The sequence below is a fragment of the Cololabis saira genome, chromosome 3 (genome assembly GCF_033807715.1).
Source record: "Cololabis saira isolate AMF1-May2022 chromosome 3, fColSai1.1, whole genome shotgun sequence".
NCBI lineage: Eukaryota > Metazoa > Chordata > Actinopteri > Beloniformes > Belonidae > Cololabis > Cololabis saira.
The window spans coordinates 46266882-46338970 of NC_084589.1; the positions used below are offsets into that span (position 1 = coordinate 46266882).

Below are 72089 nucleotides of genomic sequence, written 5' to 3' on the forward strand. Positions count from 1 at the left end.
ATAGCTTGTTTGGTTTCTTCTGTTATTGAACACATGGTTTGTCATGAAATACCTGAAAAATCCCTGATGCTTCATGTCCAGCTGTGTGTCTTGTGACAGAATAAATTAGACAAGCTAAAAGGATTTTTTTTACTGCATTAGCTATTGCAATCTTTTTTGCACTTTAATTGGATATTGAAAGACCCATTTGAGTTATTTATTTTTTAGTTATTTCACAATAATTATTGTGAAATTATTATTTCACTAGTTATTTGACAGTCGTATAATTCAGGCAACAGCTCAAAAAGCATTTTTAATAACACTAACCCACATCAATATCGGATCGAATCAAATGACGATAAAAAACAGAAAACAGAAGGGCTAATACAGCATTTAACTTTTTTACTTAAAACCTTTGGGAAGCGACCGCACGGCAAAAAAGGGGCCGTTCTTAAAGTGTGCTGCAGCGCATAGATGCCGGGGGAATATGAACTGGCCTGAAAATAATTTTTCAGTCAAATATTTTTTTTGCTTTAATCCCTGTTTTAAGCAGTCTATTTTATTGTCATTCACAAAGTGAAATAAATGTGAAACATCTGGTCAACATCAATGAGCCTATAAATCTGTTCTGTATAGTGTTTTATAGGTCAAAATCTGTATTCATGTTAAAAGGTCCGTGATTAACACTTAATGTTGTGACCGTTTTTTAAAAAAATCTGAAGGTAGTGAAAAAGGTATTAAATTGGTATTAAATTTAACATAAGGATTGCTGTATAAACCCTGCATAAGAAACTTTGTACAGCTCTTGTTGTTGATCTTTCCAAGGCCTTCGACACAGTCGACCATTCTATTCTGAAGCAACGACTGCTCGACATAGGTTTATCTGAGCAGGCTGTTGGTTGGTTTGATAATTATTTGTCTAATAGAAAACAATGTGTTCACTTCGAAGGCACCTCATCCACACTGTTAAATGTTACCACCGGTGTGCCTCAGGGCTCAGTTCTGGGACCCATTTTGTTTGTTATTTATGTAAATACACTGGGCAGAAACATCCCAAATGCCAAATTTCATTTTTATGCTGATGACACGGTTATATATTGTTATGACTCCACTCTTGCCAACTTACAGACTGCTTTTAACCCCATGGAAAGTCAGCTCATTGAACTAAGACTTGTCCTAAACGCTGCTAAAACCAAATTGATGATATTTTCCAATGGCAGGAAAGTACCTGTGTCTCCCCCCAGCATTTTGTCCTTACAAGGTTGTGAGATTGAACTTGTGACCTGTTACAAGTATCTAGGCATTTTAATCGATGATCGGCTTTCTTTTAAACTACATGTAGAAAACCTGGTAAAAAGATTACGACTGAAACTGGGATTTTTTTTCCGTCACAGATCTTGTTTTTCTTTTTCTACCAGGAAAAAGCTGGTTGCTGCCACTTTCCTCCCTGTACTTGATTATGGCAATCTCCTTTATATGTATGCCCCTGCAAATTGCCTACGCTCACTGGACACCGTGTATCATGGTGCCTTAAGGTTTGTTACTGGATGTAAAGCCCTTATTCACCACTGCACTCTATATGCCCGAGTTGAATGGCCATCATTAGCAGCACGGCGCCTTATTCATTGGCATATTTTTATTTACAAAGCTATCCTGGGCCTGCTCCCCCACTATTTATGTAACTATTTCTCCAAATCCCAGAGCAACTACCACCTCCGTTTCAACGAGTTTTATTTACTAAATGTGCCTAAAGTTAACTCAGAACTTGGTAAGCACTGCTTTAAGTACGCTGCACCTGTTGCCTGGAATGCACTGCAAAAAACTCTAAAGCTAAAGGAGCTCATCAATCTTGGAGCTCTGAAAACTCGTGTTAGAGAAATTGGAGCAGCTTCATATCATACTTGTTTCTGTTTTTAATGTGAATCCAGAGCCTTAGCCCTGTTGCTTCCCCCTTGAAATGTATTTTATCTGTGTGTTGTCATTTCTATGCCTTGTAATTGTTGTTTTTGTTGTGTGACTTGTGTCTGCAATTGTAATTTCTTTTATGCTGCGGTCTTGGCCAGGCTTCCCTTGAAAAAGAGGTCATTGTGTCTCAACGGGACTGACCTGATTAAATAAAGGCAAAAAATAAAAAATAAATAAATAAAATATATACGCACGCATACACATACATAAATATATTAGGGCTGCAGCTATCGAATATTTTAGTAATCGAGTATTCTACTGAAAATTCCATTGATTAATCGAGTAATCGGATAAAACATATTTGTTTAGTTAAAGAGCAATTATTAATATACATAAGATGTTAGATGTTAATTGACATCAAGACTAAATTATATAATACAGTTGGTTCATGGCTGTGCATTTAAAAACCCTGAACTTACACCAGTTGATAAAATTCACTGCCTTCACTCAAAAAACTAAGGATCTTACCAAGAAATATTCTTATGTCTAACCTAAAAATGCCATTACACCTGATAACACACATCACTTAAAAGGTTAGGTGTTTTCCCACGTGTTTCAATTGAACTTTCATTTGTGTCAAGCTAATTTTAAGTTGTAGTTAAGTTTTAAGTTAGAGACCTGCTGTATTGGAGCACATTATGCACCAGGGCTGCTTGTTTTATCCATGAATGACTACAGACCTAAAATTGAAAACAACCCAGTTAGCTTTATTACATTTTTATTTTTCTGACTTTTCTTTTAGTTAAAACTGTAGCGGAAACAGAGGTTTATATACCGGGTAAAGGCTGATTTATGGTTCCGCGTTACAACAACGCAGAATCGTGCGCGTCGCTGCGTACCCTTCGCCGTACCCTACGGCGTAGCCGTGGCAACAGAGCCTGCACGGCAGCGCAGCACCGCCAGCCGGACCGTCGCTCTCCGCCCTCGCCGGAGAGCACCGTAGGCTCTGCGTCGATTTAACGCGGAACAATAATTTTGGCTTTAGAGGGGGAACATAGGAGAACGGACCAGAAGAATATAGCGTGGATTAAAAATAAAAGTTAAGCACTGAACTACGTTAGTCTCCCGTCTGGGCCATTGCAGACTGCCTGAGCATGGCATGTTACTAAAACCAAACATACCCGCCGCCTCTTTCTCCCCCCTTTAACGTGCGCAGCGCATGGATGTACGGCACCATAGACATCATATAGAACACTGTTCTATATGATGTCTATGTAAGGCACAGCGTCAGCGCGTTGTGTCGCGTTAAATGTAGTCCGGGCGTAATACGAGGCTTTGAGCTGGTGAAATTAAACGAAAAAAATAAATAAGTAAATAAATAAGTTAAACGATTCCTCGAGGCAGAGAATTCCTCGATCATTTTTTGTAATCGAATTACTCGAATTATTCGAGGAATCGTTTCAGCCCTAAAATATATACATACAAACCCAGTGATTTTTTTTTTTCTTTTTTGTGCGTGCGTGCGTGTAATCCAAACAAAGCACCACCTGAAGTGTATCTATAGTGGGGGGGGGGGTGAGCAACCCCGCCACCCACGAGACCAGGGGCCGACCAGGAAGAACCCAGGCCACCGCCAGCGAGGAGCCCCCCCCCCACCCCCCGGCGCCAGCCGAGGGGGCCCGCGGGCCCCCACGACACGGGAAGAAGCAGCCAGGGATCCCGCGGCGGCGGACCGCTACCCAGACAATCCCCGGCCACCCGGTCCGGGCCGGACACGTGGCCAGGAGGCCCTCACCCCCCAGGCCAACGCCCCCCACCCGGCGAGGGGCCAGCCTGCCCGGAGAGACAGAGCCGCCCCGGCCGCCGACGCGGGCAGGCCCTCCAAGACCAGAAGGGGGCCCCGTCGCGGGGGGAACAGGAGACGGGCCCGGAGAGAGGGAACCGCCCAACAGGGCGACACCCGTGAGGGCCCGACAACGGAGGGCCCCAGACCCAGGCATCCCATTCATTCATCCATTCACCTATCCGATATCTATACAAATAATAATATGATATACTATTCACAATAATAATAATAGTAATATAATAATAATAATAATAATAATAATAATAATAATAATAATAATAATAACCATCTTTGTATGACATAATATTAATACATTATTACATTTTGTTGTCCTGCCAATGGAGGCCCAAATCCTCCATGGCAGGACCCTTTCATACTGCATTCTCACCAACACAGACGCACAATCACGCACCGTTTCTTTTCTTTGGGGATGGATTACTGATGAATTTCTTATACAATCTATTCTTAGCTTTCAGAGAATTATGGAGATCTGGTGTAAACCAGGGTTTTCTAAATGCAGAGACCTTGTTTGCTTTTTTGCTGACAAGAGGAAAGCACCTGAATACAGAGTTGAAAGACTTGAAAATGACTGATATGCTTGTTCAACATCATCATGGGTGTATACCAGGCCCCCGGTCTGGCACTCAGCAGGTGCGCCGATTTTTTCCAGTGTCCAGCCGCGGTACTGCAACAAAAAATCCCATGGGGCCCAAAAAGCTTTTTTCCCATAGACCGCAATAGTAAAAGAGAAGCCTCTAAAACTGTTCACAGGACACCTCCAGCTGTAATCACCGGCAATTACTAATCTTTGTATTCCATATTTTTAAGTCATGGACTTTATATCCGTCAAAAATGTTTTCTAACGGCCAGAAAAGTCAAAGCAAAGTCTCTTTCTGGGCATGACGTCACGGCTGACGTCACGGTTGTGTCCGTTCACTCCATGGATGTATTATATTAATATATATTATATAATTATATCATATTAATACATTAATAACATATGTAATACTATACATGTAATAATATACATTAATTAATATATTATATTAATACATATTACATTAATACTCTCGTCATTGCCCCGGGGCATGATGGGAGGCCCCAGAGCATCATGGGAGGTGACTCAACTGCGCATGCTCTATGGGCCCCACAACGCGGAAGTAAACCCGGAAGTCAGGAACTTTTTTCGGCCTATGCGCCAGGCGAGCAACTTCCATTGAAATGAACGGCGGCCATTTTCTTGTCTCGTATCCAGTTATTTAATAGATCCATGGTGTACACATCATCCCATAGGATGTCATCAACCTGCTTCTCAAACCGGCCAACATTTATTTTGATATACACTCTATACCTTAGAACTAGAACTTGTAAGATTTGAGATGATACTGGCAAAAAACACGATCGTTGGAGGATGCTCATATAGATGTTGATATGCAGTACTTGTAGTTAATTCGTTCTATATGATGCGGAAGAAGCCATTTCTAGAACGACAACTTTATTTTTCAACTGTCTCGATACCAACGCAGTAACACAAGAGTACAGTCACAGTGCCGCCTAATGGTCACACAGAGTAATGCACTTGTTTTCAAATATACTACATAGATGAAGGGGAAGACCGAAGGTTCAGGACAAAGTTTAAACCTCACAAATACAACCAAACAATCAACACTGGGAAGCACATTTGACTTGTTAAAATCCTATCTTTTTGTCCCTTTTTGTAATTCCAGAACTCTCACAAGAAAATGTTTGTAAGGTGGAGGAGGACGGGGTTTTCAGTGACCAGCACCTGGATAACCTGGAGAGGAGCTGCAGCCCGGACCAGGAGGAACCAGGGTATCCACAGACTACAGAACTGGAGGAAGACTCCAGCGGTCAGGAGATGAAGCACGAGGACGTAGAGGTGGATGTCTCATTGGTCAATGTCGCTGATGTGAAAGTTGAAAATGGTGAACCAGGACCAAACTGTGGCCAGATGCTGTTGCACACTTCTCCTGAAGCTCAAAACAAAGATGAGGAAGGAACTAAAAGTTTACGCTCAGACTCCAGTAAAACTGCAGATCCGGAGCCAATGAGACGACACGGTGACTACGAAGATGCTGCTGTCCCATCAGACAGCAACTGTAAATCTAAGCTGACCAGGACCCACACGGGGAAGAAGGCGTTTTCTTGCAGCACTTGCAGGAAAGAGTTTAGTAAACGTAGTATTTTAATGGATCACATGAAGATCCACACTGGCGAAATGCCGTACCTGTGCAACACCTGCGGAAAATCGTTTAGAAAATCATCAATGCTCAAGAAGCATAAAATGATCCACAAGGGCGAGAAGCTCTATATCTGCAAAACATGTGGAAAGAGTTACACGCAAAATTCCAACCTGGTGATTCACTCGAGGACCCACACGGGCGAGAAGCCCTACATCTGCAAAACATGTGGAAAGAGTTACACGCAACGTTCCACCCTGGTGGTTCACTCGAGGACCCACACGGGCGAGAAGCCCTACATCTGCAAAACATGTGGAAAGAGTTACACGCAACATTCCCACCTGGTGGTTCACTCGAAGACCCACACGGGCGAGAAGCCCTACATCTGCAAAACATGTGGAAAAAGTTACAGGCAACGTTCCCACCTGGTGGGTCACTCGAGGACCCACACGGGCGAGAAGCCCTACATCTGCAAAACATGTGGAAAAAGTTACACAGAACGTTCCAGCCTGGTGATTCACTCGAGGACCCACACTGGCGAAAGGCCGTACCTGTGCAACACCTGCGGCAAAACCTTTACTAATTTATCGGATCTTAAACGCCACATAACCGTACACACGGGCGAAAAGCCCTACATCTGCAAAACATGTGGAAAGAGTTACAGGCTACATTCCCACCTGGTGATTCACTCGAGGATCCACACCGGTGAAAGGCCTTTCGTGTGCAACACCTGCGGAAAAACCTTTACTAAATCATCAAATCTTAAAAGCCACATAACCATGCACACGGGCGAGAAGCCCTACATCTGCAAAACATGTGGAAAAAGTTACAGGCTACGTTCCCAACTGGTGATTCACTCGAGGATCCACACCGGCGAAAGGCCGTACCTGTGCAGCACCTGCGGAAAAACCTTTACTGAATCATCAGATCTTAAAAGCCACATAACCACGCACACGGGCGAGAAGCCATATTTGTGCAAGATGTGCAACAAAGGTTTTAGCCGCAGAATTTATTTGCTGAGTCACATGAAAAATCACCCGGAGGAGAAGTCTGGTGACTCGTGACAAATGAAGCTCATGTTGTTGTCCTCCGGGGGCAGCTGTCCACTCCTGTCTGACCCACAGAAGAAGAACCCGCAGAAGTCCAACCACCACCTCCTGTGGTTGATGAGACTAATCCCCTCCCCACAAGGGTTGCAGGTTCAACCCGGATTTATGCTTCTCCATCAACTTGACGCAGAGGGAACGATGTGGTTGTGTACTTTTTTTTAAAGTTCGGCATTAAGTTTGTGTGAATCCCTGTTCCTTCTTAAAATCTTATTATTTCTTGCTGTTGGTAACTTGCCGTCTCCACGGTGCAAATAAAGAGCTGTTAGTATTTGCTGAAGGTTCTTTAAACGTGGCCGTTTATTTTGTTCATCTACAAAGCTTCTCACACGCCCTTTTTCCCGTCTGTTTCTTCTTCACTCACATTCTCTTTGTAAAGTTAATCTGCAGCTCCATGTTGTTAAACTGAAAACCATGAAGAAACTTCAGAGAAACGAGGACAAAAGAAGAAACGCAACCATCAACACGTCAGAAACAGAACAGCCAACCATCTGTCACCATTTTCTAAACTTTAATGTCTGCAGCATTAAACTTAAAACCTTGAAGATTTCAGAAGTCAGGCAGTCAGATACGGTTTGCTTTTATTTCCCTTTTAAAATGTTTTTATTGATTTAGAAAACGAGAACATTTAGTTTGCAAATTAATGAGGAAATGAGTGTGATGTGGGATACACATCACGATACTTGAGTCACGACACAATACGTTATTGCGGTATCCAAATTTTGCTGTATATTGTGATAATATACATAGTTCCCTGAAAACTGTAAAAGGCTTTACGCTTTTTAAAATCTGAGCTGCACGTACATCAGATTATCATGTAATTCATAGGACAAACTAAGTCAAAACAATGCAATTCACATGATCCATGCTGTTATTGTAACTATATAAGCTAAAGTTACAAAATATTTATGTATGTTTTTCATATTATTTACATAATATGACATTAACAATATTATTGAATCACATGTATAAAATCAAGTTGTACTAGATTTACAACTCTGAGACATGATTTGTTCTAAAGCTGATGTTGAGATCCATATTGAAGCTGCAGATCTGCAGGTTGGAGAGCAGGAAGAAGAGGGAGGATCATCGGGGTCAGATTCCAGGAAGAGGACAGACTTTGGATTTAACCCTTTTATATCAGACATCCGTTTAGAAGTAAATGTCTTTTTACCTCAACTCATATTTAGTCAGAAATAATCATGAAAAATGTAATTAAGTTTTCATTTTAGGTGGATGAATTATTTTATTGTTTATAATTCTGGAATATTACACTCTTCATATGTAGAAAGAGCAGCAGTGCCCCCTGGTGGTGAGTTAGAAAAGCTCAGCATCAACCCAAGAGTGAACAATCTATCGTAATAATAATAATAATAAAAACACAAATAAAAAAAGACTTTAGTGCATCAACAAGAGGAAAGTTGTCAGTGACGCAGATTATTGGTACAGCGTGATCAGTACAACCAGCATTTAGCTCAGAAAACAATGTCAAAAGAAAAATGTCATCAAATGAAGTTGAAAAGTGGAGATGCACTTTTGTCCTTTATCCTCAACTTCCTCAATCCCGTCATTTTGATCCAGTTTGTTATTTCACTGGTCTTGGCTTCATCAAATGACACATCCAGGGACAGAAGCCGTGCATAGGTGTTCATCCTGTCCAGGTGTTGGAAGGTGAAGTGAAGCCGAAGCCATCGCTTCATCCACTGATCTGTTGGCACGGTAGGAAAACTGATAGGAATCCACTGTGTCAGGAACCATGGAGTTGATGTGGGTTAAAAAAAGATGATCTGCTCTGTTGGTCTCTGGAGAAGGTTTAATGAAAATGTCTCTCCACATTTCTAGTCCATGAAAGAAGGCAGATTTTATGTCCATCAAATGCAGTGTCCATTGTTTTTGATAACTTCCTGCCACAAGGAGCCTCAGAGACTGAAGCACAGGTTGGAGATTCCTTCTGTAGCAGAAACTTGCACTTCCTCAAAACCTTGTGCAACAAGCCTGGCTTTTGGTACCAGTCCATTTTCCATCTCTTTCAAAGTGCAAACTCAACGAGTGGAGATGCACTTTTGTAATAATAATTACAACAATAATAAAAATAATAATATGATACTGGAGGGAGGACTTTTCTGTTTCAGAGCCGAGACCACTTGCCTTCATGGAGAGGGACATGAATTCCTTCATGAATAAGGACTAAAAATAATATTAAAGGTATTTGGAATATATTGAACGATGCCATTAGGAAAAGTTCAAGACAGACTAATTATCCACAATATTTAACCAATAACGATGAAGTCATTAATGATATGAATCAGGTTGTTAATAATTTTAACAGGTATTTTGTGAGTGTTGGACCAAAGCAGGCAGAAAAATGTGTGATCCTGGATCAGCTGATGGATGGAAGGAAACATTAATAAGTAGAAATCCAGATTCAATGTTTCTCACAGCTGTGGAGGAGAGAGAAATCATAGATATTGTAAGTAAATGTAAAAACAAGGTGTCAACTGACTGTGGTGACGTGACAATAGTCAAAAAGGTTATTGATGGATTGTTAACTGACATACAGCTGTAATCTGTCGCTCAGAACTGGGACATTTCAAAAAAAATAAAATGAAAACTGCAAAAGTCATCCCACTGTACAGAACTGGAGACAGACACCAATTCACTAATTACAGGCCTGATTCTTTACTCCCAACATTTTCTAAGATCTTAGAAAAAGTATTTATTTACAGGTTGGACAAATGAATGCCAATCAAAAGGCCACGCCACTAATTACGCATTAAACTTCTTGCTTTATATAATTCCAACCTGCCACAATACGAGGAAAAAGAGGCTTCAAACCCCTGCAGAAAACCTGTGGGTGATTCATGCATGAATGAACCGTCATTCTGAGTTTGGGGGTTAGTTTGGGATCTTTATTCCCTCTAGTGGTTAAATGTTGGAAACTGCAGCTTTAAATGAGTCTTGTATATCTATATATTTCACACCAAAATCAGTTTGATAGTTTGATAGTTTGATATTTAAATGTTTTGATGTCTCAAAGACTTACCATGTGTATTATTTTGAAGCCCATTGCAATAAAAGTTTCTTAACAACATAAATGTTTTATGACAAATAATAAAGAACACATGAATTAAAAAATATTTTTATTTTATATATTGATATTAACAATCAGAAGCTTATCATATAAATTGCGTCAGCTCTCATTGTGTCGGAAAAAATAAAACTCTTTCTAAACCTTCTTGCTTGTGTTGTTTTCTCAGATGTAAATCACTTTGGATAAAAGCGTCTGCTAAATGACAGAAGTCGTAGTAAACCAGTGATGAAAAGAATGTTGTATGCATTTTGTTCTAATTACTTTCGTTGGTAAATGAAATACTTACTGTAACTGCAAGAAGGAACTATGTCATTTGTTCAGACTCCACTGCAGCCCTTCAGAGTTTGACTTCAAAGAAAACAATAAAAGATCTAGTGTTGGAAATATTAATGGTGTTGTGGAGGTTATACAGAACTGGAATTACTGTGCAGTTTTGTTGGGTTCCTGCCCACATGGGTGTTGATGGCAATGAGAAAGCAGACAATATTGCTAAAAGAACATTGAAATTGAGTAGTGAGGTAATTATGGAAATTCCTTTTGGTAAAGGTGAAGCAAAATCATGAATTAGAAAGACAGTGAGGGATTCATGGCAGAAGGTGTGGGACAACGGTGTAAAAGGGAGACATTTTTATAACATACACAAGTCAATTAACGTGAAGGTTTTCAAAGGAAAGTGTAGGAGAGAGGAAGTCATCATTTCTAGATTAAGATTAGGTCATACTAGTTTAAAATCAACTCTGTATTTAATGTCAAAGTCCGTGTGTGATAAATGTTGTCATGAATTCCACTGACTCACGCTGGTTAATTCAACCATTTATTAAATTCCAGACGAGCACACAAAACATTGCTTCATTAACAGCCGTCACTTAGCTTTCTAACGCAGTCTCTATCTATTACCCAGAAGCCCCTGCTTCATAACACAAAGCGTAGACTGTAGTGACATCTAGTGGTAGATATAAAATACAGCTACAACTAAATCACATCACATCTCCCTCTTTTATTGAATTCTCCCAGGGGCCTATAATAAACAAATATTTCTATGTAGCTTAAAGCATCAAGTAAACTGAAGTAGTAAACAAACAAAGTAAAGCGAACATCTAGTTATTAACTGCTGATCATAGCGATGTCTTAAAACAAACATATATCAGAAACTGTTTCTTATTTTCCTCTTTTCTTTTCTTTTTTCTTTAACAACCCACCTGAACTTTGGTTTCTTTTATATAACCAATGAAATATCCTTAACCTGTCACATAAATACGACACGTAAAATCAACACAAAAGTCCTACTTTGGAACATAGTCCTTGAACCTGACAGGAGTTTTAACCGTTCTCCCTGCCAATGTCCTCTTCGGAGTAGAACCCAGGCCGCGGGGTAATGTAGGGGATGTAGGAACTGGAGTGACATGGGCACCAGGAGGAGTAGGAGGGGAGCCCGCGTCACAGTGAGAGTCAAAGCTTCGGTCACCAGTCTCTTTTGGTACATCTTGCACCGATGACCCTGGAACTTCCTGGATATGTCTCCTGTTCCTGCGGGCAACCGTGCCCTGCTCAGTCCGCACGTAATAGGATCTGGGCTCCGGTGCCACAGCAATGACTTCTGCAGGAGTTTTCCAGCTTTTCTCTCCATCCAGTTTGATGTTGACACTCTGACCTGGCTGTAGTGCAGATAAAGGTCGCGCCGAGTGCCGTCTGTTATAGAAGAATCGATATGCACTTTTGGTCTGCTGGTCCTTAAGCCTGACTTTCTCATAGTCAACAGGGCTGGGGTGCAGTTGTTTTGGTAAAATGGGGACTGTTGTCCGGATCTGTCGATTTATCATCAGTTGTGCAGGACTCAGACCTGTTGCAGTGTTTGGGGTGGCTCGATAGCTCATCAGAGCCAGATGAGGATCCGGCTGCCTCAGGATCCGTTTAGCTGTGGCCACACCCCTCTCAGCTGCCCCATTTGCTTGTGGGTAATGAGGACTGGATGTTGTATGTCCAAAGTTGTATGCTTCACTGAATTGTCTGAATTCTGCTGAGGTGAACTGGGTGCCATTGTCAGTCATTAGCTCTAATGGGATCCCCCACCTGACAAACATACTTTTCAGGCGAGAAATAACTTGTTGGCTGCTCATGGTAGGCAGGTGTGCAATCTCAATATCACGTGAATAATAATCCACTACTACCAGGTATTGTTTACCATTTTGTTCACAAATGTCTGCTGCAATTTTCTGCCACGGTCCATGCGGCAGTGGCGTGGTCATAAGTGGTTCTTTCCTTTGAGTGGGTTTGTTCCTCAGACAGAACTCACAGGTTTTTACCATGTCATTGATGTCTCGTCCAATCCCTGGCCACCAAACAGACTTGCAGGCCCGCCCACGACACTTTGTGAGGCCCTGATGACCCTCATGTATCTGTGAGAGTACATTCTCCCGCTGTGAAAGGGGGATGACAATCCTGTCGTCATACAGAAGGAGTCCCTCAACTTCCGACAGATGAGCTCTTGCGACATGGAATTTGTGCAGAACGTGTGGTATTTGTGATAGCTCTGCGGGCCAGCCTGTGTGGGTGTAGCGAGCAACTATCTGAAGGTCAGCATCCTGGCTAGTAGCCTCTCTAATAATGTCCAATCTGTCACCTGTTATAGGTCTTGTTGTTATCACCGCCTGCACATATGCTTTTACATCGTGCTCCGTCTCTGACACAACACAGTCCTGCAGGGGGTTACGAGACAAGGTGTCTGCTACGATGAGCTGCTTTCCCGGGACATGGACAGCTTCGACGTTGAACTTCATCAGGCGCATTAACAACCGCTGACATCTTACAGGTGCTTTGTCAAGATCGTATGAGTTCATCAACGGGACAAGCGGCTTGTGGTCTGTTTCCAAACAGAACTTTTCCATGCCTTGTAGGTACCTGACGAACCGCTCACATGCCCAAACACACGCAAGGCACTCTTTCTCTATTTGAGAGTATCGTTGTTCTGTCTCAGTCAGTGTTCGTGAGCAAAAGGCAACTGGCCGGAGTCCATCTCCCTGCTCCTGATACAGAGCACCTCCCAGGCCGTAGCTGCTCGCATCAGCACTGACCACTGTTGGCTTGGAGGCATCGTAATACGCCAAGACTGGAGCAGTTGTCAACATGGCTTTCACTTTTGTAAAAGCTTGCTTTTGCGCCTCTCCCCAACTCCACACAGCATCATTCTTTAAGAGGCTGCTAATGGGGTGCATAACAGTTGAAAGATCAGGGAGGAACTTTCCCAAATAGTTAACCATCCCTATGCACTGGCGCAGCTCTGTAACATTAGTGGGGCTGGGCAGTTCTGTGATGGCTCTGACCTTTTCAGGGTTGGGTTTGATACCGTCTATCCCGATAATGTGTCCGAAATACTGAATTTCAGACTTTGCAAACTGACTCTTTTCCTTATTCAGTTTCAGTCCGGAAGCTTTTATGGTCTGCATCACTTCACTGAGATTGTGGTCGTGATCTTTTTTGTCTTTGCCAAAAATCAGGATGTCGTCCATCACCACCACAGTGCCTGTGTGATCTTTCAGGAGTGTGCTCATCTTTTCCTGAAATATTTCCGGGGCAGACGTAATACCAAAGGGGAGCCTCGTAAAACAGAAACGCCCCACTGGTGTAATGAAAGTGGTAAGCTTCCTGCTACTGGGGTCAAGTGGTATTTGCCAAAATCCACTTGAGGCATCAACAGTGGAGAAAACTGTTGCGCCTGACAGTTGCGGTGCAATGTCCTCTAGTGTGGGAAGGATAAACCTCTCTCGTTTAACCGCTTTGTTGAGCTTCGTTAAATCAACACAGATTCGGGGTTTCTTGTTCTTTTTAATAACAGGCACCATGGGGGCACACCAGTCAGTGGCTTCTTTCACCTCCTCTATGATGCCCAGTGACTGCATTCGTTTCAGTTCCTCCTCCACTTGCGGTAGGATGGGAAAAGGGATGCGTCGCGGTGTTGCAATGCTGTAGGGCTGAGCATCCAGCCGGAGCTCAATTTTCACAGGAGTACAGTCCAATAGTCCAATGTCACCAAAAACACCCTCAAACGACTCAAGTCCATCCATCCTGCGTACAAGTCCCATTTCAGTTGCTGTTTTCCGTCCCAGCAGGTTAGTGGTAAATGGGCCTTTCATCACATACATCCAAAATGTGTATTTCTGTCCCTGTTTCACACATTCAGTCAGAAATTTGCCTTTGCAAACAAGCTTTCCACCAGGACTTGTGAAAGCTGCTTTGGTCTCTCTCAGAAGAGGGCGCTGAGGCAGGCTTCGGTATGTACGTTCTGATATTACGGTTATATCTGCGCCTGTGTCAATCCTAAATTGCACAGTAATGCCATTAATTTGCAGATCGGTAAACCATTTGTCTTCATCATCTGTGTCCTCTGTAACAGCTCCCAGGAACCATTCACTGCCTTCATCATTATCCATATTTGTAGTTTTCACTGCTCCAACAAGCTTAGTTTTACACACACTTTCAAAGTGACCAGTCTTATTGCACTTACGGCAGCGTTTTCCTGTTGCAGGACAAGCTCCAAACTCGTGCATCCTCCCGCACCTTGAACAGCTCTTTCCATGTGTTGTTTTTGATGCTCCTCTATATTGTTGATTTCCACTGAATTTAGCTTGTCTCTTCTCGAACGGTCTGTATTGCTTGAATCTGCGAGTAACTGCACTTACTTCTGTGTCTGCAGTTCGGGCCCCAGCGTTTTGCACTTTAATGAGTTCAGACTGACGAGCAATGCAGATGGCTTTCTCCAGGGTTAAATCCTGCTCCAGTTGCAGTTTCTGAGACACGTCACTGTCTGCAATCCCGATAACGATGCGATCGCGTATCTGTTCATCCCTGGTTGCTCCAAAGTCACAATGCTCCGCCAGTTGGTACAAATGTCTTACAAACGCCTCGACACTCTCTCCCTGCCGCTGGGAGCGTCTGTGGAAACATGCGCGTTCATGTATTGTATTCCGCTTTGGCACAAAATGTTCATCAAACCTCTTGACTACTTCCTCATAATAATCTTCATCCTCCTCTTCTTCCGCTGTGAATGTGAAGGCGCTGAATATCGGCTCTGCTTCTTTGCCCATAGCATACAACAGTCAGTACGTGCACATGCAGCGATTCAAACTGGTTGGAGATCATTTGCACACATCGTACTGACTTTTAAACTGCATGTGAACACCTTAAGTCAGTCAAGTAATCTGATCAGACTGGATTCATCAACCCGCTTGCAGCACCTAGATAAGCCAGTCGCAACCGCCTTGTTAATGCCATGTGTACGGAGACATGGATATTACAGTCTGCGCATGCTCGAGAATTTCCCCCGGGTGGGGTTTTCCCCCAGGGGAGGGGATTCACCAGGAAGTGAAAGGAGACGACGCAACGCTGCTCAGTAGTAGCTCCCTGGGGTGTCGTGTGACTGCTTCAGAGGTGTCGTCAAAATATTTCCTATTCTGACATTTCATATATAAATACTGTATTTTCGCGACCATACGGGCGCCGTGTGAAAAGGCATAGCCTCAGCCTTGTGTCATATTTCTGTATTTAAAACACACACGGCGCACCGACCGAAACGGCACACACACAAGAACACACACACACACACACACACAAGCACAGGAGTGTGCGTATTTAAAAATACAGCGGGAGCAAAACTTTGTTTGATTGTAGGCTACTTTATTTCAGTTTTTACATTAATCAAACCCATTAAGTCTCATCCTCTGTTTCTGCATTAAAGAGCTCCGCTAAATCAGCTGTGCCAGTCCGAATTCCTCGCTGTCAGAGTCACGTTCCGTGCCGTGCGGTGCCTCGGAAATGCACGCTTTTGCAAAAGCTCGCAAAATAATCCCAGCAGACACGTTAGCCCACGCATCAACAATCAATCTGCAAACTGTGGCATAAAAAAAAAACAAAATACGCCGTACCCTACGCCGTAGGCTGCGTCTATTTAACGCGGACTTAATGCCGCGTTCCATTTATCCTCGGAAGTGGGGATTTCCCAGTCCCCAGTCGGAATTTTCAACTGGAACGCCCCTCGAAGTGGGGTTTCCCACTGGGGAAGTCTTCACCACCTCCGAGTTACCATTCCAAGATGGCTGCCATTCCCAGTTCCCACTTCCGATTTCCGAGGTAAATGGAACGCGGCATAAACTCCGAGGCCGGCAGACAGAAATCTCTAAATTTCGGAGCAAATTTCTTAACAGGCGTAGCTACAACTGTTTGATTTCATCTATTAAACCAACATCTTCCTAAATGATTTATTTCAGCCGGCGTGATTCTCAACAGAGCAGCGTCCCAGAGAGAGTTTCTCTCCCGGGGCTGACGCAGCAGCTTGTCCCGGCGGACACGTCTCTTCTCGGGCTGTGAGCTGAGGCTGCTCCCCGGGGGCGGCGGCTCTTCTCATCTCCGAAAACATCGGGTCAAATTTCTTAACAGGCGTTATTTGGATAAACTGAGCCCCGGTTGTGGATCTTAAGGTTACCTTTATACCTGAAAAAATATTAAAACTTAATAAAGTGCCATATTAACAGCGCTACAGCTGAAATTAAAACAGCTTTTGGCTCTCTGCTTCCTGATCAGGTTAGGGATGAAAACGAGGGGGAGTAGGAGAAATGGGACAGGCACCTGGGCCAAGTGCCCTAGATCTCAAGTGCCCTAAAATCTCCCCCTTCTTTTTTAGGGGTTAGGGAAGAAAAGAAGTGCGAGTGAAGAAAAGAAGGGCGAGTGAAGGAGAATTGGGATTGGCCCTTAGAATGCACTTTTTCTTGTTGTTAAGCGGAGGTCAACCGGAAGTGGCTCTTTGTTGAAATGGTTACCATGGTTACCTCGGGTACAGCGCCACCTAGCGTCACGGAGTCAGCCATGCTCTGGTTACAGTGGTTTATTCAATCTGATTCAGTCTGATCTCAGAACAGCATGTGTAATCAGATAAGTTGATCCAATCTTCTGCATGTCATTATCTGATCAGATCTCCAACCACCTTGAATCGCTGCATGTGCACGTACTGTGTGTATTAACCTGTACATCCGTATTCTCCTGGTCCAGTTTCGTGGCAATCCGATAGCGAGAGAAACGCTGTCTCCAGGTCGGCCACGCCGATGGCTGGGTGAAGTCAAACGATTCTGGTGCGTGAAACTTCGCCATTTCGCTGCTCCAATCTTGTCTCTTCTCACTCAGACGGCCACAATGGTCACTTCTGACACCATGTCATGAATTCCACTGACTCACGCTGGTTAATTCAACCATTTATTAAATTCCAGACGAGCACACAAAACATTGCTTCATTAACAGCCGTCACTTAGCTTTCTAACGCAGTCTCTATCTATTACCCAGAAGCCCCTGCTTCATAACACAAAGCGTAGACTGTAGTGACATCTAGTGGTAGATATAAAATACAGCTACAACTAAATCACATCACAAATGTGATGAGTGTGATGTCACAGAGAATGTAGAGCATGTGATTCTTAAATGTGGCAAGTATGAGGTAGAAAGGAACGCTTTAAGAGACAGGATGTACGAGCTGGGACGGGAATGGAGTTTAGTAGGTTATTAGGGAGGAGTGAGGTGATGAGGGATTGTTATAAGGAAATCCTTGTCTTTCTTAAAGATGCAGGGATAGATAATAAGATTTAAATGTGGTTATCTTATTTTATTTAGGTATTTCCTTTTTTCCCCCCTTTAAGTTAGACTGTAACCTGGTGTAATAATGATCCTGATGTTACACACTCCGGTACAGCAGGTGGCGGTAGAACCTAATAACGTTGGTTGTGATCCGCCATTAAACCTAGAGAAGAAGAAGGAGAGGACGGTTCTGTTGTTTCCTTTGTTTTTCCTCTTCAACAATGTCTAAGGTGAATCATCTGAGAGAGTTTATCGGTCAGCGACTAACAGCAGCTGCTGTAGAAATATTGTCAGTGTTTGAAAAAAGCATCTTGGAGTATGAAGAAGAGCTCGACCGTCAGCGCAGACTGTTGGACCTCGCCTGGAAACCTGAAATCAGACTCCACAGAGTCGGTACGTAACCCTGGAAAGTTGAATGAATGAACACATGAGTATGACTCCTACAAGATCCCTTTGTTTCCAGTTAAAAGCCGTGGTGATGAAGCAAACCAACTAAATGGGAAACTCCCCAGCTCAAGCAGCTGCTGATGTGGGATTCGGAAACATCCCGAACTAACTTGTTGTTCTGTTTACTTGGTGCTGCCTTTCATGCTCCATTCACACTCTGGACCAGACTGATATTTCACACTTTATGTATGAATGAATGAATGAATTTTTATTTCGAACATGTATATAAAAAATAAAAAATAAACAGTAACATCTTCATATTCACATATGTTGGAAAAAAGGAGTAGGAAGAAGTCTACACTTTTTCCTAGTTCCTACCCCTTTATAACTCTATGAATTTACATTATTGCTATTATTATATCTACACAATATCCATATAAATATAGTCTATATAAATATTATGTAAAACATGCCTATTACTATAAAATCTGTTGTCAAATATCTTGGCATTTCCATCTCTAAAGATTCAGCAGAACGTGAAAATAAAAATGTCTAGAGGGTAATTAATGAATGCCAAACCAAACTTATCTCCTGGTTATTAAGAGACATCAGTTTATTAGGTCGTATCTTCTTAACAAAAATGGAAAGTGTCTCCAGATGTATTTATCCAGCAAACTCGTTGTCTATTCCCAATAACGTAATCAAAAAGATTAATCAGGTTAACTTTGATTATATCTGGAGAAAGAAAATTAATTACATTAGGAAAACTGAACTGACCAAAGAATTCAAAGATGGAGGCCTGCAAGCTATAGATTTAGATTTTATTAATGGAAACCTAAAATGAACTGGTTGAAATCTTTTCGACACAATAAGAGCTTTTGGTATCGTATCCCCAGAGTAATTTTTTTTATATAGATATCTTTATTGAGGGCATTAAAAAAAAGAAAAAAAGAAGATTTACAATAACAATATAATTATCAATATTTTCCCCCCTTTTTTTTTTACTTTTCATAACATTAATTAAACCAAAATAAATAAATAATAAGATAAAAAAGAAAAAATAAATTAAAAAAAGGAATAAATAAATGAGTAAATAAAAATAAAAACAACAGCACACCCTCTCCCCTTCCCTCCGTCACATGGTCAATGAATTACATCATTCAAAATCATTTAACATATGTCTATTAATACTAGAACAAAAATGAATAATAAATATTAGTCCTGTGTAAACACATTCATTAATACAGTAGATGATTCAGATCATTTCAGTTCAGAGTCATTTTTAATAAACTGGGAGGCATTGAACTGTTACTAAGATGCAACTTTACCGTTCAAACTTCATGCTTTAGACTTAATTGTTTATTTTGTAGAAAAGATGCAGGTCACAGTGTGAAATGTGAGATGACACTGGCAAAAAACGTGATGGTTGGAGGATACTCATATATGTGTTCATATGCTGTACTGGTAGTTAGATCGTTATATATGACACGGAAGAAGCCATTTCTGGAACAACAACTTTATTCTTCAACTGTCTCGATACCAACGCAGTAACACAAGAGTACAGTCACAGTGCCGCCTAATGGTAACATAGAGTAATGCACTTGTTTTCAAATATACTACTGTATTTTCACGACCATTCGGCGCACCGTCTGAAAAGGCGCAGCCTCCTTTTTGTGTCTCATTTTTAGATTTAAAACACACATACGGTGCACCGACCCAAAAGGCGCAGTCTACAGACACGGAGGTGCACACACGCGTGCCGCAAAACATACACGCGTGCCGCAAAACACACACACCCGCTGCAGAACACACACACAAGCACACAAGTGTGCTTATTTAAAAATAGAGCGGGAGCAAAACTTAGTTTGATTGTATTTTATTTCAGTTTTTACATAAATCAAACCCTTCAAAGTCCCGTCTTTCCCCGGCGCGGACCCCGTCTTTCCCCGGCGCGGACCCCGTCTTTCCCCGGCGCGGACCCCGTCTTTCCCCCGCGCGGATCCCGTCTTTCCCCGGCGCGGATCCCGTCTTTCCCCGGCGCGGATCCCGTCTTTCCCCGGCGCGGATCCCGTCTTTCCCCGGCGCGGATCCCGTCTTTCCCCGGCGCGGATCCCGTCTTTCCCCGGCGCGGATCCCGTCTTTCCCCGGCGCGGATCCCGTCTTTCCCCGGCGCGGATCCCCTCTTTCCCCGGCGCGGACCCCCTCTTTCCCCGGCGCGGACCCCCTCTTTCCCCGGCGCTGGCACCATTTCATGAAGCGAAAGCACCAAGACAGACCTCCATGAAAATATTCAATTTTAATTTCTTCCGCCAGCGCTACTGCTTTCAGTCTGAGGATGGTCTCATTCACGTCCGCAACTCACAGGTGCTTCACACGCCCCCTTCTCCCTTTACCGTTCTCATGGTGGCCGTCCGCCTTACATTACCGTAATACAGGTAATAGATACAGCGCACCGTTTCATTGGGTGTGCAGCACATTTATAAAAGTAAACAAGAATTTTATGTGCGCCTTATGGTCGCGAAAATATGGTACATAGATGAAGGGGAAGACCGAAGATTCAGGGCAAAGTTTAAACCTCACAAATACAATCAACAATGGGAAGCACTTTTGACTTGTTAAAATCCAATCGTTTTGTCCCTTTTTGTAATTCCAGAACTCCCACAAGAAAATGTTTGTAAGGTGGAGGAGGACGGGGTTTTCAGTGACCAGCACCTGGATAACCTGGAGAGGAGCTGCAGCCCGGACCAGGAGGAACCAGGGCATCCACAGACTACAGAACTGGAGGAAGACTCCAGCGGTCAGGAGATGAAGCACGAGGACGTAGAGGTGGATGTCTCATTGGTCAATGTCGCTGATGTGAAAGTTGAAAATGGTGAACCAGGACCAAACTGTGGCCAGCTGCTGTTGCACACTTCTCCTGAAGCTCAAAACAAAGATGAGGAAGGGACTGAAAGTTTACGCTCAGACTCCAGTAAAACTGCAGATCCGGAGCCAATGAGACGACATGGTGACCTCGAAGATGCTGCTGTCCCGTCAGACGGCAACTGTGAATATAGGCTGACCAGGACCCACACGGGGAAGAAGGCGTTTTCTTGCAGCACTAGCAGGAAAGAGTTCAGTAGAAGTAGTATTTTAATGGATCACATGAAGATCCACACTGGCGAAAGGCCGTACCTCTGCAACACCTGCGGAAAGTCGTTTACTAAATCATCAGATCTTAAACGCCACATAACCATGCACACGGGCGAGAAGCCCTACATCTGCAAAACATGTGGAAAAAGTTACAGGCTACGTTCCACCTTGGTGGGTCACTTGAGGATCCACACCGGTGAAAAGCCGTACCTGTGCAACACCTGCGGCAAAAGCTTTATTAGCTTATCAAATTTTAAACGCCACATAACCACGCACACGGGTGAGATGCCCTACATCTGCAAAACATGTGGAAAAGGTTTCACACAAAGTACCAGCCTGGTGATTCACTCGAGGACCCACACCGGCGAAAGGCCGTACCTGTGTAACACCTGCGGAAAAACCTTTAATAGATCATCATCTCTTAAGCGCCACATAGCCACGCACACGGGCGAGAAGCGATATGAGTGCAAGACGTGCAACAAAGGTTTTAGCCGCAGAAGTATATTTCTGAATCACTTGAAAAATCACCCGGAGGAGAAATCTGGTGACTCGTGACAAATGAAGCTCATGTTGTCGTCCTCCGGGGGCAGCTGTCCACTCCTGTCTGACCCACAGAAGAAGAACCCGCAGAAGTCCAACAACCACCTCTTGTGGCTGATGAGCCTAATCCCCTCCCCACAAGGGTTGCAGGTTCAACCTGGATTTATGCTTCTCCGTCAATTTGACGCAGAGGGAACAATGTGGTTGTGTACTTTTTTTTAAAGTTCTGCATTGAGTTTGTTTGAATCCCTGTTCCTTCTTAAAATCGTTATTTGTTGCTGTTGGTAACTTGTCGTCTCCACGGTGCAAATAAAGAGCTGTTTGTATTTGCTGATGTTTCTTTAAACGTGGCAGTTTATTTTGTTCATCTACAAAGCCTCTCACACACGTTCTTTTTCCCGTCTGTTTCTTCTTCACTCACATTCTCTTTGTAAAGTTAATCTGCAGCTCCATGTTGTTAAACTCTCTCCATCTACTCCGTTCAGAGGTTAGTCCAAGTTTGATATATTTACATGTTCAGTTTTTACAATGTTCCTCTGAAAAACATGAAGAATCTTCAGAGAAACGAGGACAAAAGAAGAAACGCAACAATCAACACGTCAGAAACAGAACAGCCAACCATCTGTCACCATTTTATAAACTTTAATGTCTGCAGCATTAAACAAAAAATCTTGAAGATTTCAGAAGGCAGTGCAGTCAGATACGATTTGCTTTTATTTCCCCTTTAAAATGTTTTTATTGATTTAGAAAACAAGAACATTTGGTTTAAAGGTGAATGAGGAAATGAGTGTGAGTCACGATACAATACGATATTGCGGTATCCAAATTTTGCAATATATTGTGATGTTATACATAGTTCGCTGAAAACTGTAAAAGGCTTTAAGAATTTTAAAATCTGAGCTGCACGTACATCAGATTATCGTGTAATTCATGGGACAAACTAAGTCAAAACAATGTAATTCAAATGATCCATGCTGTTATTGTAACTATATAAGCTAAAGTTACAAGATATTTATGTATGTTTTTCATATTATTTAAATAATATGAAATTAACTTATTTAATCACATGTATAAAATCAAGTTGTACTAGATTTACAACTCGTCTGACTCATTATTTATTCTAAAGCTGATGTTGAGATCCGTGTTGAAGCTGCAGATCTGCAGGTTGGAGAGCAGGAAGAAGAGGGAGGATCATCGGGATCAGATTCCAGGAAGAGGACAGACTTTGGATTTAACCCTTTTATATCAGACATCCGTTTAGAAGTAAATGTCTTTTTACCTCAACTCATATTTAGTCAGAAATATCATGAAAATGTAATTAAGTTTTCATTTTAGATGGATGAATCATTTTATTGTTAATTCTGGAATATTACACTCTCCATATGTAGAAAGAGCAGCAGTGACCCCTGGTGGTGAGTTATAAAAGCTCAACATAAACCCAAGAGTGAACAATCTATCGTAATAATAATAAAAAGACAAATAAAAAAAGACTTTAGTGCATCAACAAGAGGAAAGTTGTCAGTGACGCAGATTATTGGTACAGCGTGATCAGTACAACCAGCATTTAGCTCAGAAAACAATGTGGAAAGAGAAATGTCATCAAATGAAGTTGAAAAGTGGAGATGAACTTTTGTCCTTTATCCTCAACTTCCTCAATCACGTCATTTTGATCCAGTTTGTTATTTCACTGGTCTTGGCTTCATCAAGAATCATCATGAATTGAACTGAAAAAAAGTTTAGTGAACTAATTAGTATTTTGAGTTGTGGAGATTAATGATATTAAGACATTTTACTGAATGCCTAAAACTTAATTAGAATGTAAGATAAATGTATAAGAATTTGAATAAATGCAATGTCAAATTTAAGATCTTAAACACATCTGACTTAATTTAAATAAGTATAATTTTGAAAAATAATTTAGATTTCTATAAAAGAAAATACAAAATCATGACTCAGTTTTTATTTTCATTAATTCTTTTATGATTCTACATATTTACCGTAATGTTAAATGTAAAATTTAGAGCAGTATCTACTTTGAACATATACTGAATTATTTTATTTTTTTTAACCACACAGTTGCAATAAATAATGGTGTGCATTCATGTCCATCTATGGGAATAATAAAACCAAACCTTTGATTTAAGGTTTAAAAGTGCAGTTTAATGGGCAGCTCGGTGGCGTAGTGGGTTAAGTAGCGGCTCATGTACTGAGGCTACAGTCCTCCTGCAGCGGTCCTAGGTTCAAATCCCGGCCTGCACCTTTGCTGCACGTCATCCCCATTCTCTCTCTCTACCCCCTTCCTGTCTGCAACTTGAATAAAGGGCCACTAGAGGCATAAAAAAAATTAAATGCAGTTTAATGAAACCTTCACAGTATCAAGTGAAACATGAAAACATGAAACTTTGCTCATATCAGATTATAAACAGCCAATCATACCTGCCCTAGAAACAGAATATTTGCAACAGCTGCCTGTTTCATCAACTCTCTCTCTGATACAGGGACAGTTAAAAGTGACGACATTCCCCTTCAAAATATTAACATGGACAACATCATAAAGTGCATCCTAAAAACACCTTCACGATACTTTGTTTGGGTGGAGAGGCTGAAACACACTGAGATATAACAGCCGTCATTTCTACTAGGTATTCTTCTTTTCTTATTTATTTTTTATTATTATTTTGTCTGCTAGTCTAGTGTTCCACACTCCAGTCCAGTAGGTGGTGGTAATGCACCTTCAAGTTGGTTTGCCAACCGCCAATAAACGCCATAGAAGAAGAAGCAGAAGAAGAAGAAGAAGAAGAAGAAGAAGAAGAAAACAGAGAACAGAGAACAAGAAGAAGAAGAAGACGAGACGCTTCAGTTTGTCTGGAAGTCACCGAGAGAAGATTTAACGACGAAACCGAGCCGTGAGTGCCTGTTAAGGCTGATTTATGGTTCAGCGTTACACCACCGCAGAGCTTACGTCGTACAGTGCGCGTGGCCGCGTAACCTACGCCGTACCATACGGCGTAGGCTCTGCGTCGTTTTAACGCGGAACCATAAATTAGGCTTTACCCGCTGTTACACCGATGGACTTGTCATTTTGGTTTTGACGGTTTACGATGATTTTATGTCTCTGGTTACTTTAATCCTACTACTATATAAAACTACCTACCTACTATAAAACTAATAATAGCTTCATGTTGTTTCTGTTTTCGTTTGTAATTGTCTGTTGTTGAGTTTATGTTAACCTGTGTGTGTATTTATTTTAGCTTAGTCTCTTATTAATCTTTATTCTGATGTAGCCTTCTTATTTGGAAATGTTTTATTGATTATATCTTAATCATTTTTCTTTACGGTTGACTATTTTACACCAGTCCAGGGACAGCAGATGCAAAATAGCCTTTTTAGCTAATTCTGGCATATTTTACATTTGTTTAAATGTATTCTTAATGTGCATTGTCCCTGATAACTAAACCTTTAAATAAATAAAATAAATAAAATAAAATCCCACATTTTCTAGCAGGCAACGCTCGAGTGGAGGCCACGTGTTTGGAGACAGACCGGGACCAGAACCAGGACCAGGAGATGAACCAGAACCAGAACCAGAACCAGGACCAGGAGATGAACCAGAACCAGGAGATGGACCAGAACCAGAACCAGGAGATGGACCAGAACCAGAACCAGGACCAGGACTCCTCATCCAGCAGGACTAAAGCTGCTGGTCTGCAGGTCAGTGTTCAGGTCCAGAACCCGCTCGTTCTCGGTCCGTCTGTTTCCTGCTGACGAACCGAACCAGAATCGTAGAGACGCATGGAGAGCGTTTGCTCATTCAATCAATCAATGACATTTTATTTGTATAACACCTTTCATCCAGGTACATGAAATACAAAGTGCTTAACATTTTGACTGAAAAATAAGCATAAAAATAAAAACTGGGAGACCAATGCACACTGATTTACAATATGTCATGACATATAGTGATGCACCGATTGTTCGGTAACCGAAATTGTTCGGCCGAAAATGGCAAAAAAACACTTTCGGTGTTCGGTGGAATAAGTGGGAAAAAAACCGAACAATTAATAACGGCGTTGTAATATAAATAGACTGGCCGCTCCGTAACTGTTGCGCACCACATAAATCGTTGGCCAACCAAAAACTAACCACATAACGCTCCCGTAATGGTTGCGCACCACATAAATAGTTGGCCAACCAAAAACTAACCACATAAGAATTTAACTAACATTCACCAGCAGGTGGAACCAAAACAACATAAATCAATCTATTACAGGTGCGTTTAGATGAGGAAATCAAACAGCGAAGAGCGTGGAGTGAAGTGGTGCAAACATGTCAGCAGTGTGGAAGTATTTTAGAGTGGCAGAGAATAATACAAGAATGGCTGTTTGCAATGAATGTTCTGCTCAAATAGCTAGAGGGGGCACATCTGCAAAGTCTTTCAGCTACAAGTTTGATTTATCATTTGAAATGATAAAAAACCCTGAGCGCTTTAATGCATTTTTATTGTTTTAAGGCCTATGTTACAATGTTCAGTCAGTTAAGCCTAACGTAAGCTCAAAGATGGCCACAAAATTTATTTTGCTAATTTATTTATTTTAAGTTATTGTTCTTTGCTGGTATAATGTCTGCTGGAATATTTAAGAAATGCTGGGAAATTAAAAAATGTTCAGTTTTTTATGTTCAACAAATGTTTTCTACCTTGTAATTTTGTAAAAGATTTTTTTCTTTTCAAAGCATGCCTAAATCAAACTTATTTGATTTATGCAATGGTGAAAAAATTGGCAAAATAAATGAAAAACTGCGAAGAACCATGTTCGGTATTGTTCGGTATTCGGCCAAGTGTTTATTATTATTTTCGGTTTCGGTTTCGGCCACAAATTTTCATTTCGGTGCATCACTAATGACATACTTATTAACTGCACTCACTAACATCAGACGGAGTGATACAAGGTTCACATCTGGACTATGGAAACATTGGAACAGATGTTTGCATGTATTTTAATGTGTGACCTGTAATTTTTATTATGTATTTTATATGGAACCTTTTGAGTCTGTAATAATAAAGTAGGCTATTCATATAGTTAATTAAAATGAGAATTAAGGCTAAAAAAATAATCAGTCCACAACAATAAAATATAATAATAATAATAAAAACATTACAAGAAATAGATAAATAAATAAAACAAATGCCTCTTAAAAAAATGTTAAAGAGAATAAAATTATAAAATTTGATGCTACATAAAAAGCCAGACCAAAGAGATGAGTTTTTAGTCTACGTTTAAAAATGTCCACATTTCCAGCTCCTCTCAGATCCTCCAGCAGGCTGTTCCACAGTTTTGGAGCATATTAGTGGCTAAAAGCAGCATCACCAAATGTTTTAGTTCTACTCTGTGGAACAGCTAAAAAGGAAGAGCCAGAGGATCTGAGTTCCTTCCTGGTTCATAGAATAAAAACATCTCTGAAATATACTCTGGTGCAAGCTAGGGCTGAACGATATACCGTTATCGTATCTATATCGAGATATGAACATTCAAGACATTAATAACGGAAAAGCAACGATATAAACGATATATGTCCGCTCGCCCTGCTTGTACAGCGCGAGCAGTCTCCATAAACATTACTTTTAAGATTGCTCTTGAACGCACCACTACGGCCAGCCAACCACAAAGCTTATTTCATGCTTGCTGTTGATCGACAGCTGAAGCCAACCAATGACAAACATAGGAGGGAGGGAGACGTGACGGAGACGCACACAGCCACACACAGGAGAGCGGAGAAGAGCGGAGAAATCCAAACGGAAGAAAAGAGACATGATTGCGGAGGATAATGCGGCCGGTGGCAGTGCTGAATCTAATTTTGTGCCAAAACATAAATCATCCTCCATTACTTGGAGGTATTTTGGATTTAGAAAGGATGATGTCGACCAGAGCGAGGTGTTGTGCAAGTCGTGCTTGGTGAAAATTGCGACGTCGGCCATCCCTTTTTAGTTTTGAAATTACAAAATAAAAATAGAGAATAGAGAAATAAACCAAAATAATCCGTTCCCCATCTTTTGTTTTGATAATAAAAAATTCATTGATGTGTTTGAAAATCGAAATTGGGAATTAAAACAGCGAGTGGAAAACTCTTTTCTCTATTTCCTATTCGTTTACTGAAAACAAGGATTGGACAAATGGGGGGATTGCACATGCGCAGTAATAAATTAAGAAAGTTTTTTCTGGTTCTTTTGTTCATCAGATTGAAAGTTAACATTTTTAGATTTTTAATTGTTGAAACAGAAAATAAATCAAATATGAAACCTGGGAGTGAAACATGAGTTTAATCTGTAATCTGTCTTCACTCCGTCATGAAACTGCAGTGATGTTGTGACAGTCCGTTCAGCTGCAGCGTCCAATCAATAATCAATAACATGTACTGAACTCTAACTCTAACTGCATTGGTTATTTATCGTTAAAGCGGAGCTACAGTAAAATATTTTGATTATTATTTATTATTGAGTGACTTTATGTTAATGTTGATGACTGGCAGTGAGTTCTAATCAATAAAACTGCACTCTTTTGATTTCTGATGTTTTTATTTTTCTGAAAAATGCTTGGTTTTCACCGAACCGAAGTCATATCGTATCGTATCGATATCGAGATATCTGGCATGAATATCGAGATATGAAATTTTGTCCATATCGTTCAGCCCTAGTGCAAGCCCATGTAGCGCTTTATAAACTAATAAAGGAACTTTAAAATCAACATGAAATCTAACGGGTAGCCAGTGTAAGGATTTAAAAATGGGCCTAATGTGTTTTCTCTTCCTGGTCTGAGTCAGAACTCGCGCTGCAGCGTTTTTGGCAAGACATCACCCACATGTCGCCCTGGGATCAAATAAGATCAAATTATATATTTTAAATGGAAGAGTGATTCAACCTTAACTTTAAAAATAAAACTAAATAAGTTCCTACTTTGATGTTTAGAGGTCTGTTGCTGCTGCTGCTGCTGCTGATGTTACTGATGCATTTTAATACCCACACAGCACACATACTCCCCCACACAAATGCCACCTACACATTAAAACATAGAATAGAATAGAAAGCCTTTATTGTCGTTATAATAATATAATGAAATTAAGCAGCAGCTCCATAAAAGTGCACACATGTAAAAGGCTATTTAAAAACAAAATAAGAAACAGACAATATAAATATATATACACTATGAAAATGAATGAATGGAAAAATATTGCACATAAATGAGTGAAAGAATATTGCACATGAATGAGTGAAAGAATATTGCACATGAATGAGTGAAAGAATATTGCACATGAATGGATGAAAGAATATAGCGCAGTATGCAGTAGCTTATGAGTTCAGAATGTTCTCAGCTTTGGGAAAGAAGCTGTCCCTGAGTCTGTTTGTTCTGGCCCGTATGGACCTGAAACGCCTGCTTCAGGTCCAATCAAATACGTCACAGCAGCTTCACTCCAGCCCGCTTACTTCTCATCTGGGTGTCTAAAAAGAAACGAGGACGAGGCAAGTGGAGGCGAGTCGAGTCGCGCTGAGTAGGTACTAGTATAAAAGCGCCATAAGTTGTATGAGAATCGTGGAAATAAGTTAAAAAGGGTTGCCAGGTCTTATAAAATGTACCCTCTGAGCCTCTAATTGAAAATCTTATTTTCTCTAGAGTAAGACGGTGCATAATGTCTCTGAGCCACTGAGTGTGTGTGGGCGAGGCCGTCCCTTTCCATCTAAGCAGAATGGCCAGAAGCAAGGAGAAAGAGATCATATGATGCTCAGTAGAAGTCATCCGGGGATCGTCATTGCTAGAAGGACCGAACAAAGCAGTCATAGGGTTTGGAACTAGTTTATGCTTCCGAATTTTTGAGAGTGTGTGGAAAACTTCATTCCAAAAAACGAGGCGAGGGCACAGCCAGTACATGTGAAAAAGAGTTTTGTCGTCAAATTTCCATTCATCACAGGTGGGGGTGATGTCCAGGTACATGCTGGCTATTTTGGACTTTGACATATGGGCTCTATGAACCACTTTACCACGCGTCGCCGCGTAACATCGACGCAGAATGCGTTGGTGTAACGCGGAACCATAAATCAATCTTTATTCTGGCGTGATCTTCGGCAAACGGGCAAACTAGTGATTATGTACATTCACTGAGTAAATATTATGAAAGTAAAATATATATTTCTCGCTAGAAATGTAATCAAAACGCATTTTTATGCAGAAACTAACTCAAAATATTGATTTTTATTCACTAAAAAATAAGAAATGTCCGCCATGTTTTTTTTTTTTTTTTGGATTCAGTCCGCAAATGACGACGAAAAGCATTCTGGGAAATTTTTCTGTCCCTAGAAAACTAGTGAGGATCGGAAATCCCTACGTCCGTAGGGAGAGATTCATAGCAACTACACTACTTTTTGTCACTACACCTAGGTGGAAAGAGGAATTGGGACACCATTACCCTCACGGGAACGCGCAAAATTTAGGGGTAGGGATGAAAACGAGGGGTAGTGAGAGTATTGGGACAGGGCCTTACTCCTCGTGGCTGGTTTGGTAGAAGAGCAATCTAATTCTGGGTTGAACCAACAGTTAAAGAGAATACCCGTTCAAAAAAGGCAACATCATCCACATTTGGAGCATAAATGTTAGCCATGACAACATTTGTATCAAAAAGTTTCTCTGATACAATTACAAACCTGCCATTGCCATCGGCTATGATATGGGTAGGTTCGAACGGTACGTCTCTTGATATAAGGTAGAATGAAAACACCGCCCCGCCCACCCAGATAGAGATTTAGAATGCTCGGAAGACCGTAAGTGGGTTTCCTGTAAAAAAAAAAAACAATATCTGCCTTTAGTTGTTTAAGATGAGTGAGCACTTTCTTCCTCTTAACAATATTGTTCAGATCCTTGACATTCCAGCTCAGTATATTAGCCTGTTTAGCCATTGCCATTTAGAAAAAGAAAAGAAACAGATAATCTTAAAGGAGCTGTATGTAAGAGCAACATTAAAACGAATCATAAAATGACCCCGATATGTCAACAGACATTTAAAAATCATGTTCATTTCAAATACTTATGTCACTGACAACAGCACTCAAGCCAGGATATTCCAGTTTAAAAAGAGGAGTTGCAGCCCTCAACTGATGTTTATGTTGAAGCTCCACCCTCCACCTATCTCCCAATCACCAAGTCAGTATTGTTTCTGAAGCTCCACCCTCCACCTATCTCCCAATCACCAAGTCCAGGGCTCCAGACTAACTTTTTTCACTAGGAGCACAGTAGCCCCTAACTGAAAATTTTTAGGGGCACAATCAGAAATTTTAGGAGCGCACATCGTTTATCGACACGCTAACCAAATGTTTACATTTCTACTACATTTCAGTGCATTAGTAATACGTATTTCATAATAGATTAATGAATTACCACAATGTGCTGTTTCAAATGCAGTGTTACATTTTATTGTGCATTTTTAAAGATGCCGCAACATAAAGTAAACTGACAGCACCATTGCTGTCATTATATATAAAAAAAACATACATTCACATGATAAAAAAAGTGCTTGGTAACAAAGTGCTTAGTAACCTTTCAGCCATGAATGTAACTGTTAAACACAGTACTTAACAAATGTACAAATATTGGGGGTACTGGCCAATAACATTTCCCTACTTGTGTCTTTACTAAAACCCTGAACTTACACCAGTCGACCAAATTCCCTGCCTTCACTCAAATAACTAAGGACTAAGGATCTTACCAAGAAATATTCTTATGTCTAACCTAAAAATGCCATTACACCTGACAACACACATCACTTTAAAGGTTAGGTGTTTTCCCACGTGTTAAAATTTAACTTTCATTTGTGTCAAGCAAATTTTAAGCAGTGTTCAAAATAAAATTATGAGCCCTGCTGTATTGGAGCACATTTTCTTTTAGTTAAAACTGTAGCGGGGACAGATGTTTAGAGAAACCTATGTATGTACCGGGTGAAGGCTGATTTATGGTTCCGCGTTACAACAACGCAGAGCTCTGCGTCGATTTAAGGCGGAACCATAAATCAGGCTTTAGAGGGGAGACATATCGGAGAACAACCAGAAGAATATAGAGTGGATTAAAAATAAAAGTTAAGCACTGAGCTACATGTGTCTCCCGTCTGGGCCATTGCAGACTCATGGCCTGAGCATGATGTTACTAAAACCAAACATACCCGCCGCCTCTTTCTTCTAACTTTATGTGCGCGCCGCGGCGGCAGCGAGTTGTGTCGCATTAAATGTCGTCCGGGCGTAATACCTGCTTTGAGCTGGTGAAATTAAACGAAAAAAAAAAAATAAATAAATAAATAGATCCCCCAAGTCATTCCCTTTCACACTCATTGGCCTGCAAATATGGGGGTTCATTGAGGCACTCCTTCCACGTTTAACGTGTAAAAAAAAAAAAAAAAAACACTGGCAAATTTACTGGTCGCACGTGTGCGAGTGGACATGAAATTCAGTCGCACATACTCAAATTTTGGTCACAAAATGCGAGCATTTGGTCGCAGTCTGGAGCCCTGAAGTCAGTATTGTTTCTGAAGCTCCACCCTCCACCTATCTCCCAATCACAAAGTCAGTATTGTTTCGGCATCCGGGTTGCCAGCTCGGCTCTAATTATCGCAGCCATGGCAGCCTACGTTCCTGCTGCATTCTGCAGCCTACCTGGCAACCTCTGGTTGGGGGGAGGAGGGGGAGGGGACACGCCACTCAACAATATTTTGAAAGTGACTGCAGTACCAGTTTTGGCCATTTCTTACAGACAGCTCCTTTAAATGTGTGCCTGCAGTTAGAAAATATGTACATCGCCATCCCCTCCCATAACCCCTCAAAACCTACAAAAAACAACAAAAAAACACCTCAACACGTCCCCATTTGCAGCCAATTCAAACTGCAATCGCAAACTCTTCCTGATTACTTTCCCATACATATACTTCTCTGGGTATTATCTCCTCCCTCTGAATTGAGAGTTTCTGAAATAATAATAAAAAAATATATATCAAGAAGAAAGGTATGGACAATTTAGAAAATAACTAAATTAAAAAAATAAATAAATAAATAATATAAAGAAGAAAAAAAAATGTAAAATTTAACATTGTAACTGGAGCGTCACATCCCGCACCCTTTGACCTGTAAACATTGCACGGTAGTATATAGAAAGGCAAAGAACATGGCTACGAAGTCACTAATTCACCTCAAAGTTTCAGAAGCCAAGAAAATAAACCGGACATTAATCACCATTAACAAATACAACCTTGGAACATGGCGTAGTGTACCGACAGCTCCAGGCCTCACGTATAATACGTTGCACAGCAACGCTGCTATAAAGCTGCCGTAGCTCGTGGCTAAAACACAGATGCTACACATCAAAGAGAACGTTTAACGCGCCTCCCATAATTACCGTACATTATGTTTGCTTCAGTTTAGTAACGCCAAAAAGTCCTTGGCATCCTTCACCGAAGCAAGGTATTTGCTCCCACCGTCTTTGGTCGTGATTCTCAGCATCGCTGGGTACAGCAGCGATGGCTTGGGTCCCCGCTGGTAGAGTGTGAACATCACCTCCCGATAAACTGTGCGCTGTTCCATAATCTCAGGGCAGTAGTCCTCAAAGATCGCCACCGGGTTCCCCTGGTAGGATAGTTCTTGCGAGCTTCTTGGATGATCTTTTCCTTAACCCTGTAGTTGTGAATCCGTGCAATAACCAGTCTTGGCCTACGCCTGGGCAGCTTAGCGGTCAGGGCTCTGTGGGCTCGGTCCAGCTCCGGGGGCGAACTCAGAACCTCATCGCCGAGTATTTCGAGCAGGAGATTAGAGAAGAAGGTAGTGGGCTGTGTGCCCTCTGCAGACTCCAGCACTCCCGCTATCCGTATGTTGTTACGTTGGCTGCGGGATTCCAGATCAATGGTCTTAGCTTTTAGCTAGCTGACGCAATCCTCCAGAGCAAGCGTTTTCAATTCCTGTCCTCAGGCCCCCCTGCCCTGCTCGTTTTAGATGCTACCCTGCTTTCAGCACACCATGATACAAGGAGCTGTGTCATCAACAGAGTTGTACAGACCTTGATGACAAACTAATGAGGACCATTAATTAGAATCAGGTGTGTTGATGCAAGGCAACATCTAAAACATGCAGGGCAGGGAGGCCCGAGAACCGGAATTGAAAACCCCTGTTCCAGAGCATTGCATCTAGCTTCCACCGCCTCTAAACGGTCGCTGACTTCGTTCGCGTTGTCTTCCAGAGAAGTCAGTCGGTGTCCGTGGTCAGCGATGGATGTTTGAACACTGTCTAGTTTGGTTTCGAGGGATGCCAAGGCCGATTTTAATCTCAGCGGAGAGGGCTATTCTGTGCTCTTCAAGTAGCTTGGTCATAGCCGCCATGCTAACTGCCGCTGACTCATCGTCTTTTTTTCCCCTCCCTCCTGGTCGGACTTAGATGCCATTTGGTCACTGAGTCTTAGTAAAAGTGATTAAAAATGAACAGGCACGACAAATGCCATGTTGTAAGAGAAAAGACTGTCTTAAATATTAGATTGAAAAGAAATGTTGCGGGAGCGAAGGCGCTTTACGTCTACTCCATTCGTGACCTGGATGTGCCCCCTTTTCACTTTTTAATGTAAAGCACTTTGTGTTGCACTTAACCTGCATGAAAAGTGCTATATAAATAAATAAAAGTTAAATTTATTTCTTAAAGGAGCATGAGGCTCCTTTTAAGAAATGAGACTCTCTAGCGCCACCCTTCACCACGACGGCCGTTGGGGGTACTGCAGCCAACAGTGAAGCCGGCACGGGAGAACGGGGAGAACGTGCATGCAGCGTCATGTGACGTCACATCCGCAGCCCAGCGCGGGAAATTCGGGACCGAATTGCAGCACATTTTCCAGCACACAGCCTGTTCAAGGCAAAGGAGAGATACACTAGAGGAAACATTCTTTTTGGTTTGGAACGCTTCATCGGACATTATTACTAGAAAACTTAAAACGTATACGAATTTTTTTTCATAAATCCTGCCACAATCCGGCCTCAAGCTCCTTTAACTGCTCACATTTAACAATTTATTCATATGTGCATTTATGATCAGATCTTTACGACCAAATTGTCTGGAAAAGCTTTTTTTTTTGCGTTGTCATAATTTTTCTAAATAATTTTCATCTGATATAGACAAGTCCCATAACTACAGCTGCTGTGCCATATATATACACATTTCAAACATGTACATTTAACAGACTTTGTTAGGCTTACATTACTGTCAACAGCCGTCTCAAACTGGCTCCAGAAACATTGCCACTTGCTGACATCTCCGGAAAACTTCTCAATGACTAGTTTAGGCAACTTGACTGCTTGTCTTCTCACCTCATTGTTTGAGTGTCGGGAAATGGTTGAGATTGTGCTCTCATTATCTTCTGCATTTCTCCTTAGGATGCGCTTTATCCTGGTCTTCCTTGACATAATTCCATTCAGGTATTCAAAGGATGAGTTAACGTCATTTTCCAAATCATCCACTGCTGTTTCCGCTTCAAATATTAGCAACTAGGCTCAACAAATGCATAGCTACTATTATCCACCCAGATCAGATGGGTTTCATCCCCAACAGGTTTTTGTTTTTCATTGTAAGGAGTCATGAATTTAATGTCATAAATTCCCCACATCATCAAAGCAAACTTTTATTTGTCTCAATGCCGAAAAAGCTTTTGACCAAGTTGACTAGGAGTACCTTTTAAAAGTCTTGGAGAAATTTGTTCTGGGTGACGATTTTGTCTCTTGGGTTCATCTTATATACAACTTGCCAACACCACTGTTACGACTAATCAAGATAAATATTGAATGAGGAAAGAAGGGCTGAAAAAAGCATCTCCTACACTATGTCCTGTCAGAGGACACAGTGTGATATTACAAAAAAACACCTTGGCAAAAAAAAAGTAATGCACTCAGATAAGTTTGTATTTAATAAAAAAAACCTACACTGATCCTGTTCATTAACAACTACAAGATTTCTCCACACTAGTGTTTTCAAATAACTGAGTGAAAGAATTTCTTTATTATTACTCACACATTCGCATAACTCCCAATGAATTTTTTTATGGTCATCTGTGAGCTATTTGGGCCTTATAGGGACTTTAAACTTTCAATTTTATAAATGTAATTTCATAATTTTAATGCCCAATGAATTTAAAGGAGCTTGAGGCCCCTTTTAAGAAATGAGACTCTCTAGCGCCACCCTTCACCACGACGGCCGTCGGGGGTACTGCAGCCAACAGTGAAGCCGGCACGGGAGAACGGGGAGAACGTGCATGCAGCGTCATGTGACGTCAGATCCGCAGGACAGCGCGGGAAATTCGGGACCGAATTGCAGCACATTTTGCAGCACACAGCCTGTTCAAGGCAAAGGAGAGATACACTAGAGCCGTGATTCCCAACCCCCGGACCGGTACCGGGCCGCAGAGCTGTTCCTACCGGGCCGTGAAATGGCTTGGGTTCCGATCATAATTAGGGCTGCAACGATTCGCCGATGTTGTCGACAAAAATCGATAATCAAAATTGTCACCAGATGTTTTTTTTTTTCCAATGGAGTGAGGCATCTCACTTCACTTCATCACATACAATCTCTGCGGAGAACCGCGCAACACTCAGCCTCTCAGCGCAGCTTTTTTTTTTTTTTCTTGCGTCTCAGCGCAGCTGCGGGTAACAAAACTTCAAAAGTTTGGGAGCGTTTTAGCCTGGATATGGCGAATAAAAAGATTACTTGCAAGGTTTGCAAAGCAGACGTTGCTTATCAAGGGAGCACGTTGATAATGTACGAGCGTTTGAAGCAGTGCTTTAAGTGGGGAAAAAATAAGTGACGGTACTCTCCCCCTCCAGTCATACAAATATGGGACTATGTATGTATGTATGTATGTATGTATGTATGTATGTATGTGTGTATATATATATATATATATATATATATATATATATATATATATTAAACTTTCCCACTCTGTTAAAAACCTCCTGTGTTTACCTTCATATTTCCGTTTGGCCGTGCATTTTGTCCCTCCAAGTTATTTCCGTCACAACCACGTCTCATTTATTCATTCACACACGCACTAATATACTTGGGAAACAGTTAGGCACCAAATATAATATATTTAATTTTCTCAGACGGCAAAAATAAGAACTTTATTGATCCCACATAGGAGTAATTCATGTTATGCCGAAAAACAATATATATTCCCCCCTCACAAAAATAAGAAAAATAGAGAAACATATTCTCTCATTAACAAAGCATATTTTACATTTTTATACATTACATTACATTTTGTTGTTATTATTATTTTATTGTCTGAAAAATGGTTCAAATATGTTATTTTGTTATTTGAATTTTTTTAAATTTGTTTTGTTGCCAAAAAAATATGTCTCTATTTTTGTGAGGGGGGATATATATTGTTTTTCGGCACTACCTTGTTCTCTATAGCTGATATAACATGAATTACTCCTATGTGGGATCAATAAAGTTCTTATTTTTGCCATCTGAGAAAATTAAATATATTATATTTGGTGCCTAACTGTTTCCCAAGTATATTAGTGCGTGTGTGAATGAATAAATGAGACGTAAAACGTAAATTTCTTTGTAGAAAGGTGCTTTATGAAAATAAGTCAATTTACTTGTATTAGTTTGCAGCCCAGTCTTGCCACAAAAAAAGTTTGTAGCTTTGTAAAAAAAACTTTGTAGCTTTGTATCTAGAAGTACAAATATTTTTTGCAAGTACAAATATTTTTTGCACACGCACAAAATATTTCTACAAGTACAAAGTTTATTTACAGATACAAAATACTTCATTAATTTGAGCCCATACAGCTGATCTGTGATATGAGCAGCTCTCCATGGTTGATGCTGACGGTTTTCAACCCCATGGTTTCAACAAATGATGCACCTGTTCAACCCAGAGGACGTCCTGCCATCCAGAACCCATTTCACCCACTTGATGGAGAAAAAATTAGAGACGTTTTATTTGATCATTTATTTTTTATATAACACAATTGCCTGTCCTTAAAAAATGAAAAATAATGGACAGAGGTTTATTTATTTATGGATTTATGTCTATACTGCCTGATTACTGTGCCTGTCCTTGGCCTTTTATTTACTTTTTGTATGAACAGCAGCAAAATTGAATAAAATATCTATTTTTCATTGAAGTACCCATCTTTCTCGTGTTTATTATCATTTGCTACATAATTAAAGCAACCTCATACTAAATTTAAGAAAAAATTACTAATTATCCGATTAATCGACTAATCGATGACTAGTTGACTATTAAAATAGTCGTTAGTTGCAGCCCTATTTAAAATGCATTGTTTTTTTCTAAAATGTTTATTAAAATTGACATAAATTGTCAACCGGTCCACGAGCTTTTTGTTCATACTTCTGCTGGTCCTTGGCACAAAAAAGGTTGGGAACCCCTGCACTAGAGGGCTCATTCTTTTGGGTTTGGAACGCTTCATCTGACATTATTACTAGAAAACTTAAAATGCGGAAAATACGGATTTTTTTCATAAATCCTGCCACAATCCAGCCTCAAGCTCCTTTAATTTATTTGTTTTTAATTGAGCTGAGTGAATTGAATCATATTTAACATAAGACCACAGGACTTCATGCTACTTGTCATGTATGTTAATTGAAAGTAGCAACAAATAAATTCAGGTTGCTGAAATGTTGTTTTTGTCTCGTGTCGCTTGTTTTGGGGCTCGTTTATAGCTGAAATTGTTCCTTTTTATGACATCTCTATCTTGATGAGGACTTGTTTTTGACATCATATTTTACAGGTTGACTGAAGTTCTGCACATCAAGTTCTGAAGTTTTTCAAGTTTTCACCAGACAGGGTGGGGCTTCTCTGGCCGGACGTAGCGCGTGGAAGGATCATGTTATTCCGGCCAGATCCCCCCCCACCCCATCTGGTGCCCCGGCTGGCCAGAGGGGGCATGTGTAGCCCAGGACTGTGTGTTTTTGTGAGGGTAGCTCACATTAGCGACCAAGGGAACACAGGGAGAACATGCAAACTCCACACAGAAAGCCCCTTTCGCCAACCCAACCCAGGGTGTGGGTGCTGAAGTCATGGGGGAACTAACACGCACTTCAGCGCCCACAGCTTCCCCGGCGGGAATCAAACCCAGGACCTTCTTGCTGTGAGACAGCTGCACTACCAGCTGCGCCACCATGTCCCCGTCAAAACTGTTTTAAAGACAACATTTCTAATGAGAGTTTGAGATCGGTCATCTCAAGTGGCTTCGGTAAACAGTCGATGAATGTGTTCTAAGGGTTTTTGTTTCAGCAGCTTTCACCACTTGCTTTTTGTTCTGACCTTCCGAGATTTTTTTATTTGAATGTTTTTGTCTGTAAAGAAATAGTTGTTACAGGACATGGTTAATATGACCCCTAGAAAATGATTCTTTGTTTCACTGCAATCACCATGATAGAAAGCTATTAAATACAACTGAATAAACTTTTGACAGGTCAACCGACAACAGGATCTAAGTCTCTTTCTTTCTTTACAGAAACGTAAAGGCAAAGAGAAGCCCACAGGTTACCCCTGTGATCAGTGTGAGAAAGTCCTCACCACTTCATCATCCTTGAAGAGCCATAAGAGGATTCACACTGGAGAGAAGCCGTACAAATGTGATCAGTGTGGGGCAGCTTTTACTAAATCGGGTCATTTAAGAGGTCACCAACGTATTCACACTGGAAAGAAGCCGTACAAATGTGATCAATGTGGGGCAGCTTTTACTGAATCAGGTACTTTAAGAAGTCACCAACGTATTCACACTGGAGAGAAGCCATACAGATGTGATCAGTGTGGGGCAGCTTTTACCACATCAGGTACTTTAAGAAATCACCAACGTATTCACACTGGAGAGAAGCCGTACAAATGTGATCAGTGTGGGGCAGCTTTTACTAAATTGGGTACTTTAAGAAGTCACCAACGTGTTCACAGTGGAGAGAAGCCGTACAGATGTGATCAGTGTGGGGCAGCTTTTACTGAATCGGGTCATTTAAGAAGTCACCAACGCATTCACAGTGGAGAGAAGCCTTACAGATGTGATCAGTGTGGGGCAGCTTTTACTGAATCGGGTGCTTTAAGAAGTCACCAACGTGTTCACACTGGAGAGAAGCCGTACAGATGTGATCAGTGTGGGGTAGCTTTTACCACATCAGGTCATTTAAGACGTCACCAACGTGTTCACACTGGAGAGAAGCTGTACAGATGTGATCAGTGTGGGGCAGCTTTTATTGAATCGGGTTCTTTAACGAGGCACCAACGTGTTCACAGTGGAGAGAAGCCGTACAGATGTGATCAGTGTGGGGCAGCTTTTACCACATCAGGTAATTTAAGAAGTCACCAACGTATTCACACTGGAGACAAGCCGTACAGATGTGATCAGTGTGGGGCAGCTTTTACTGCATCGGGTAACTTAAGAAGTCACCAACGTGTTCACAGTGGAGAGAAGCTCTACAGATGTGATCAGTGTGGGGCAGCTTTTACTCAATTGGGTAATTTAAGAAGTCACCAACGTGTTCACAGTGGGGAGAAGCCGTACAGATGTGATCAGTGTGGGGCAGCTTTTACTGAATCGGGTCATTTAAGAAGTCACCAACTTGTTCACAGTGGGAAGAAGCCGTACAGGTGTGATCAGTGCGGGGCAGCTTTTACTCAATCAGGGGCTTTAACGAATCACCAACGTGTTCACACTGGAGAGAAGCCGTACAGATGTGATCAGTGTGGGGCAGCTTTTACTCAATCAGGTGCTTTAACGAAGCACCAACGTGTTCACAACGGAGAGAAGCCGTACGTGTGATCAGTGTGGGGCAGCTTTTTAGTTTAAGAAGTCACAATTGTATTCATATTGGATAAAATGTGTGTATGAGTTTGTGGCAGCTTTTTCTTGAAGTGTTCATTAAAATGGCACAGACATGTTAGAAAAAAAACAGTGATAGAAATGTGTTTAATCTGTTATTCTGAGAGAAAGAAATCTGAAGGTATAATTCTAATAAGTTCAGTTTTATGTTAGCTTTTTAAAAATGGTTCTGCTTCTCTTGGCAAATTAGTAACTTTTTTGTACTATTTGTATATTATAAAATACATTTTTTCACCAGTTTTGTCATTGTTAATGGAGATATAGAGAGAAATAAAGTTATTTGGTTCCAACGAAATGAGGGCCTTTTTGCCCCCCTAAACGTGCCCCAAAAGTCACCAAATTTTGAACGCAAGCCAGGCCTGGCGAAAAATGTCATGGTTTGCATGAATGGGTGTGGCCTAATGGCTCAACAGCGCCCCCTAGAAAACTTCGTGCCTCAAGCCCCACAATACTGTTTGACGTATATGCATGAAAATCGGTACACACCTGTATCATGTCGCAACTTAAAGAAAAGTCTCTTGGTGCCAAGGCCGAAACCGAACAGGAAGTCGGCCATTGTTAATTAATTGTGTAGTTTTGGCGAAATTTATGCCATTTCTTCAGCTGCTTTTTCGCCCGAAATGTAACGTGCCCGCAGGTGTGTTATACATCATAATGTGCGTCTGTGCGACGATGCGCATTACTTTTCTTAGTCAAAAGCGTTAAGGTGGCGACGATAGGTCCATATTTGATAGTTCCTACTTTCTGCCATAACTTTTGAATGGTTTGACATAAAGACTCGTGGGTGATGTCATTGAACTCAGTTTTTTTTTTTTTTTTAAGATTATTTTTATTGGAAGTAGTTTCACGACAGAACGGTAATACAGCAATATAACAGGAAATACTTCCCTCCTTCCTTTTTTCCCCACTTTTCTTTATCCCTCCCACATTCCCATCCCCACAACCGCACTCACAACAAACCCATCGACAAGAAAACAGTAGTATAAACAAGTATAAAGAGGAAAACAAAAAAAACAGCAAACAAACAAACAAAAAACAACAAATAAAAAATTAAAAATGAGGGGAGGGGGGGCTTAGTCAGCACATCAACCTAGAGATGTCAAAGACTCAATATGACCTAGCAGAGGTCTCCAGGTCCTCTCAAATGAATCTAAGGAACCTTTGAGGGCAAACCTAAGCTTCTCAAGACTCATGACCAGTAGAATTTCTTCCACCCACCTACTATGAGATGGAGGGTGAGAGTGTTTCCATTTAAGGAGTATAAGGCGTCTGGCTAACAGGGTGGTGAAGGCAAGGACATTCTTTAAGACTCTAGAAGTCAAAGGCTGTAGGGGGGCCCCAAACAAAGCTAAGAGCGGATCAGGAGAGATGGTTGTGTTATATGCTGTGCTAAGAGTTTTAAAGATTTCCGACCAGAATGTGGCAAGCCTGGGACAGGACCAGAACATATGAGAATGGTCAGCTGGGGATTGTTTGCACCTGTTACAGGAGTCAGGTGCATTTGGATAAATTCGAGAAAGCCTCAAATTAGTGTAGCGAACTTTGTACACTACTTTACATTGTAGTAGGCCGTGCCTCGCACAGATTGAGGAGGAATGAACCAACCGCAATACCTGTTCCCAGTAATCGGACTCAGTTTTGAGTCCTTGACCATAATTAGTGCAAATTAGCTCAGCCCTTTCTTCTGATTGGTCGATATTTGATAGTTCCTATTTTCTGCCATAACATTGAATGGTTTGACATAAAGAGTCATGGGTGGTGTCATACGACTTGGTTTTGAGTCCTTCACTTTTATTGGTGAAAATTGCACGCGCGAGGGCCCTTTCATCGCTGCTTGCAGCTTTAGTTATTTCTTATTTTAAATACTTATTTTTCAATTATTTTATTATGTACTTTTGTATTAACTTTTTTTTTTAAATTTTGTTAAGTTTATTTATATGTTTTTACTTTTTCATATGTTAACTCCAGTGCTTTTTCCTCATGAGGATCTTCCACACCGGGTACTATGCCTACTTGGCCTGTGGGGTTCTATCCACAGTGTGTAGATCTAGTTGATGTGTTCATAGGCCTAACAAGTCTATGAGACGGCTACAGCTAATTCCGAATGCATGCTGCCCGGGTTCTCACCAGAACTAAGAAAGTGGACCACATCACTACGTGTCCAGATCTTTACACTGGCTCCCTGTACCTCAGAGAATAGACTTTAAAATAAAACAAATTTGTTTACAGCTGAATTATTTAAACAGAAGTTTTTCTTTGAGGTTCTGTTGCAGAGCTTTCTGGCATTTTATAGTTGCTGTGAGCGCTTCGGTCATTTCCACGGCCAAGTCCTCCACTTGCCCCACTCGCGTCTCCATTTCACCTATTTGTGCCTTCAGCCCCTGCATCTCCTCGGCCAAACAATCGAGTTTACCGCTCATTTCTGTGTGAAGTGAGTTAATGTCCTTTCTCAAGTTGTCGTTGTTGCCCTTCATCTCAGATTTTAAATCTTTTATCGCTTCAAGTATCGCTCCAATATGGCTCTTTCAACATTTTGGGTTGCCGACCCCTGATCTAGATATTCACTTTCTGCTAGAGTCCTCAATTAAAGTTATTGAATGTGCGCTGGGCAGCCTCTCCGCACGTGTCCTTCTACTACATCTAACCTCCGAAAGTCCCCTGTAGGGTGAGATTTTGTGTGAAAACCTTCTTCCATCAGCAGGGGCATTGAAGATGAAACGTGGCTGGGTCTTTCAGCATGACAATGATCCCAAACACACCGCCCAAGCAAAGAAGGAATGGCTTCGTAAGGACCTTGAAACATTTCAAGGTCCTGGAGTGGCCGAGCCAGTCTCCAGATCTCAACCCCATAGAAAGTCTTTGGAAGGAGTTGAAAGTCCGTGTTGACAAGCGACAGCCCCAAAACATCAGCTCTAGAGCAGATCTGCATGGAGGAATGGGCCAAAATACCAGCAACTGTGTGTGAAAACCTTGTGAAGACTTACAGAAAATATTTGACTTCTGTCATTGCCAACAAAGGGTATATAACAAAGTATTGAAGAACTTTTGTTATCAACCAAATACTTATTTTCCACTTAATTTGCAAATAAATTCTTTTTAAAAATCAGACAATGTGATTTTCTGGATATTTCTTTTTTCATTTTGTCTCTCATAGTTGAGATATACCTGTGATGAAAATTACAGGCCTCTCATCTTTTTAAGTGGGAGAACTTGTACAACTGGTATATTTACACCACGGTCTGTGTGAATACTTGATTCTGATTGGCTGGCAGGTGTAGGTTAAAAGTGATAACCTACACCTAGAAAACACGTTCGGTCAAACTATTCCAGTTCACCTAGTTTCCTGATCTTCATGATTTCAGGGTGTCTTACCTGTAAAGTCCAGCGTGTATTCAGCATCTATCTTCACTCTGTCTCCTTCAACCTGGCAGGTGAATCTTCTCTTGGAGCCTCTCTGATGTTTCACCATCAGATCAGAAACACAGTTGTTCTGTCCTCCAGACACAAACCCATCCCCTTCACCAAGCAGCACACTTCCTGTCTCATCCACCAGATGATGCTGTTCTGCTTACAGGGAGCGAAATAACTCTTCAGGGAACAGTTTAATGTCACATCTCCATCCCTTCCTGGATCCACATCTGCTGGAGATGGAGTGACTGAAAGAAGACAAATAACTGTTATTTCAACCACTTGAAAAAGAGAAACTCCTAATTTTACTGATCCAGTTTTACTGAGTGATTGTCTGATGGAAACATCAAATATTTAAACATGTAAATAAACTTCAGGTGTTTGTGGTCCAGTTCCTCTGAGAGGATCCATCATGTTGAGGAGGATCCCAAACAGACCAGACGTTCATGTCGCTGACAAATCCTCACAAGTTTTTAACAGCGTTTCACTCAGAGTTGATGAGGAGGATTCAAACTGACAGTCTGGATGTTTTTGATTGATTGATTGAAATTCTTTATTCAGTCACTTCACCAAACAAACATTGAATACAAACATTATCAAAATAAAATAGTGACTGAAAAGGCACAGGCAGAAGCATAGTGCTTATATTAATGCCTGTCCTACATACCAACAAACAATAACAAAACTAATCCAGAAAAAACAGAACAGGAGGACCAATAAGGTTTATATATATCCTTCATACATATCCTTTTATATGCTTTCATATATATATATATATATATATATATATATATACACACACACTTCTATATACACATAATAATATACAAAATATATTAAAAAAAAAACATACCCATACACAACATATACATACATATACACATACATACACATACATATATACATATGCATATATATATATACATACATACATATACACATATACACACACACACATATACACACCTATATATGTATACACAAACATCAAAGAACAGCAGCAAACAAAAACAAATGTTAACCTTTGTAACTTTGAAAGATTGCTCTACAAATCTTTTTTTTATAAACTGAAAATGAGCTGCACAGTCGTAAATCTATATTAGCTTCATTCCAGAATTTAACTCCCACAACAGATATACATCTCCTTTTAGTCTCTTTTCTAGCTTTTTGTATTACAAATTTACAAACAAAATGCAAATTATAATTTGACTCATATACTGAGAAAAAACGTTGTACACAGACAGGGAGTAAGTTTAATCTAACTTTATACATTATTTGCATTATTTTATAATAAACCAAATCATAAAATTTCATAATATGGGATTTTATAAATAATTGATTTGTATGTTCATAATATCCTACCCTATTAATAATACGTATGGCTCGTTTTTGTAATAGCACTATAGCATTTACTGTTGTCTTATACGTCGAGCCCCAAACTCCCACACAATATGATATATAAGGTAATATTAATGAACAATAAATTAAATGTAGTGCTTTATGATTTAATATATTTCTAGACTTATACAGGATTGCTATTGACTTTGAAATCTTTCCTTTTATGTATCTAATAATTTGTTTCCATGTTAATTTACAATCAATAACAACCCCTAAGAATTTTATATCAGATACTCTTTCAATTTCAGAATCACATATTTTTAATGTAATATCCCCATAAATTTCTTTTCGGTTCCCAAAAACCATAAATTTTGTTTTTTTAATGTTAAGTGATAACTTATTAACGTCAAACCAAGTTTTAAGAATGTTTAATTCCCTTTCAATTGAGGACAGAAGTTCCTTTAAATTTTTCCCAGAACAGTACATATTTGTATCATCTGCAAAAAGAATACATTTTAACAATTCAGTAACATTACAAATATCATTTATATAAAGTAAAAAAAGTTTTGGACCAATCACAGATCCCTGGGGTACGCCACAGGTGACCTCCCTGAATTGTGACAGTGTTATTAATTTGTACACATTGTTGTCTATTTTCCAAATAGCTCTTAAGCCAAGAATAAGCCACACCTCTAAATCCATAGTTATCTAGTTTTCTTAATAATATACTATAATCTAAGGTGTCAAATGCCTTCTGTAAATCAATATAAATACCAACAGAATATTCATCATTTTCAATTGCTGTTGCTATTTCTTCTACCATCTCCACTACTGCATATTCTGTATTTCTATTCTCCCTAAAACCATATTGATGTTCGCTCAATATTTTATATTAATCTTTAAAAAAATCAATTTGTTTAACAAATAATTTCTCTAATATTTTTGAGAATTGGGGGAGAAGGGACACTGGTCTACAATTATCAATGCAATGCTTATCTCCATGTTTGAATACGGGTATAACCTTCGCTATTTTCATATTATTTGGAAAAACACCCTTTTGGAAAGACAGATTGCATATATAGGTCAGAGGGCTTACAATTTGGCCAATAACTTCTTTAACAATTACCATGTCAATGAAATATATATCATTTGATGATTTATTCTTGAATTCTTTTACAATCTCAATTACATCAGTTTCATCAATTCCATGAAGGAACATAGTATTATTGTTTCCTTTAATGAGTTCATCAAACATATTTTGTTTATCCTTATGTGGCGTTGCGAGGGGCTACTATTATTTTTATGAAGGGCAGAATCTACAAAATTGGAGGACCAACAACGCCACCCTGGGAGTTTCACCCAGGGAATTCTAAATAACTAAATTTAATAAGGACGCACAGGTAAATTATACAAAGGAAATACTAGAGACGTGGTTCACCATTCAACAGGCCATAGACCATTTATTTGTATATAAAAACAGGTTAAAATTGTAACAAAAGGGCCAACAGAAATAACACCAGGTTGTATTAATAGCTGAGGCTTACCGATGGTGAGGGGGGAACAGGGGTGAGGAATCCAAAATTAAAAAGGAACACCCCACTCACACACACGCACAGCAAAAGGTGAGGTGCACAAAAAACCAAACTCAGGACCACAGCACACGAAGGGAAACCACCACCGGGGATGCCACCACCACCACCGGCTCTCAGCAGCTGCACAACAAAAGAAAAACAGTTAGACACAATAATACACAACTCCTTCAAAAGAAAATATGAAATACTGTTAACACAATGAACAAAAGCCGTTGTAGGTACCAAAGAACTAAAGCAAAAGTAATGAGCAATTTATCCAAATGGTGTAAATGAAATAAAGAAAGAGGGGTCTCTGGCCAGAGTTACCAACTCAACAAAATAAACCTGAAACAAATATCCAGCTTAATCTCAAAACAAACAAAACAGCCCTATACTAAACTCACTCACTCACTCTCATCCACACTGTTGTAGCAACTGCTACAAACTTCTGTCACAAACACCCACACACGCAGCCCAGACAGGGAGACTACAGCCCGGGTCTGCGGCTCGGGGAAAGAAGCCCGGGACCAGGACTAGAACACCCAGCTCCCGCAAGCAATATGCTCACAGCGGTGTCGGAGTTTAAGCCGGGAGCGACAGGCAAAGCAAAAAAAAGTAAACGGAGCACAGCAAATAAAGTCCACAGCAAACAAATCACACAAATAAAAAAGGGCATGCGAAGCAGCAGTGTCCCCTGTCCTTATCTTGAGTTCAGTCAGTGGCCACGGGTCTTTTTTAGCAGTTGTCCTCCGGTGATTAGAACCGAGGAGGCTTTACACAGCTCCGTGTTATGGTGCGCTGGCGATGCGTTCAGGAACCACTATGAAAAACGGACAGGTGAGTTGTTTAACACCGGAGCAAGTAAACCACTCTAGGAGTGGCACAATACATTTAAGTGTCCGTACCTTGTCTTTTCAAAGCTTGTGACACGCATAGAGAGGATCGCCACCATCCACTAGACCACAATGGACCACTAAAAACACAAAGCGGGCTATTACACCCAAAAGATGCTGAAGCAACCTGCAGGCAGTACAGCCGTTTTACCTACCTGCACTGAACGCTGCGAATGAACGCCGGGAAACCGGAAGAGCTTGGAACCAGGAAGTGAGAGGGCGAGGGGAGGGAACACAACCGCCTTTTATTCCCTCACCCTCCGTGCTAATAGGCTGAGGCCTGAAATTGAGTGCAAATTCTACCTGTGGTAGAATTGAGCACAGGAGGACATCATACTGCCACAATCCACCCCCCCCTTTTTCATCGTCGACCCGACGATGCATTAGAAAAGTGTAGGGGTTAGTGCCAAGGTCTGAAGAAGGCAGACACTGCATTCAGATGGGCTGCCAGGGGCGTCGGATTGGCCCCTTCGTTGGCAGGTCTGGGGAGATGATGGAGATTTGAGTGATGGCCAGCCGTAGATCGGGCTGTCCGCCGTATTGCAGTCTCATTACTCCCCGTGGAATAGACTGCTGGGGGGGCAGAATGAGCGGAGGGTGAGGAATTTATCACATCAGCAGGAGGAGACATCGCCTGCTGTGGTGTACGTTGCAACTCAGACCCTCTGCTTTCTGGGGGAGACGCGGCTGAGGATGCTGGATGGAAAGGGGGCACAAGTCCTGTGGCAGCTGCAGGTGGAGCCAAGGCTGGTGCAGTTGGAGCTTCTCTTTCCCCTGGACCAGCTGGTGGGAGAAGAGGTTCCCTAACCAAGGCCAACAGATCATCATCTGATGGTTCGTCTTGCATTTCCAGCTGGCCAGGTGGGGTAGGAGGAGAAGCATGATCGCTGTCTGGGGAAGCAATCCCCACAACTGCCTTAAGCAGCGTGCGGTGCACCCGCTTGACCTTGGCAAGGTCATCCAGTGGAGCAATGGCGTACACGGGACCTTCTCCCGGGGGAGCCTGAACCACCCTGTGCACCACTGGATTCCACTTGTCCTGGATCTTACAACGACCTTTCCTGCCAAGGTCTCGCAACAGCACTAACTGACCTTCCACCAGGGGTTCAGACCGGACAGTCTGATCATGGTTCCTTTTCCGGCGCTCAGCTGCAACTTTTAACCTATCTCGAACACTGTCAAAGGCCAGATGCAACCGGGACTGGTGTTCTTGCACCCAGTCGTTTACAGTCCCACCAACAGGGGCCTGCACTCTCCCCAACAGGAAATCAACTGGGAGCCTTGCCTCACGGCCAAACATAAGGAAAAAGGGCGACTCCCTAGTCGATTGGTGGGGAGTGGTGTTATAGGCATACAGTACCTGTGGTAGACAAGAATGCCAGTCTCTTTTTCGAGAGGCTGGAAGGGTGCGCAGCATGTCATGCAGCGTGCGGTTGAAACGCTCGCATTGCCCATTCCCGGCGGGATGGTACGGAGTCGTACGGGACTTTTCAATCCCATACAGTTCACATAACTGTCGAATGAGCGTACTTTCGAAGTTCCGACCTTGGTCCGAATGAATTCGTGCTGGAACACCAAACTTAGAGAACCACTCGGTGACTAGGACCTGGGCCACAGTAGAAGCTCTCTGGTCACGAGTGGCGAAGGCAAGGGTGTATTTGCTGAAGACGTCGGTCAGCACAAGGACATTCTCCAGCCCGTTATGGGTTGGTTCAAGCATGGTGTAATCCAAAGCCAAAATTTCGTTTGGCTCCGAGGCTAGCAGATGCCCCATGAAGCTTCGGACTGATGGCCCTGGGTCCTTGGCCACCTGGCACCGCTCACAGGTTTGACACCAACGCTTCACATCGGCGGTCATACCCGGCCAGTAGCAACGCTGCCTTAGCAATTCCAAGGTCCTCTCTACACCTTGGTGGCCATGGTTTTGGTGAACCTCGGTAAGGACCTTCTCCTTTAACACAGCCGGTAACAGCACCTGGAGAACGGCTTCTCCACCATCGGGCCGTGCAACCTTTCTGTAAATCACCCCCGCTTGTTCAGTCAGCCTATCCCACTGTTTGAGAAGCACCACCGCTAGCTGGGACAGCCGCCTGCGTTCGCCCTGGTCGGGATATTGTTGCTGCTGCCAAAACGTCAACACCTCTGAAAGCACGGGATCACCCTGCTGAAGTGCGCCAATGTCAGCAGGAAGGTGCTGAGGCAGAGCTTGGACAGCAGCCTGACAAGCTTCGGGCCCTCGAGTTTGTAGAGCTCGCTTCAAGGGTGGTGGAAGTGACGTACCAGGGAGTACAGTTTCCAGGTTCGCTGCAACAGGGGGGTACAAGCGGGACAGGGCATCTGCATTGGCATTGTTCTTACCAGGGCGGTAGCGAACTTCGAAATCGAAAGCTGCAAGCTGAGCTGCCCAGCGTTGCTCCAGTGCACCAAGTTTAGCTGTGGACAAATAGCTAAGGGGATTATTATCCGTGAAAACCAGACACTTGTGCCCAAGCAAGTACTCACGGAATTTTTCCGCCATTGCCCACTTTAATGCCAGAAACTCTAGCTTCATAGAGCTATAATTAACTGGGTTGCGCTCTGTCGGCCTCAAACCTCGGCTGGCAAATGCTATAGGCCGCACCTTTCCCTCCTGCTCCTGTGAGAGTACCGCTCCCAAGCCTCCATGACTGGCGTCTATCTCCAGGATGAAGGGGAGGGTAAAGTCGGCATAGGCAAGCACGGGGGCATTGGTGAGCTTAAACTTTAAGGCATCAAAGCTCTGTTGATGTTCTGACGTCCACTTGTCCGACACCGGACGTGACCTCTTGGACTTGGAGCACCCCAGCTCTGCCACAAGACGGTGTAGAGGGGCAGCCAACTTGGCGAACCCCTCCACGAAGCGACGATAGTAGCTTGCAAAACCGAGAAAGGACCGCAACTCCAAGATGGTGGTGGGGGGCTGCCAGTTGGCTACCACCTCCACTTTGCCCGGATCAGTGGAAACACCACTGGCAGAGATGACATGCCCCAAATAACTGACCTCTCGCTGGAAAAAGGAGCACTTTGACAGCTTAGCCTTCAGGCCCTCCTGTTGTAACCGCTGCAGCACCACCTCCAGACGCTCCAGATGTTGTTGAAAGGTAGAAGAGAAAACCACAATGTCATCAAGATATAAGAGCAGGGACTGACATTGCTGGTCTCCGAAAATCCTCTGCATGAGCCGCTGGAAGGTGCTAGGCGCGTTACACAGCCCAAAGGGCATGCGGTTCCACTCGAACAGCCCGAACGGAGTACAAAAAGCTGTCTTGGGTCGGTCGGCCTCCGCAACTGGAACCTGATTATAGCCGCTGGCTAAATCCATAGTGGAGAACCAACGAGCTCCGGTTAACGCGTCAAGTGACTCCTCAATACGCGGAAGAGGGAAGGCATCCTTCCTTGTCCGGCTGTTAAGCTGTCGGTAGTCTACGCACAACCGCAGGCTGCCATCCTTTTTCTTAACCAGCACAATCGGTGAGGCAAAAGGACTGCTGCTTTCGCGGATGACCTGTGCGCCCAGCAGCTGGTTGATATGCTCTTTAACCACTTCGTATTCTGACGGTGGAATACGACGGTAACGCTGGCGGACGGGGGCGTCATCCAAGAGAGGAATTTCGTGGGAAATCAAATCAGTGCAGCCCAAGTCACCATCGTGAGATGAAAAGACGGAGACATGTTTCCGAAGAAGACCACGCGCTTCTTCTTGTTCGTCGTAAGACAGGGCTGACAAGTCGACCGCCTCCACCTGATCTGGTAGTGGGGGAGCCACGACCTGGGAAACCACAGAGGCCGTATGAGACGAAACCTCCTCTACACCAGGGGGCAAGCTTACCACACGAACCTCACTAAGGACACCTACCACTGTTCGTGGGTACAAAAGCACGTCGGAAGAACCCACGTTCACAATGGGGATGTGTGCAGTACCGTCCTCAACGTGAACCAGTGCCGGGGAGGCCAGCAGGCCAGCAGGAAATCCCTGGTCTGAGGGCTCAAAAAGCGCCACAGTGCCGGAGTACTGTGCAGAACAGGTAGCCAGAACCACCTGCATGGTGCCACCAGGGATGCGGCAAACCTTCCGGCCTCGCACCTTGACCTTACCAGCAGCTTCAGAAAAAGGGCCCGCAGGGGCGTGATGGCACCTCTGCAATGCCTGCACCACAGCCTTTGGTGCTTCTGTAATGATGGGTAAGTCAAATAGGGCGAGACCATGTTGCCCAAGCAGCATCCCGTAGCATTTCCGCAGGATGTTCATCCCCAAAACACCAGGCGCATGAAGGGATTCATCAGCCGACGCAGGGTCCCTGACCACCAATACCCCGCACCGTGGCAACGCCCCGCCACAAAGCTTGACTTCAAGCTCCAGGTAACCGAGGTAGGGTATAGGCAACCCATTAGCCGCTCTGAGGCGTAACCAGTGGCAAGACTGAAGCCTCTCTTGGTCCCAAGACCCAAAGTGTTGCCGGAAGAAGCTCTCCGTAATGGTGGAAACCATAGACCCTGTGTCCACCAGACAAGGAACCACTACTCCCCCCATGATCACATCCATATGTGGACAAGCAGCGACTAGCTTAGCCTCTTCCCCCCCCACAGCAGGTGAGCCGATGTTTACCCCCTCCGAACTTTGACTCCGCAGTTCGGCGGGCGCTAGTTTCCCGAATGCTGAGCTGACTCATAATGCATGCCTGGCTGAGAGGAAACAGGCGCTGCAGATGTAGGGCGAGGTGGATTATGCCCCGCTCTGCATTCCTTTGCAACATGGCCAGGTTGGTGGCACCGCCTGCAAAGTAATGGGCCACGGTAAGAAGGATAACGGTGCTGGCTGGTCTGCAGCTGGGCAAGAGTCTCAGTGAGCCTGTTAAGCTGTTCCTGTTGGAGCTTTAACATGTCTTTCACCTCCCGTAGCTCACCAGCCTGGGATGGTTTCTCCACCAGAGAGGCACCCTGCACACCACACTGTAAACCCAGCACCGAGGGAACCGAATGGCTCCGGCCCCGCACACCTCCCGGCGACCCCTCTCTCTCCCATCTAATTGCCTCCGCCCTTACCTCAAGCAGGGAGGCAAACGGCCGCCTGCGTACAAGCTGCTTCAGCTCTCGACGAAGGGAACCGTCGATAACATTCTCAACGAACTGGTCCCGCAACAAAACATCGGTATTTAGCGTGTTGCTTGGAGCCTGTTGCTTCACAGAAGCCATCAGATTCATGAGCACCAGGGAGAACTCCTGAAGAGTCTCCCCTTCTTGCTGGCGTCGTGAAAAGAAGGCCTCCTGTAAAGCAACGTACGAGTCAGAACAACCATACAGCTCCCGCAGAGCAGCAATAATTTCAGCTGGGTCACTCCTCTCTGCGCTAGACCGATGTTTGATCTCATCACGAGGCTCTCCCTCCAAGTGGTCGAAAAGAAAAAATGCCTGATCGGATGGGGACAGATGGCGAGCTCTCATGCATGCCTGAGCCTCCTCTATCCACTCCTCTAGCCCTAGACCTGACCTACCCCTGAAGTTTGGACACTTCCTATCTCGGGGTACTAAGATCAGTCTCTCCATGACAGAAGCGCTAGAGGTGGAAGGTCCTGGCGGAGGCTCGGTGAGACTGGGAGGTGCAGCACTAGTACCCGGCGCGGCCGTAGCCCGCTCCCGCTGCAACCTCTCATTCTCAGCCCTCAGCTGAGCCACTAAGTCCCTCAACTCTTCCAGCTCTCCTTCCATTATATTATCGCTCTCGATAAACCCGGGACACTAAACTTACCGCGACAAACAGGAAACCCACTGCTGCTTCGCCTTAAACTCAATGCCTACACATACACAAATTTCACTCACAGAATGGCAAACCAGGACACAAAAACAAAACAGAACACACGTCTCTACCTTCACAATGTATATCCTGCCAACAACGCCAAGTGTGGCGTTGCGAGGGGCTACTATTATTTTTATGAAGGGCAGAATCTACAAAATTGGAGGACCAACAACGCCACCCTGGGAGTTTCAATTCTTTCCCGGGTCCTTATTCTTACCATTTTACAAGTTTGCTCACTCACGCCAACAGAAGATTTAACCTTTAAACTATGTAGACCCACAAATATGGGAAAATGATCACTAATATCACTTAAAATTATACCACTTTTTACCGGGCCATGAATGTTAGTAAAAATATTATCAATGAGTGTAGCACTTTCTTTAGTTATCCGAGAAGGTTTGCTAATGAGTGGCCTTAGATCAAAACTAAACATTGTATTACAAAAGTCATTTGTTGGTTTGTGTTCATTCCATTTCAAAAGATCAACATTAAAGTCTCCACAAACAAAATAAGATTTTTTTATCACAAAATTTTCCAAAAATATCAACTATGGTATGCATAAACTGTTCCATACAAGAACCAGGCGTTCTATATACACAACTCAAAAAAATACTCTTGACTTTGTCCTTCTGTATTTCAATTGTCAAACTTTCCATGACCTCATCAATAGTTGTAGTATCAATTACCTTACATTGGAAATCTTTCTGTACAAAAAAAGCAACTCCGCCACCAGTTTTATTTATCCGGTTTACACAAAAAATATCATAACCTTCTAACACAAAATCAGCTCCTTTTTCTTCTGTTATCCAAGTCTCACTTATAGCAATCACATTAAATTTGTGCTTGATGGTTTCCAAATACTCTTTAATTTCTTCAAAATGTGCATATAGACTTCGGCTGTTAAAATGTATTACTGAGAAACCCTCCAAATTAACATTTCAAACAGATTCTCCGAGTAATATTCAGAACTAAAATTATATTCATCATATAAATTTTCCTCAGGGTCAATATTGTTTTCATAACTAAATAATTTATGTTCAGTTGGACTGAAAAAGTGTAGCTCCTCATTTACATTTTTAACTTGGGAGTTTACATTCCCAAGGAGAACAATATCTTCCTCAACAGAAAATTGAGAATCTTCAGTCATTCAACAGAAAGTAATTGCAAATCAAAACAAAACCAAGCTCCTCAAACAGCTTCCAAACAGATTTTAACAAACTTGATCAGTTATAATGATCAAGCTCTCTCACATTTCGTATCACATGCACCTTGGCTTGTTCAGGTGGACCATTTAGCCTTACAAACACTTTTCCATTCCTTGACCATGTGGATTGGATTTTGTTCTGCTTCCTAAGAAGACGGCAGTTTCTAGCTATCTCAGCATTTTTCTTTGTCAAGTGCTCATTGACATACACCCCAGTCCCTTTAAGCTTTTTTGCCTGTCTCATCATTTCAACCTTATGTTTCCTGTTGACAAACTTGACTACAATGGCAGGTGTGTTTGTTTTATCTTTGCGTGGAAGAATGTGACAGGCTGAGATTTGTTGACTCTCTAAGTGAATGTTCTTACTGTTCATGAATTGGACCACTTGTTGCTCCAGTGTTTGCTGCTCCTCAGTTGGCGCATCCTCCCCAAGTTGTTCACTGGCTAAAATCCTGGCATAGCTGCGATGTTTGGTAGCCAGCCCAGTAATTATGAGGTCATCAGCACAGGAATACTGCTCCAAGTCATCCATTCTTTGTTCCAGCCTTTCAATCTTCTAATCTCTTAGCTTAATTGTAGTCCTCAGTTCACGAACCTCCTCCATTAGGCCCATGAGGTTGACTTGCTGTTTCACCACTTTACTGATCTCCTCAGACATAAAGTTTAGTGATTTTTTGATCTCTTCTAGTTCTTCTGCAAGTTTCTTCATTGTTGTCGACATCTCTCTCCAAGAAGATCAAAAAGAGAAAAAAAGAAATAGTTCTTCTCGGTAGACTTATAATGTGTTCTGTATCCAAACAATTCGGGTGTGGTCCCAGGTCTTCAGCAATGTTCTTGGTTCCAAAAAAAATACACCAAATCTTCAGAATTTCCAAGAAGATGAAAATCAAGTAATATAGAGCCACCAATATTACTTCAGATTTTGACAAAAAACCCTCTTATTCTAAACATTTGCAAAGGATTGTAGAGCAGCTTTGCACAGGGGAAATGCAGTAGATGTTATTAAGTTAAAACACTCACCTGTCCGGGTCCGGGCCTCACCTGGCCAGGGGGTGTGCGGGCGGGCGCGGCGGGGGGTGGAGTCATTCTCAGGTGTCTATGTCTTATGTCGTCAGTATGAATGGATGGATGTTGGGCTATTTCCCCCTCCGCCTGGGGGCTCCGGCAGCGCCAGGGGGACTCATGGAGGTGCGGTGGGGCCCTGGCCCGGCTCGGTGGGCCGGCCCCTGTTACCTGGATAGCCGGCGGGGAAGTGTGGGAGCCTATCTGGCTTCATCCTCCGCTCGACTCACACACACATACTGTAGGTCTGAGGAGGCGTGGGGGACACTGTCCTGTGTGCCCCGGTACTCCCCGCCCCATGATTTTAATAACACCGTAGACACCGCACACTCAACATTTAATAAATACACTTAACAAGAATACTTAGCGTCTTGGAGGGGGAGGTCATTGTCAAATCTGATACCTTGACCTCCTCCTCCCTGTTTTTATTGCATTAGCCACATGCATTCAACACCAGGGGCCTGTACTACGAAGCAAGTTCAACATACCCAGGATATCTTTTCCTTATCCAGATTCACTAACCCGGACAATTGCAATCACGCTAAGCGGTCACACGACGGTGGTTATCAACTCGGTATATCAACCCAGGTTTCTCCAATCTGGATATGAGCGCGTGCACATAAAAGGGGCAGTGTTTTCAGCGCATGACCAATCGCAAGCATGGAGAAGTCCGCTGTCAGAGCCGCTTATTTCAGTAGCGAAGAGCAAACAATAATTTTACGGAAATATGATGAGTATAGGCATATAATACAGGCAAAAAGCAACACAGTTGCAGCTGCAAAATGCAGGAAAGACAGCTGGCAAAAGATGGCTGACTGTATAAATGTGTAAGTTCATAGGGATATAAACATCACTGCCCCATCATTAGGGCATAAGTAGATCTGACTATAATTACAGTTGTCTATTCTGTTGAATGCATGTGTTGCTTAGATGTATTAGTATGGCGTGTATGACAATTGTAGCCTCATTCCTTCAGCTGCAACCCCAGCGGAGTGAAACGCACATGGGAACAAATAAAAAATAAATATAAAAACATAATTCAAAGCGGTAAGTAGGCTCACTTTCATATCTTAGAAGTACAACAAGTACAAGGCTTTAGTGTTTCTATCACTCTCTGTTTTAGGCTGATATCAGTATACAAAAGCACAATGAAATAGTATTGACATTACTATCCTCTCACGACCCCCGCGTACCGAGCTCCACTGGATTCTCTTCGAAAGGGCATGCCATTTTCCAAGAGAGCTGATTGGTCAGTGGGCGGTGCTTTTATACCCGGCGATCTGTATCTCGAACATAACCTGCTCCGGAGCAGGTTAGCTGTTCAGAATAAGTTACCATGGCGATGTACCCCGGTAAGAAGTGAACCACCGTCGTAGTCCTGAAAACCCAGGGTTAAACCTGAAGTTACCTCGCTAACCCCAAATCCCGCTTCGTAGTACAGGCCCCAGGGGTGGGAGAGGGGCCCACATAAACTGCGTTCCCTCGTCGGACTGGGGCGGGCGTCCCGGTGCCCGGGCCTGGATTTAATGACAAAAATCTACCGGGTAGACAGTATCCCATCTCTTGTTGATGCACTAAAGTCTTTTTTTATTTGTGTTTTTATTATTATTATTATTATTACGATAGATTGTTCACTCTTGGGTTTATGTTGAGCTTTTATAACTCACCACCAGGGGGCACTGCTGCTCTTTCTACATATGGAGAGTGTAATATTCCAGAATTATAAACAATAAAATGATTCATCCATCTAAAATGAAAACTTAATTACATTTCCATGATTATTTCCGACTAAATATGAGTTGAGGTAAAAAGACATTTACTCCTAAACGGATGTCTGATATAAAAGGGTTAAATCCAAAGTCTGTCCTCTTCCTGGAATCTGATCCCGATGATCCTCCCTCTTCTTCCTGCTCTCCAACCTGCAGATCTGCAGCTTCAACACGGATCTAAACATCAGCTTTAGAATAAATCATGTGTCAGACGAGTTGTAAATCTAGTACAACTTGATTTTATACATGTGATTAAATAATATTGTTAATTTCATATTATTTAAATAATATGAAAAACGTACACAGATATGTTGTAACTTTAGCTTATATAGTTACAATAACACAGCATGGATCATTTGAATTACATTGTTTTGACTTAGTTTGTCCCATGAATTACACGATAATCTGATGTACGTGCAGCTCAGATTTTAAAATGCATACAGCCTTTTACAGTTTTCAGGGAACTATGTATAACATCACAATATATCGCAAAATTTGGATACTGCAATATCGTATTGTATCGTGACTCAAGTATCGTGATGTGTATCCCACATCACACTCATTTCCTCATTCATCTTTAAACCAAATGTTCTTGTTTTCTAAATCAATAAAAACATTTTAAAGGAGAAATAAAAGCAAACCGTATCTGACTGCACTGACTTTTGAAATCAACCAGGTTTTTTGTTTAATGCTCCAGACATTAAAGTTTATAAAATGGTGACAGATGGTTGGCTGTTCTGTTTCTGACGTGTTGATGGTTGCGTTTCTTCTTTTGTCCTCGTTTCTCTGAAGTTTCTTCCTGTTTTTCAGAGGAACGTTGTAAAAACGGAACACGTAAAAATATCAAACTTGGACTAACCTCTGAACGAAGTAGATGGAGAGAGTTTAACAACATGCTCCATGTTGTTAAACTCTCTCCATCTACTCCGCTCAGAGGTTAGTGCAGATTAACTTTACAAAGAGAATGTGAATGAAGAATAAACAGATGGGAAAAAGGACGTGTGAGAGAGGCTTTGTAGATGAACGAAATAAACGTTTAAAGAAACTTCAGCAAATACTAACAGCTCTTTGTTTGCACCGTGGCTACGGCAAGTTACCAACAGCAACAAATAATACAATTTTTAAGAAGGAACAGGGATTCAAAAAAACTCAATGCAGAACTTAAAAAAAAAAAAAAGTACACAACCACATCGTTCCCTCTGCGTCAAGTTGGCGGAGAAGCATAAATCCGGGTTGAACCTGCAACCCTTGTGGGGAGGGGATTAGGCTCATCAGCCACAGGAGGTGGTGGTTGGACTTCTGCAGGTTCTTCTTCTGTGGGTCAGACAGGAGTGGACAGCTGCCCCCGGAGGACGACAACATGAACTTCATTTGTCACGAGTCACCAGACTTCTCCTCCGGGTGATTTTTCATGTGACTCAGAAAAACAATTCTGCGGCTAAAACCTTTGTTGCACGTCTTGCACAAATATCACTTCTCGCCTCGTGTGTGTGGTTATGTGCTGTTTAAGAACTGATGATTTAGTAAAGGTTTTTCCGCAGGTGTTGCACAGGTACGGCCTTTCGCCGGTGTGGATCCTCGAGTGAATCACCAGGTTGGAACGTTGCGTGAAACCTTTTCCACATGTTTTGCAGATGTAGGGCTTCTCGCCCGTATGCGTGTATATGTGGCTTTTGAGAGTTGATGATTCAGTAAAGGTTTTTCCGCAGGTGTTGCACAGGTATGGCCTTTCGCCAGTGTGGTTCCTTGAGTGAACCAGCAGGTGGGAACATCGCCTGTAACTCTTTCCACATGTTTTGCAGATGTAGGGCTTCTCGCCCGTATGCGTGTATATGTGGCTTTTAAGATGTGATGATTTAGTAAAAGTTTTGTTGCAAGTGTTGCACAGGTACGGCCTTTCGCCAGTGTGGATCTTCATGTGATCCATTAAATTACTACTTTTACTGAACTCTTTCCTGCAAGTGCTGCAAGAAAATACCTTCTTCCCCGTGTGGGTCCTGGTCATCTTTGATTTACAGTTGCTGTCTGACGGGACAGCAGCATCTTCGTGGTCACCGTGTCGTCTCATTGGCTCTGAATCTGCAGTTTTACTGGAGTCTGAGCGTAAACTTTCAGTCCCTTCCTCATCTTTGTATTGAGCTTCAGGAGAAGTGTGCAACAGCAGCTGGCCACAGTTTGGTCCTGGTTCACCATTTTCAACTTTCACATCAGCGACATTGACCAATGAGACATCCACCTCTACGTCCTCGTGCTTCATCTCCTGACCGCTGGAGTCTTCCTCCAGTTCTGTAGTCTGTGGATGCCCTGGTTCCTCCTGGTCCGGGCTGCAGCTCCTCTCCAGGTTATCCAGGTGCTGGTCACTGAAAACCCCGTCCTCCTCCACCTTACAAACATTTTCTTGTGGGAGGTCTGGAATTACAAAAAGACAGGATTTTAACAAGTCAAAAGTGTTTCCCACTGTTGATTGTTTGGTTGTATTTGTGAGGTTTAAAGTTTGTCCTGAACCTTCTGTCTTCCCCTTCAGCTATGTAGTATATTTGAAAACAAGTGCATTACTCTGTGTGACCATTAGGTGGCACTGTGACTGTAGTAAATCTAGCAGAAAATTGGATAGTCTGGATCCAGAGATTTGAACTGTTTCTTGTCGCCAGCGGAATCGACGAAAAGTCTAATTCAGTGAAAAGAGCCACGTTCCTACATATGGCCGGGGACAAAGCAATTAAAGGTATATAAAACTTGTGACTTTGATGAAGACGTAGATGACTATGATACATTGAAAGAACTTTTCCGCCAACATTGTGAGCAAAGGAAAAATGTGACGTATTTGAGGCACCTGTTCTTTATTCAAGTGCAAGGAATATCAGAGACTGTTGATGCATATGTGACTGATTTAAAAAACAAAGTGAAAGACTACGAGTTTGAGCACCTCACTCAGTACGTGCACATGCAGCGATTCAAACTGGTTGGAGATCATTTGCAGACATCGTACTGACTTTTAAACTGCATGTGAACAGCTTAAGTCAGTCAAGTAATCTGATCAGACTGGATTCATCAACCCGCTTGCAGCACCTAGATAAGCCAGTCGCAACCGCCTTGTTAATGCCATGTGTACGGAGACATGGATATTACAGTCTGCGCATGCTCGAGAATTTCCCCCGGGTGGGGTTTTCCCCCGGGGGAGGGGATTCACCCGGAAGCGAAGGAGACGACGCAACGCTGCTCAGTAGTAGCCGTTATTATTATAGATCCATGGTAGTAGTTCCCTGGGGTGTCGTGTGACTGCTTCAGGGGTGTCGTCAAAATATTTCCTATTCTGACATTTCATATATAAATACTGTATTTTCGCGACCATACGGGCGCCGTGTGAAAAGGCATAGCCTCAGTCTTATGTGTCATATTTCTGTATTTGGGTCAAAGACGTATAAGGTTTTCAAAGTAGGAAAAAAATGAAACAGCAATTACAATTCCCTAAAATACTTTTTTATGTTCATTGGAGTGTCACCTATGTCCCTATATTAGTTATTTTCAAGAATAAATCAATAATTCATTTTTATTGTGATTCACATGAATGTACCCTGGTAAAATGTCATTCAGTATAACGCCAAGTGTTTTTTCAAACAATTTAATTTTATGCCCATTTTTTCATAATCACAAGGTTTTATATCCATGCTTAGACTGGCAGAAATATAACTACCCAGAAAAAATGACACTATTTCATTTTTAATAACAAATATTTGATGCATCATGGGTACAACTCAAAATTTGTTGAAGGTTTTCTACAAAAACGTCCTGCCTTGCACTGAAAATAATGTAAAAATCTATGAAAATATCTTTCACTTCATCCTTTGAGATTTGTTTTTGTCTTTCTGAGTCAACAAAACAAAGTTATTGTATTTTAATATAAAATACTGGTGTGATACTGAATGACAATATTTTGTTACCCTGAATGACCCACAAATATTCATTAAATGTGATTTCTTCAGCAATAACAATAATTATCCTATGAACTATTATTAGTAGCAGCATTATTACTTTTTCTTTTAGCTACTTTTTGTTTTATAACATTTTGTAAAACATAGGATGAGATGTTTAAAATGTGCAGGCAGAGAGAGAGAGAGAGAGAGAGAAAGAGAGAGAGAGAGAGAAATGACCCGTACGCCACACACATAAAGGATATGGGTTTTACTATGCAATATATTTTAACAGACACATGAGGAACAATTTCATTCACAGGATTTCATAGGACAAAGCATTAATTAAAAAAGTGTTTGAGATTGAGGCTCAAGGGATTGCTCTACTTCTGGAATCAAAGACTCAGATGGTTGCTCCAGCTCTGGAGGTGCAGGTTCATGTTGTACTTGTACAAGTTGTTTAGGGGGCTGCTCAAAAGAGTTTTCTTCAATGGATTCCGGAGTTAAGTTCATCACCACATGTGATGTGACATTCACTTGTTTGATTTTTTCACGGTGCCGCCTCTAATTTAATCTCTATTTTTCCCTCTTTTTTTCAGCATCTGATTGCGTCATTATATAGATCGGTGGATGATCAGGATTGCCATCCTTCCCCCTCTTTCTTCTCTGATAGCTAAAAAACAAAAATTTGATAGTTATGACTGGCACAGAAAAGGATTCACATCCATTAAATGTTATTAGTAGTCTATTAATAGTAGGCTATACAAATATAAAAAGTTTAAAAGTTAAATCAACTCCCTCTTCCATTCTCTCTTAAACATTTTTTGTTACTATTTCATTGCTAATGTCAATAATAATCACTTTACTAGGATTTGGTCTATGGCAACCCTTTATGTTGCATTAAGTTGCATTATTACACAATTATTGCACGATAGTTAACGTTGTAATTAACGTAAAATGGTACTGCTAAATTTCTATCCAATGCAAGTACACAAATGCAATCTATAATTCATAATTAACCTAACCCAAAGGTGTGTGTGTGTGTGTGTGTGTGTGTGTGTGTGTGTGTGTGTGTGTGTGTGTGTGATATTATATTAACTGATATAATCCATCAGTCATACCTTAACTGCAGTGCAATAAGATATTAACTACGGTGTAATAGTGCAACTTAATTTTAAGTGTTATCCACCCAGCTTGATATCCCAGTATCTGTATGTATTCTGTTGCTGACACCATAAAACCACGAAAACAATACCTTGCTCTTCTTCTGGCTAGTCTTTCCTCCCTAGCAACTGGATCTGCATTGATCTTTTGTCTGTGCCGTGCAGCCCTCTCCTTATTAGACAATGGCATCTACAGTATAAAGATAATGTCTTGAAATACCTTAAAATGCCATAAAAATAGTTTAAAACAATACTATTCAGTATCAATACAACAATAAAATATGAATTGCATGATAATATGTTGTGAAAACATGGGATAATAAAGCTACTGTCATTCAGCATAACGGGTGACATTGTGGTATAACATGAAACTTTTGTTGTGCTGAAGGACAAAAGCGCGACACTGAAGGACAGATTTCATACATAAACATATTTAACAGGCAGTTCCTTGGCCACCTATATAATGTAATGCTCTTAACCTGTAAAGATTATCCTTACTTTTCATGTTTAATGTAGGTATTTATAAAACAATAACATTAAAAGTATGTTTTCTGTGTTGTACTGAAGGACATACTTTTTTGTTCCAAAGGTTACAAGAGGGAGAAAAGGTGAAATCATCAAATATTTCAGAGAGATTTACTCACCTCATCACATTGATAGAGGGTCTTCAAGGGGTCTTCTTTGTGATGTCACACACTGTCACATGATTACCATCATGTGATATGCCTTAAAATGCCTTTTTACCATTGTTATACTGAATGACATTGATGAAAGGCAAAAGTCCGGACAAAAGTTATTCAAGTTTTTAAATATTTTTTAGATACAGTATGAAGGCCATTATTCTATATATTGTTGCAAACACAATTATGCCATGAGTGTTCATTTATATATTTAGGATGAATTTCTACATTTTAAAAACACTTTTGTCATTAGAATTTAAACCCGGACAGTTACACTGAAGGACATTTTGAGACTTTAGAGCTCAATAACTTCCTTAATTTAATAGTTAGCAACACAAATATTTCTGGGTCAAAAGAAGGATAAGAGTTGAGTGATTTAATAATATATATATATATATATTTATCTTTTTATGTTAAATGAATGGCCCTCGGACACCAAATTTACACGTCTCGTCTTTGACCCATTTACACACACGGCGCACCGACCGAAACGGCACACACACAAGAACACACACACACACACACACACACACAAGCACAGGAGTGTGCGTATTTAAAAATAAAGCGGGAGCAAAACTTTGTTTGATTGTAGGCTACTTTATTTCAGTTTTTACATTAATCAAACCCATTAAGTCTCATCCTCTGTTTCTGCATTAAAGAGCTCCGCTAAATCAGCTGTGCCAGTCCGAATTCCTCGCTGTCAGAGTCACGTTCCGTGCCGTGCGGTGCCTCGGAAATGCACGCTTTTGCAAAAGCTCGCAAAATAATCCCAGCAGACACGTTAGCCCACGCATCAACAATCAATCTGCAAACTGTGGCATAAAAAAAAACAAAATACGCCGTACCCTACGCCGTAGGCTGCGTCTATTTAACGCGGACCTAATGCCGCGTTCCATTTATCCTCGGAAGTGGGGATTTCCCAGTCCCCAGTAAGAATTTTCAACTGGAACGCCCCTCAAAGTGGGGTTTCCCACTGGGAAAGTGGGAGAGTCTTCACCACCCCCGAGTTACCATTCCAAGATGGCTGCCATTCCCAGTTCCCACTTCCGATTTCCGAGGTAAATGGAACGCGGCATAAAGGAGCCGGCAGACATAAATCTCTAAATTTCGGAGCAAATTTCTTAACAGGCGTAGCTACAACTGTTAGATTTCATCTATTAAACCAACATCTTCCTAAATTATTTATTTCAGCCGGCGTGATTCTCAACAGAGCAGCGTCCCAGAGAGAGTTTCTCTCCCGGGGCGACGCAGCAGCTTGACCCGGCGGACACGTCTCTTCTCGGGCTGTGAGCTGAGGTTGCTCCCCGGGGGCGGCGGCTCTTCTCATCTCCGAAAACATCGGGTCAAATTTCTTAACAGGCGTTATTTGGATAAACTGAGCCCCGGTTGCAGATCTTAAGGTTACCTTTATACCTGGAAAAAATATTAAAACTTAATAAAGTGCCATATTAACAGCGCTACAGCTGAAGTTAAAACAGCGCCACCTAGCGTCACGGAGTCAGCCATGCTCTGGTTACAGTGGTTTATTCAATCTGATTCAGTCTGATCTCAGAACAGCATGTGTAATCAGACAAGTTGATCCAATCTTCTGCATGTCATTATCTGATCAGATCTCCAACCACCTTGAATCGCTGCATGTGCACGTACTGACTGACACTTATTGATGTAAATGTTCGCACATCCAAGTGGAGAACAAGGTGGATTGAGGAAAACCTACAGTACGACCTTCGCAGAACTGGTCAGTGCCAATAAGGCACAATGAAACATCTTTATGTAATCTGAATTAGATGACATATATGACACACACTGCTCTCAATCTCACTCTAATAAAGTAAGGTAGCTGTCTTCAATTTCATAATGACACCATAGTTAAACTGAAACAATAGTAGGTACAGTAGCCTATGCTGTACCAGGATCATTCTCCATAGGTGTTAATAGAGGGGTTAATCGTACCACAGAACACAGCACATACACCTACTACCTTTCACCAGACAGTGCCAATTCATTTAATATCTCACCTCTGCATTTATAGCCAAGCCACTTGAGGGAGGACACAGGTCCCACACACTGGAGACACTTGTCCAAGGGGGAGACAGTTGCACACACCAGGCTATGTTTCTGACCCTGTTGGAATGTTTTTATTGTAACATTTATTGTTACCAGACAGTTTGAGCAGCAAGACATTTCAGAATCATATGTATTTATCTTAAAAGTACAAAAAAAAAAAAAAACTAATTTCCATCAAATGTCTACATTACATTCAACTTACCCTCACACTGTTGACAACTGTCTCCATTTCAGTTGGACTGCAGAACTGATTCTCCGTGTCCATCTAAGATAGAGAACAAGAGCAGACGTGTTCAAAATTAACACCGTGGTCTGCCTGTGTTCATTTGTTCATTTCCATTAAGTGACAGGATAAAAATAAGTGTGGAAATACAGCTTTAGAAGGTGAAAAATGTCTTGCACAGGCTCCAGACTAACTCGTCCACTGGTGCGACAACTGAGAAAGTTGGTTGCACCAGCACATGATTTGGTTGCACCTTTTTTATGGAATATTGTATCATTCAGAAAGGAGTGCTTGAAAACAGGGTTTTGTATCTGTAACCATAGTTTTGTAAAGCTGTGCATTTATGTTTGTACCTGTAACTATAGTTTTGCAAACTTTTAAGTACAAGCATTTATCTGTAAGCTTAGTTTCGTAAACTTCTACATGTGTGCAAACTCCGTTTTACAAGTCTGTGCATTCAGACACTTGCAAGCTCACTTTCATACAGCTAAATATTTAATAGCTACTACTATGTACAAGTTTACAAAACTACGGTTACAGATACAAACAAATATGATTTACAGAAACAAAACCCTGTTTTCAAGTACACCTTTTTGAATTATATATATATATATATATATATATATATATATATATATATATATATATATGGGTGGTTGACGAATAAGCCAAAAAAAAGTATTTTTTCAAAAACTTCAAATATTATCCCTGAAAATTATTTTTTTGTGTTGTTATAACTCTTAACTTTCCAAATATATATGTGTTCTTTTAGATTAGTGTTGAAATATGCATTTTTTTCATGAATTCGCTATATCTGTGCCTTAAACTGTCATGCGGTGTGACGTGAAAGTTATTTCATATAAAATGAAAATGGAGTACTTATATTTTTTCTAATTCAATTCATCAAACATTTTAATCATTACTGCTTTGATATTTAACATTTCCTTGTGAGAATTTTGTATATTTTGGTTTATTTTTCTATACCATCATGTAAAGGAGGACATCACTCCTCAATATTTCAAGATACTTTAGATTAATTCTGGTAAACCTTTTGACAACTGTAAGAAAATGCTTGAGAGTCTTGCTGATACTAATTCCCTTGTGTTCTATTGATATTTTCATGATTTATCACTAACAAAGCTGGGGTTTTTTTCAAAATTGTGAACGTCACACCAAATGACATGAGTGTCACACACATGATAAACTGCACCACACCACAATATGTCAATTCAAAAAGTGTTTTATATGTATTCAATACAAAAACAAAACAACTGTGGAAACAGGCTACATATGAATTCCAAATAATGGTTCAATAATAATGTAAAATTCATACATTAATCACATCAATCATGAATGAACATAAGAAATAGTGTGTATGAATGAATTAACAGAACAACACTGAGCTATGAATGACAGTGACACCTTTGTAGCAAACAGTTAATTAGAATGTCAAATTTATACATTAATCACATCAATCATGACATTTAAAATTTGTTTTGTAATAATAGAAATAATAATTTTAATTTATAGAGCACTTTCCATCAAAGGGGGCTTTGCAGGAGGAGTGGTGGAGGGATGTGAAGAGACAGAAGGCTCTGGAGGTGTGGAGCTGTTTATTGGTGGTGCAATGTCATCTTCATTTAGTGAAACCTCAAGAGATGGAGGGGTCAAGTTCATTACAGCATCAAGCTCATGTTTTCTTTTTCTGTGTGTCCTTTGTGCATTTCTCCATTTCTCCCTCAATGTGTCTTGCTTAGAAGGAGGAAGTGATTTGACACTGCGAGGGTCATTTTTTCCTTTTTGTTTCTTCTCTTCATACCTGTTAAAGGAAAATATACAATGACTAAGATTTTTTAACATTTAATTTCAGATTCAATATCATACTGTAGTAAGTAGTTGTAATAGTAATCACAATATTACTATGCTATTACTATGCTGGTTGTGGCCTAGAGACCTTCAACCTCTCCTGTGTCTGTCCTATGTGAACTGGCATAATCTATTTACTTTTTTCTTCTTTCCCTGAGGATATCCTCTCTCGTCACAGGGTCTGCATTCAGTCTTTCCCTGTACTTGCGTGTCCTTTCCTTGCTGGACATATCTGCCTCACTCTGACAAGAAATGCAGGAAAAAAATATTTTAGAACAGTATGGACAACTGTAAAACATGGTTGCATTAAATATAAACTTGTAAAGTATATTATTCATCATATAGATAATATTGTTTTCTCTCAAACATTTTAAATATATAAATATTCGGTGACACTTTACAATAAGGGTTCTTTAATTAATGTTAGTTAGCACATTATTAAGCATTAATATATTAACTAATGTATAATTAATAATAATTAATTAAGAGTAATGCATACATAATGATAACTAATTACATTATTATGCTTAATAATTTATGAACTAGCTTTTAGTAATAAACATTAATTAATTGCTTACTAATACATAATAATGATTTTTAATATATTTTTTAAATGTTAATTAATGCTTAATAATGTATTAACTAGCATTAATTAAAGCAGCACAATGTAACTTTCAGCTTTCGTTGAGTTTGGCGGCTCCTTTGGACAAAACCGGTAGTGCTTTACCAGTAGTGTGGAAGGGTTCCTACCATGCTCCTCAAAGTTACATAGTGCCAGTGAAGGCGATACAGACCCCTCAGACCCTGACAGAGGTGTCATTAAACCTGTTGTAAGTTGATGTATCATCACAATGACTCTGGAAATATTATATTAAGGTGGAAAAGTTACATTGTGCTGCTTTAAAGGACCCTTATTGTAAAGTTACCAAATATTCATGTAAAATAAAGTGAATGTCATACGGTGTGACAGGCATGTCATATGGTGTGACTTGGAAAACCTGTCACACCACATGACACATTGTCACACCGTATGACATCTTGATCAGTTTAGCTAATTTATTAGCAAACTAAAAACTGCTAGCCTATAGCTAGCATGTAATTAGCCACATAGCAGCAGTGATTATTAAAGGGATTGTGACATGAAAAACACATTTTTCTTGATTTTTTGTGTTTTGTTGGGTGTCTTGACATCAATTACACCCAAAAAACAACGAATTTTTAACATTCAGTGTATTGTGTGCTTTCTGGGATTTTCCGCGTAACTATGCAAAAACGGCGCATGTGGTTTGCTGGCGGATCGTTACGTAACGATCCGCTAAATCACCGCCCCCTCCACCCAGCTCCCTGTCTCCTCTCCTCTCCAGCGCACCATAAAGGCTGATTTATGGTTCCGCGTTACACCGACGCAGAGCCTACGGCGTAGGGTTACGCGGCGACGCGCACCATACGCTGAACCCTACGGCGTAGGCTCTGCGTCGATTTAACGCAGAACCATAAATGAGGCTTAACATGGAGCTGTTTAGAGCCTCTTTTGTTCTAATCACCGGAGGACAACTGCTAAGAAGACCCGCGGCCACTGACTGGACTTAAGATAAGGGGACAGTGCTGCTTGCATGCCTTTATTTTTATGATTGTTTGCTGTGGTTCGCCCTCCTGCTTTTCCGTGCATGCTTCGCCTGTCGCTCCGACGCCGCTGTGAGCGTATGGCTGGAGGAGGAGGAGGTTTGGAGGAGGAGCGGCGCAATGATTGACAGGAAAGGGGGGAAAGGAAGCATTTTTCACGGCGCAAAAAAACACTGTAATAAAAAGCCAGGAAAAGATTACTAGAGTGAAGTTTTTCTTGTTACACTCTTTTAGACACATTTGAGGGATGTTGGCCAAGACTTTTAATAGTGTTAAAAGCATGTTAAAAATGATGTCACAATACCTTTAAGAATTAATGAGTAAAAATCTGAGAAAAATATTATTTTTTTTATGCAAATACTGTCACACCGTAAGACACAAAATATTTACCACTATTGGTTTTGTCAGATTCATAGGTTTTTAACTAAACATAAAAAAACAGACCTCACCTCATGAATTTGCAACTCACTCCAGAGCATGGATCTATTATATAACTGGATACAGTACCAAAAATGGCCGCCCATTCATTTCAATGCATTCTGCTCAGCCAGCGCATGTGCCGAAAAAATGTCTGACTTCCTGGTTTACTTCCTGGTACACGGGCCCATAGAGCATGCGCAGTTGAGTCACCTCCCATGATGCTCTGGGGCCTCCCATCATGCCCCGGGGCAATGACGCGAATATTAATATAATATGTATTAATATAATATATTAATTAATGTATATTATTACATGTACAGTATTACATATATTATCAATGTATTAATATAATATAATTACATAATATATATTAATATAAACACCCGTGGAATGCACGGACACGGCTGTGACGTCAGCCGTGACGTCACGCCCAGAAAGAGACTTTTCTTTGACTTTTCTGGCCGTTATAAAACATTTTTGACGGATATAATAATAATAATAATAATGCATTTAACTTGTAACGCACTTTCCATTCAATGAATCTCAAAGTGCTACACTTAGACCATTATTCATTCATACACATTCTCACCAGTGATGGTAAGCTACATTGTAGCCACAGCTGCCCTGGGGCAGACTGACAGAAGCGTGGCTGACAGAAGCGTGGGGCCAAACGGCCAAACGGCCCCTCCGACCACCACCAAACATTCAAACACATTCATACACATTCACACGGGGCAAGCTGGGTAAGGTGTCTTGCCCAAGGACACTACGACAGTAACTGGGATGGAGCGGGATTCGAACCGCCGACCTTCGGATCATTGGACGACCCGCTCTACCACCTGAGCTACTGCCGGATATAAAGTCCATGACTTAAAAATATGGAATACAAAGATTAGTAATTGCCGGTGATTACAGCTGGAGGTTCCTGTGAACAGTTTTAGAGGCTTCTCTTTTACTATTGCGGTCTATGGGAAAAAAGCTTTTTGGGCCCCATGGGATTTTTTGTTGCAGTACCGCGGCTGGACACTGGAAAAAAATCGGCGTGCCTGCTGAGTGCGAGACTGGGGGGGTGGGCTGGTCACTCCAGAGATGTTACTGTAACTTCCTGGTTGGGCGTGGTCCTAGTCATCATTAAGATGTCCAAATTATTGCCCGTTCAAAATACACATTTTAGTGTCACACCGTATGACATCCATTTTGTGGACAAAATGTATTTGGTCATAACTTGTTTTGACATTGTGCATAGCCATCAACACTTTATGTGGCTATTGATAACACTTTATTATTTTATATGCACTGTAAAACTATCAAATATTTATAATTTATTTTGAAATATGTGCATGTTTCTGAGGGCACATATATGATATATTCCATATTATTCTGGTATCGCTTTACTATGGAGATAACGGAGCATATTTTAATAGTGTTGCACTTGGTCAGTGATTTGGCTGTTTTGGTAGTCCAATGTGACGTTACTGCAGGGCTCTACAGAGCGAGTATTTCACTTGCCCCTAAAAATGGAAATGTGCCAACTGGAAGAAATAATTTACGAGCAGAGTGTGCGAGTTAAGATTAAAACCTACAGTAATCTTTTTTGCACCCCGCTGCTATTCATTCAGAAAATAGTATTTCATACTCAGATAATGTACAATGTTTATTAAAAGTATCAATATATACCTGTTCCAAATCTTCAATTGTGGAGGAAGACTTTGTAACACCAGAATCTTCTGGAGGCATTTCCTCAGTAGAAACCTGCAAAACAGAAAAATATAGATATTTTCATAAATGTCTTGATGGCAGGTTGTTCTCTGTTTCATTATGTAAAAGGTTTCATGGCTGTGTTTCTGAGTGTTTTGAGGGAAAGAAATCCACTCAAAATGTTTCTTAATTAGTCAACAAGGAAAATTATTACAGTCTTTGAAACCTAGAATCTTCCCAAAATAATGTTTGTGTGCGTGGTTATGTGCCGTTTAAGAGCTGATGATCTAGTAAAGGTTTTGTTGCAGGTGTTGCACAGGTACGGCCTTTCACCAGTGTGGATCTTCATGTGATCCATTAAATTACTACTTTTACTGAACTGTTTCCTGCAAGTGCTGCAAGAAAATACCTTCTTCCCCGTGTGGGTCCTGGTCAGCTTTGGTTTACAGTTGCTGTCTGACGGGACAGCAGCATCTTCGTGGTCACCGTGTCGTCTCATTGGCTCCGGATCTGCAGTTTTACTGGAGTCTGAGCGTAAACTTTCAGTCCCTTCCTCATCTTTGTTTTGAGCTTCAGGAGAAGTGTGCAACAGCAGCTGGCCACAGTTTGGTCCTGGTTCACCATTTTCAACTTTCACATCAGCGACATTGACCAATGAGACATCCACCTCTACGTCC

At 41.5% G+C, this 72089-nt stretch overlaps 1 protein-coding gene across 2 annotated transcripts; it reads left to right on the forward strand.

Annotated features, from left to right (window-relative positions):
- The first annotated feature begins 24602 nt into the window (after positions 1–24602).
- On the forward strand, positions 24603–42517 carry LOC133440381 (zinc finger protein 665-like). Of its 2 annotated transcripts, none has more exons than XM_061717627.1 (3): positions 24603–24707; positions 25304–25512; positions 39346–42517. In XM_061717627.1, the coding sequence occupies exons 2-3, from the start codon at positions 25369–25371 to the stop codon at positions 40642–40644; spliced, it is 1443 nt and encodes a 480-aa protein (XP_061573611.1). In that variant the 5' UTR covers positions 24603–24707; positions 25304–25368; the 3' UTR covers positions 40645–42517. The 2 variants fall into 2 exon arrangements, with proteins under 2 accessions (XP_061573611.1, XP_061573612.1); XM_061717628.1 differs by having other exon boundaries at positions 24624–24707; positions 25307–25512.
- Positions 42518–72089: the final 29572 nt, after the last annotated feature.

Excerpts from the sequence above, each read along its gene's own strand:
- LOC133440381 (XM_061717627.1), top strand. The coding sequence starts at position 25,369 with ATGAACCAGAACCAGAACCAGAACCAGGACCAGGAGATGAACCAGAAC. Across the intron at positions 25,513-39,345 it reads CTAAAGCTGCTGGTCTGCAG|AAACGTAAAGGCAAAGAGAA; the intron begins GTCAGTGTTCAG and ends CTTTCTTTACAG.